We start from the raw sequence: 72,089 nt of genomic DNA, 5'->3' as shown, positions 1-72,089 counted from the left end.
TCAATGATGGGGGAGTCCAGAACAAGGGACCACAGTTTAAGAATAAGGGGTAGGCCATTTAGAACTGAGAGTTGTGAATCTGTGGAATTCTCTGCCTCAGAAGGCAGTGGAGGCCAATTCTCTGAATGCATTCAAGAGAGAGCTAGATAGAGCTCTTAAGGATAGCGGAGTCAGAAGGTATGGGGAGAAGGCAGGAACGGGGTACTGATTTAGAATGATCAGCCATTATCACATTGAATGGTGGTGCTGGCTCGAAGGGCCGAATGGCCTCCTCCTGCACCTATTGTCAATTGTCACACACTGGGGACAATTCACAATTTCACCAAAGCCAATTCACCTACAAATCTGCACTTCTTCGGAGTGTGGGAGGAAACCGGAACACCCGGAGAAAGCCCACGCAGGTCACGGGGAGAACGTACAAACTCCGTACGGACAGCACCCGTAGTTGGGATCGAATCCTCCGGCGCTGTAATGCAGCAACTTTACCAGCCTAGGGTTGCCAACTGTCCCGTATTAGCCGGGACATCCCGTATATTGGGCTAAATTGGTTTTCCCGTACGGGACCGCCCTTGTCCCGTATTAGGCCCACGGGGCGCTGTAGGCCCGGACGCTGTAGGCCCGGACGCTGTAGGCCCGGACACTGTAGGCCCGGACACTGTAGGCCCGGAGGCACGGGCGCCGCCTAACGGAGGTTGCATAGCAACCTGCCTCCCGGCCCGGGCGGCCGCCATTGGTGGAGCGGGAGCACGTGGCCGCTGGCTGGGTGAGGTCATGTGGGGCACGGGGCGGTGACGTCACCTTGTCCTGTATTTGGGAGTGAGGAAGTTGGCACCACCGTGATAGGTGTTTTAATCCCCGCTGACATCAGGAGACCAGTTCTTGACCATTAGGTGAATGAAGGTTGAATTGAACTTAGATTCCTGATTAACGAGGAAACGTGCTGAATGAATTTGATGCAAAACAGGAAAGTTATGGAGAGGAAACTTAATGAATCTCATTCATCACACATTAAACCACATCCGTAACCTTGGCCAGTTATTCTTTCTGCTCAGAGGTACTCCTTTCATTTTCCAGGATTAGAACATAGTTCGTAGTACAGTACAGTACAGCACAAGAACAGGCCCTTCGGCCCACAATGTCTGTGCCGAACATGATGCCGTTAAACTAATCACGTGATCCATACCCCTCCATATCCATGTGCCTATCTAAAAGCCTCCTAAACACCACTGTCTTATCTGTCTCCTCCACTCAGTCCTTCTTAACCTACCTGATCTCCCGGTGGCTCAGCACTTCAACTCCCACTCCCATTCCCAATCTGACCTTTCTGTCCTGGGCCTCCTCCATTGTCAGAGTGAGGCCCAGCGCAAATTGGAGGAACAGCACCTTATATTTCACTTGGGTAGTTTACCCCCCGGCGGTATGAACATTGACTTCTCTAACTTCAGACAGCCCTTGCTTTCCCTCTCTCTCCATCCCCTCCCCATTCCCAGTTCTTCCACCAGTCTCACTGTCATCGACTATATTCTATCTTTGTCCCGCCCCCTCCCCTGACATCAGTCTGAAGAAGGGTCTCGACCCGAAATGCCACCCATTCCTTCTCTCCAGAGATGCTGCCTGACCCGCCTGAGTTACTCCAGCATTTTGTGTCTACCTTCGATTTAAACCAGCATCTGGAGTATTTGTTCCTACAGCCCATCTCTGCGTCACATCATTTTATATCCTTCTATTGGGCCCCCGCTCCTGCCCAGCATTCCTGAGAAGACAATTTACCTCTGGCGAAACTCCCTGTAACCTGGGAGATTGGGGAGTTAGATTTTGGTTCTTACTTGCTGTTGATGTTCTATTGCTTTTGTGCTGCCAAATGACAAGATCAGTTTGTACGTTCTCCCCGTGACCCGTGTGGGTTTTCTCCAGGCGCTCCGGTTTCCTCCCACACTCCAAAGACGTGCAGGTTTGTAGGTAAATTGGCTTGGTATAGTTCTAAATTGTCCCCAGTGTGTAGGATAGTGTTAATGTGAACAGACGATCGCTGGTCGGTGCGGATTCGGTGGACCAAAGGGCTTGTTCCCACGCTGTATCTCTAAACTAAACTAGTATGTGAACAGACGATCGCTGGTCGGTGCGGACTCAGTGGGCTGAAGGGCCTGTTCCCACGCTGTATCTCTAAACTAAACTAGTATGTGAGTGGCCGATCGCTGGTCAGTGCGGACTCAGTGGGCTGAAGGGCCTGTTCCCACGCTGTATCTCTAAACTAAACTAGTGTGTGAACAGACGATCGCTGGTCGGTGCGGACTCAGTGGGCTAAAGGGCCTGTTTCCGTGCTGTATCTCTAATATCTATTTCCGCTGACTGGTTTGGACGCAACAAAAGCTTTTCACTGTACCTCGACACACGAGACAATGAACTAAACTGAACTAATCAGAGATGGGGAGCGAGCTGGTTGGTGGCATGTTTACACCACCAGCGATACATCCCAGCGGGTTTGCCGACCCTGACTTCAATCTTCAGGAAGAATCTTTTCTTCCTGATTCCTCAGCTCGTCAGCCAGCTGAGAACCCAAGACCCCAGAGTCAAGAATGGCTCATTGTCATATGTGCCGAACGAGGTGGCTTTAGAGATAGTGGAGACATTTGTTTAGTTTATTGTCACGTGTACTGAGGTACCATGAAAAGCTTTTGTTAGTGCTATCCAGTCAGTGGAGGTGACATTATAGTCTTATAGAGGTGCACAGAGGCACATTGGTGCCGATCTTTCAAGAATCACTAGAGTCAGGAGTGGTCCCAGAGGACTGGAGAATTCCAACTGTTACCCTGCTGTACAAGAAGGGAGCAGAGAGGAAGAGTGCAAACTGTAGGCGGGTTAGTCTGACTTCAGTGGGTGGTAGACGAGGTTTCTGAGTACTTAGAAGCACACAGTGACATGGGCCAAAGTCAGCGTGGTTTTGTGAAGGGGAGATCTTGCCTGATGAATCTGCTGGAATAAGGGGGATAGGGGGGAGGGTAGTGAGGGGGAGTAGGGGTGGGGGACATGGACCGTTGTGATTTGCTGTTGAAGACCTGGAGCAAGAATGTCTACAATGCAATTAGGTATGTGCTGTTTTAAATGAAACTCTTTCTTCATAACTCAGTCATACATTATGAGACTTCTCTCCTGAGATGCTGCCTGACCTGCTGAGTTACTCCAGTATTTTGTGAAACCTTCCATACATTTTATGACCATTGTGCTTTTATTCAATACCAAGAGAATTGGGATGTGTAAGGAAAAAGCAAAATAGTCAAAACAAAACAAAACACATTTTTCTTTGTTGTAAAAAGTATCTCTGTTCAATCACCTTTCTATAAATAGTAGAATATACTCATGATAGGCCGGACATTATACATGTAGTCCAAGAACTACAGACTGTTGGAAAGATTGGAAATACTGGGCTTGTATTCACTGGAGTTTAGAAGGATGAGAGGGGATTTTATAGAAACATATAAAATTATCAAAGGACTGGACAAGCTAGATGCAGGAAAAATGTTCCCAATGTTGGGGGAGTCCAGAACCAGGGGCCACAGTCTAAGAATAAAGGGGAGACCATTTAAAACTGAGGTGAGAAGGAACTTTTTCACCCAGAGAGTTGTGAATTTGTGGAAGACAGTGGAGGCCGATTCACTGGATGAATTTAAAAGAGAGTTAGATAGAGCTCTAGGGGCTAGTGGAATCAAGGGATATGGGGAGAAGGCAGGCATGGGTTACTGATTGTGGATGATCAGCCATGATCACAATGAATGGCGGTGCTGGCTCGAAGGGCCAAATGGCCTCCTCCTGCACCTATGTTCTATGTTTTCTATGATGCCACTTTCAAGGAACTACATACCTATACTCCTCGCTCCTACTGCTCTACAACACTGGCCCATCACACACACCACACTCCCCACCATTGTAGATGTAGCCCAGCCCATCACACACACCACACTCCCCACCATTGTAGATGTAGCCCAGCCCATCACACACACCACACTCCCCACCATTGTAGATGTAGCCCAGTCCATCACACACCACACTCCCCACCATTGACTCCATCTACACTTCACTCTGCCTCAGGAAAGCAGCAGGACAGTGCAGGCTAACGGAGTGTGTTCGGGGAGCGGGGTTGAGTGTGTTCGCCTAACGGAGGTTGCGTAGCAACTTGCCTCCCGGCCCGGGCGGCCGCCATTGGTGTAGCGGGAGCACGTGGGGCGCGGGGCGGTGATGTCACCCTTTGTCCCGTATTTGGGAGTGAGGAAGTTGGCAACCCTATCTATGTATGTAACATGATCTATTTGGATAGCGTACAAAAGAAAGCATTTCATGGGTCAAATGTTGGTAGGTGGAACTAGTGTAGACGAGGCATCTGGGCCATGAGCACGTTGGGCCTAAGGGCCTACTTGTGAGCTGTATGACTGTGTGACTAAACGGTCCCTCTCTGCACTGGAACGGTTCTAATGCCAGAGACGGCATTCTTTGTGAACGACGCAGATTGGCAGGTCAGGGGTTTCCCGGCCACAATGCAGCCACCTACCCAGAAGCCACGATAGGCACCTCTTGCTTGATCAGTTCCAGTCTGCACACAGCCCGTGCACAACAAGACCATGGCCAAGAGGGCGCTCACGTTTCCTCACCGTGTTTCTCAGCCGTCAGTATCACTTTATCAACAGCTGCCAGCGGGCGGCGGTGGCAGGGGCATTCCCAGGCCGTGACTGACATGGTGAATGGGGTCTATTTAGACAATAGACAATAGGTGCAGGAGGAGGCCATTCGGCCCTTCGAGCCAGCACCACCATGCAATGTGATCATGGCTGATCATTCTCAATTAGGCCTCCACTGCCTTCTGAGGCAGAGAATTCCACAGATTTACAACTCTCTGTCTGAAAAAGTTTTTACTCATCTCCGTTCTAAATGGCCTACCCCTTATTCTTAAACTGTGGCCCCTGGTTCTGGACTCCCCCAACATTGGGAACATGTTTCCTGCCTCTAACGTGTCCAACCCCTTAATAATCTTATACGTTTCGATAAGATCCCCTCTCACCCTTCTAAATTCCAGTGTATACAAGCCTAGTCGCTCCAGTCTTTCAACATATGACTGTCCCACCATTCCGGGAATTAACCTAGTAAACCTACGCTGCACGCCCTTTAAAGATGCAAGCTGTGAAACCTCCCATCCCCAATGATGGCAGGTCGGTCACTGGACCTGTGGCCACACTCACACCCAGACCATGGTGCCTGCTGTCCACGCTGAAGACCTGCCGCTGAAATATCAAAGTCCATCCCTGCAAACACTGCAGGTCAACAGAACCAAGTCAAACCCCTGGGGAACTGCTGAGTGCTGGTGGCTTCCATTCCCACAGCCCACTGGCCCAGCATACCGCCCATGCAACATTCTTGTGTTAACTCTTGACAAAACAAACACGCACAGGAAATTAAATTCATGTGTTGGAAGGAACTGCTGATGCTGGTTTACACTGAAGATAGAAACAAAAAGCAGGAGTAACTCAGTGGGTCAGGCAGCATCTGCGGAGAACATGGATAGGTGACGTTTCACAGAGTGCTGTAGTAACTCAGCGGGTCAGGCAGCATCTCTGGAGAACATGGATAGGTGACGTTTCACAGAGTGCTGGAGTAACTCAGCGGGTCAGGCAGCATCTCTGGAGAACATGGATAGGTGACGTTTCACAGAGTGCTGGAGTAACTCAGCGGGTCAGGCAGCATCTCTGGAGAACATGGATAGGTGACGTTTCACAGAGTGCTGGAGTAACTCAGCGGGTCAGGCAGCATCTCTGACCTGCTGAGTTACCGCTGTGCCACCGTGACGCCGTGAATGTCGGGACTTCTAGAAACAATTGAAACGCTTCATTCCTAACCAACGGCACTTGTGAAAAGAGAACAATCGCCTGCAAACACAGTTGGAATATCTAATGTCACAGGAGGCATGAAACTATTGTTTCCGTTATACACAGGATGTTTGCCATCATGCTTGTATACCTTCGAGGAGAGACGTGTGGTTTAAATTTAGTGCTATCCATGGGAACTGGTTAGTTCACGGTCCGTCATATAAATCACGGCCCTCCCAGTGGCGTGTAACCGGTAGGAAGCTGTGGACGGTGCCCACAAGTCTTGGAAGTGGATTGAACACGGTGGGAAAGCTGCAAACATCTGTCCCGATGAACAATTCCCACTTGTAAACGGCGGAAGCCCCAGATCCCAGCAGGAGATGGCTGGTGCTGTGAACGGTCCTGGCAGTTCCACTCGGTACTGACGGTCACTCTCCACTCTGTTGCCAGCGTGGCACCCACACCACTCTCCCCGACCTGCCTCTCCACTCTGTTGCCAGCATGGCACCCACACCACTTTCCCACACTCCCCGACCTGCCTCCAGACACGGCCCAGATAAGTGATAGGAGCAGAATTAGGCCAATATTGTCTATTGTAATATCACAACGTTTAAGAAACATTTAAACAGCTACATGGATAGAGCAGATTTAGAAGGATATGGACCAAGCACAGGCCGGTGGGACAAGTGTAGTTGGGACATGTTGGTCGGCATGGACAGGTGGACAGGTTGGGCTGAAGGGCCTGTTTCCACGCTGTATCACTCTATCTGTGGAGATACCAATAGGTGACATTATGTGCTGAGACCCTTCTTCGGAGATGTCTGAAGAAGGGCCCTGACCCGATACATCACCTGTCCATGTTACTCCAGCATTTTGTGTCTTTGTTTAATCAGTATGTTGACTGGTTATGTTATTGGCTACAAGGAAACGTTGGACAAACGTGTTTATTCTGGAATACCAGAGATTGTGGTGAGACCTGATCAAGTTTATAAAATTCTCTGAGGCATAGATAGGGTAGACAGTCTCAACCTTTCCCCCAGGGTGGAAATGCCAAATACTAGAGGACATCGTTTTCAGATGAGAGGGGCAAAGTTTCAAGGGGATGTGGGGGGCAAGTGTTTTACACTGAGGGGGGTGGGGGCCTGGATCTCGCTGCTGGGGGTGGGGGTGGGGGTGGAGGCAGATGGTGGTGGTGTTTAAGAGGCTTTTAGACAGGCACATGGGTATGTGGGGAATGGAGCGGTATGGATCACGTGCAGGCAGAGGAGATGAGTTTAACCTGGCTTCATGTTGGGCACGGTCTGTGGTCCAATGGCTATTGTCACGTGTACCGAGGTGCAGTGAGATCTGTTGTTTTCAACACGACCCTGTAAAATCATACTTTACATGATCCAATCAAACCTAATCGCAAGATTGGTGCAGTGGTGCAGTGGTAGACACCCGGGTTCCATCCCGACTACGGGCGCTGTCTGTACGGAGTTTGTACGTTCTCCCCGTGACCTGCGTGGGTTTTCTCCAAGATCTTCAGATTTCTCCCACACTCCAAAGACGTGCAGGTTTGTAGGTTAATTGGCTTGGTATAAATTTTTTTAAATTGTCATGTCATTAGGAATAGGTGTAGAATTAGGCCATTCGGCCCATCAAGTCTACTCTGCCATTCACTCACGGCTGATCTATCTCTCCCTCCCAACCCCATTCTCCTGCCTTCTCCCCATAACCACAGACACCCACACTGATTAAGAATCTATCTATCTCTCACCCTGGTGTGTTTAGGATAGTATTAGTGTGCGGGGTGGTGCGGACTGGGTGGGCCGAAGGGCCTGTTTCCACGCTCTATCTCTAAATTAACCTAAATTTAGTGTAACAATAGTAGATTTCACTCAGGCAATACACAAGGAATTGCCACATTCCTTGCGCCATCTTGTAGCGATGAATGGCAGATGGAGTTTAATCCGAGCAAGTGTCACGTGTTGTGGTTTGGGAGGTTGTGGGTAAGGGGAACGTGTGCAGTATTCATTGTAAAACCGTGTGCAGGTGAGAGACGGCACTGTGAGATATGCAGGCAGTTTAATGTTGGCACCACTCCTGCTCTGTGATCACATCTCCAGATTCAGAGACAGTTTCTTCCCGGCTCTTATCAGGCAACTGAACCGTCCTCTCACCAACTAGAGAGCAGTCCTGACCTGCCATCTACCTCATTGGACACCTCAGACTATCTTTACTAAGACTTTACTGGAGTTCACCTTGCGCTAAACGTTATTCCCTTACCCTGTATCTGTACACTGGACGGCTCGATTGTAATCATGTATTGTCTTTCCGCTGACTGGTTAGCACGCAACAAATAAGCTTTTCACTGTACCTCGGTACACGTGACAATAAACTAAACTTAACTAAGTGTATCATGCGTAGGAAAATAACTGCAGATGCTGGTTCAAATTGAAGGTAGACACAAAATGCTGGAGTAACTCAGCGGGTCAGGCAGCATCTCAGGAGAGAAGGAATGGGTGACGTTTCGGGTCGAGACCTTTCTTCAGAAGAAGGGTCTCGACTCGAAACGTCACGCATTCCTTCTCTCCTGAGATGCTGCCTGACCCGCTGAGTTACTCCAGCACTCTGTGAAACGTCACCTATCCATGTTCTCCAGAGATGCTGCCTAACCTGCTGAGTTACTCCAGCACTCTGTGAAACGTCACCTATCCATTTTCTCCAGAGATGCTGCCTGACTCGCTGAGTTACTCCAGCATTTTGTGCCGACCCTTCAGCATATCATGCAACCGTTTCCTTGTGTTATTAATACAGGTGGAGGTGGCAGAGAGACCTTGCCTCGGGAAGGCTGCAGTTGCAGACGCAATAAGTGCTTTCAATGAGTGCTTGCTGCTCCCATCTGGAAATAATACAGTGGTAGTCAAAACAATCGTACAGTTCTATTGTGAGCCCTGCTTACACATCTTGTAGTGCATGTGAGCCCAACGTCGTAGACAGAAGGTGCAGCCATCATGAACACATCAGGCTGCTGAAATGCCAAACTGGACATATAAGCAAGCAGTGCAAACACCTCAGCAAGCACTCTCTTGTCTGCTACCCAATAACCCAGCCCAGATGCAGCCACACATTGTTATGATTCTGTGGTTGATCTGAACAATGGGTTTCCCGAAGACCCAAGGTAAATCAACTGTATACAGTAGATAAAAGTGCAACAGGTAGAGCAAAGGGGAAGATACAGAGTGCAGAGTATAGTTCTCAGCATTGTAGCGCATCAGTTCCACAGACAATAGACAATAGGTGCAGGAGGAGGCCATTCGGCCCTTCGAGCCAGCACTGCCATTCAATGTGATCATGGCTGATCATTCTCAATCAGTACCCCGTTCCTGCCTTCTCCCCATACCCCCTGACTCCGCTATCCTTAAGAGCTCTATCTAGCTCTCTCTTGAATGCATTCAGAGAATTGGCCTCCACTGCCTTCTGAGGCAGAGAATTCCACAGATTCACAACTCTCTGACTGAAAAAGTTTTTCCTCATCTCAGTTCTAAATGGCCTACCCCTTATTCTTAAACTGTGGCCCCTTGTTCTGGACTCCCCCAACATTGGGAACATGTTTCCTGCCTCTAACGTGTCCAACCCCTTAATAATCTTATACGTTTCGATAAGATCTCCTCTCATCCAAAGTCCAATGTCCACAATGGGGTAGAGGTGAATCGGACAGTGCCCTAGCTTATGGAAGGGCCGTTCAGAAGCCTGATAACAGAGGGGAAGAAGCTGTCCCTGAGTCTGGTGGTGCGCACTTTCAAGCTTCTGTACCTTCTGCCGGGCTGGAGCGGGGAGAAGAAGGAATGGCCGGGGTGGGACACGGGGAGTAATTCAGCAGGTCAATGTTCTCCAGAGTTGTTCATTGAAGACCCTCATACTATCTTTAATCGGACTTTACTGGATTTTATCTTCCACTAAATGTTATTCCCATTGTCATGTATCTGTACACTGTGGACGGCTTGATTGTAATCATGTATTGTCTTACCACTGACTGGTTAGCACGCAACACAAGCTTTTCACTGTACCTCGGTACACGTGACACTAAATTAAACTAAACTAAAGATGCTGCCTGATTCGCTGAGTTACTCAAGCACTTTATGCTTTTCTTAGACGCTTAGAGTCTTACCACATGGAAACAGGCCCTTCGGCCCAACCTGCCCACACCGACCAACATGTCCCAGCTACACTAATCCCACCTGCCTGTATTTGGCCCATCCACTTCTCAAGTTTTCCTATCCATGTATGTCTAAATGTTTCTTGAACATTGCGTTAGTACCTTCCTCAGCTACCTCCTCCGGCAGCTCATTCCACCACCCACCACCCTTCAACAAAAAGCCTTTCACTGTACCTCGGCACACGTGACAATAATAAAGTAAATTACATTGAAGATGCTGCCTGACCTGCTGAGTAAACCCCCTGTCCCACCTAGGCGATGGTTTAGGCGACTAGGCTGTCACCACATGGTCGCCGGGGTGCCGCCTGTACGGTCGTGAGTCGGCTCCAAAGAGTCGTAGTGTCTTTCGCCGCTGGATTTTCAGAATGTTAAATTATTTTCGGCCACTGATGGTTTGACGCCAATGATCGTAGCTTGTCCTCTCCTGACGTGGGCGCTGTCGTAGGTTGTCGCCGGTGCTGACTGCGGTGAATTCCATTCGCGACGACCTACGTCAACCGGCAACAGGAACTGGCGTCAAAACCGGAGGCCAAAATGACGTGAATTGTCTTCAGTTGTCGCCAACACGGTCGTAGCTTGTCGCGGGTAGACGTAGGTTGACTTCGGTTGTCGCCTGTGCGGTCGTAGGTTGTCATAAGTGCGGTCGTAGGTTGTCATAGGTGCGGTCGTAGGTGGACGTCCTAAGTCGCGACGACTGGGTCGCCGGTTGTCGGTAGCTTGCCGTGACTTGACATGGACTAGGTGGTAGGTTGTTGTAGCTTGTCGTAGACATTGTCGTGGGGGGGTCCAGTCGCCGTTTTTTCCGCGACCTGCTACGACAGTGACAGTCGCCGGCAGTCGTATAAGTGGGACAGGCCTTTTACTCCAGTACTTTGTGCCTTTCTTGTGTAAACCAGCAACTGCAGTTCCATGTACCCCTTTAGTTTAGTGCATTTGAGGTCATTGTGTGTTGTTGATGGGGGAGCTGGATACTTAGCCCACTCTGGCTGTTGCTCCTTGTCACGGGAACTCTGCTGAGAAACTGGGTCAATGAACTTTCAAAGTCTCTGCAATTTGCCAAACTCGCAGAATAAAATTACCGGTTAAAATCTGGAATGAATGCGCTGTGCAACAAAAGGCCAACACACATCATTGTGGGTATTTAACCTCTCTCCAGCGATTACAAATAGACGTTGGTATTCACAAACTTTTCCCAGTAAATATACATTTGATCAGCGCAGGATAATGCTTTCAGCATCTGGAAATGTACGTCTGGCATCTGCTGCGTTTCATCACCTCCCGCTCCCTCCACCAGGGTGAACTAGGGCTGAGGGTGGGTGATCCATCTCCACGTTGGCAGTCCAACAATGGTGTCCACATCGCCCCCAGCCAAGTTCCACACACGGCTCTCCGCACTAGTCCCTGGAATGCAACTTAGCAGCTGACCAGCAATGGGAAACCTGGGCAAAATCATAGCTCAGCACAAATTACATCATTAAAGAAATCAAAGAGGGACCATTGATCAGCAAACGTGGGTAGAGTCAAGGTGGTGGATTCAACAGAATAGTCAGCCTGAGTGTGGAGAATCAGAGTCTTGCAGCACAAACAAAAGGCCCTTCAGCCCAGAGATACTAGAGGAACAAGATGGACATTACACATTCCTGCCCGGGATACTGATGGACATTACACATTCCTGCCCGGGATACTGATGGACATTACACATTCCTGCCCGGGATACTGATGGACATTACACATTCCTGCCCGGGATACTGATGGACATTACACATTCCTGCCCGGGATACTGATGGACATTAATGGCAGACATTACACTCCTTTGTGTACTACACTTCAGTATAGGCGATTTCAACGGAGTGGTCAATAGACAATTGTCTATTGTCTATTGACCACTCCGTTGAAATCGCCTATACTGAAGTGTAGTACACAAAGGAGTGTAATGTCTGCCATTTTAGTCGGCAAAACCTGCCATTCGTTATGCCTCTCGCAGTGTAATCAGTGTTTTGGGGGAACAGTATGTGTGACGATACCATTAAAATGCAGAATATATCTCATCTATCAACTCACAGATTTTTGTTATTTTTCCTTTTAAATGTTTGTGCAAGTTTGTGCCTACTAAAATGGCGCAGTGACATACTGCGATGTTTAGGGTCGAGTGGTCTATCTTGCTCTGCTCTATTATCTTTGCTTCTGTCCCACTGGTCCTTGCTGACCAAGATGCCCCATCTAAACCAGTCCCACCTGCCCATGCTTGACCCACAGTCCTCCTCCACCTTTCAGCTTTTCACTGTACCTCGGTAGTTTGTAAACTAAACTATCCGTGTACCTGCCTGAGTGTCTTTTAAAAGTGGTACTTGTACCCATATCTATAGCTTCCTCTGGCAGCTCGTTCCAGATATGAACTACCCGTCTGAGTGGAAAAAGTTGTCCCTGAGTTCCCTCTTAAATCTCTCCACTCTCACCCGTGAACCGATGCCCTCTAGTTTTAGAACCCTCTACCCTGGGCACGAGACGGGGAACGTTCACGTTATCCGAGGAGTTTGTGAACCTTGGTCAGTTGGACTGTCTGGTCGGCAAATAGTTTTAAAGCTGAAATTCCGTGGAAATTGGTGAACAGACATACGCAATGGTGAAAAAATGCTGGTATTTACTCAGTATTTGCCATGACTACAGGACCTTGCAAATGCTTTCCAGACATTGAAGTATTTGCAAGAGTGGATACAGTAGATGTGTTTGGCTGTGAAGCCAGAGGTTCTCTCTCAGAACCTCGTAACTTGTGAAGCTTCTGGCAGCATTTCACGGCGGTTTAGTGCAGACAATTCCACAATTCCCACTTGCCGCAATAAGGAAATGGCCATAAATATCCCGGGCAGGAAGGTGCACAGGAAGTAGACGTACTCACAGTTTGATAGCGTCTCCCTTGCACTGCTGACATGGAGCAATGCAGCAAGGAAACAGGCCCCTCGGCCCAACCTGCCCACGCCGACCAACATAGGGGTTGCCAACTTCCTCACTCCCAAATAAGGGACAAAGGGTGACGTCACCGCCCCGCGCCCCACGTGACCTCACCCAGCCAGCGGCCACGTGCTCCCGCTCCACCAACAGCGGCAGCCCGGACCGGGAGGTAGGTTGCTACGCAACCTCCGCTAGGCTGTGCCCAGGCCTCCGGGCCTACACTGTCCGGACCTACAGAGTTAGATAGAGCTCTAGGGGCTAGCGAAATCAAGGGATATGGGGAGAAAGCAGGCATGGGTTACTGATTGTGGATGATAAGCCATGATCACAATGAATGGCGGTGCTGGCTCGAAGGGCCAAATGGCCTCCTCCTGCACCTATTTTCTATGTTTAAAGGAACGTGCTTTAATTCTGAGGCTGTGCCCTCTGGTCCTAGATTCCCACTAGTGGAAACATCCTCTCCACATCCACTCTATCCAGGCCGCTCACTATTCGGAAAGTTTCAGTGAAGTCCGCCTTCATCCTTTGTTCTTCACGTTATCTAAACAGATCAGATGATAATCCCGTGTAGGAAGGAACTGCAGATGCTGGTTTATACTGAAATGCTGGAGTAACGCAGTGGGTCAGGTCAGGCAGCATCTCTGGAGAAATGGAATAGGTGACGTTTCGGGTCGAGACGCGACTTCAGGCTGTAGGTTATGCTGCAGACCAAATAATACTGTACATAAACACAATCACGTTAGGCTCAAGTTCAACAAGTGGAACAAAAGGTACAGAGAGCAGAATATACTTCTCAGCATTGTAGCACAGCACCTGATTATCTGGTCTGCTTGTGAAACAAAGCTTTTCACTGTGCCTTGGTACATGTGACAATAATAATAAATAACCAAGCTGGATATTAGAAAAGAGATGAGGAGGAATCTGGAATTCATTGCCACAGACGGCTGTAGAGGCCAAGTCAGTGGATGTTTTTAAAGCAAAGATTGACAGGTTATTGATTAGTGCGGGTGTCAGGGGTTACAGGGAGAAGGCAGGAGAATGGGGTTAGGAGGGAGAGATAGATCAGCCATGAATGAATGGTGGACTAGACTTGACGGGCTGAATGGCCTGATTTTGCTCCTATGTCTTGTGCTCTTACAGTTGTAACATGGACCTAGTTTAGATGGGACATCTTTATCAGCATGGGCAAGGGTCCATCTCTCTGCTGTGTGACTCTAGGACTCTGAATAGCTCTCTCCTTTAAAAGCCTCTCTGGAGAATCCGCAGCGTTTGTGCAGTGCGGAGAATGGTACCGCAGGATTTTACGGGCGTTTTGTTGGTCTGTGCGTGCAGGGTGCTGAGAATGGAGCGTTTGTTCAGCTTTCTGGAAGGTCTGGGTGGTAGGTGGTCCTCAGATTACACTCTCCCTCAGCCTCAATGAATTATACATCTTGCACCACTCAGGATAGAGAGTGTGCTGTGCCCAGAAGTATAATCATTATGTGATTGGAATGGATTTTGGTTTAACTCCATGTTTAAAGTGGAGACAGCATTTTGTGTCTGCATTCTAATTTGCTGCAGATTTACAGGTCCCTAAGTGCAATAACACCCAGATAAATAAAAATATCAATAATACAATAAATGAATAACGACAATATAACTGGAGAACATGGATAGGTGACGTTTCACAGAGTGCTGGAGTAACTCAGCGGGTCAGGCAGCATCTGTGGAGAACATGGATAGGTGACGTTTCACAGAGTGCTGGAGTAACTCAGTGGGTCAGGCAGCATCTGTGGAGAACATGGATAGGTGACGTTTCACAGAGTGCTGGAGTAACTCAGCGGGTCAGGCAGCATCTGTGGAGAACGTGGATAGGTGACGTTTCACAGAGTGCTGGAGTAACTCAGCGGGTCAGGCAGCATCTGTGGAGAACGTGGATAGGTGACGTTTTCACCACAACACAAAGCTGCCGTGTGAGTTGCCGAGCTACTCCTGCACTCTGTGTCCTATTAACCAGCATCTGCTGTTGTTTCTTTCCCCTAGATGTTATCGAGTGTAGCCCTGCAGGGGAGGGTGCCGGGCCGCGACAGTGAGGTAGTGTCTGTGTCCACAACAGTTAAGGGTGGAATGTGGTGCTGGGGTCACAGCAGATTGCAGTGAAACTTGCTAACTTGTTTTCTTTGAATCTTGGCGTATTATAAACATTTGTTTAAAAATAGAAATAAATATTTGCTTTTGCAAAGTGAATTTCACAATCGGCAGCCCTCGATATCAGTACAAATTGGCAGCAACAGTTGCTGCTCCCTAACCATCAGTACAGAGGCACCTCAAGGCTGTGTGCTCAGTAGGGTTGCCAACTGTCCCGTATTAGCCGGGACATCCCGTATATTGGGCTAAAATGGTTTGTCCCACACGGGACCGCACTTGTCCCGTATTAGGCCCGGACGGTGCTCTAGGCCAGGACACTGTAGGCCAGGACACTGTAGGCCCGGACACTGTAGGCCCGGACACTGTAGGCCCGGACACTGTAGGCCCGGACACTAGGCCCGGACACTGTAAGCCCTAGACACTGTAGGGCCCTAGACACTGTAGGGCCCTAGACACTGTAGGGCCCGGACACTGTAAGCCCTAGACACTGTAGGGCCAGACACTGTTGGCCCGGACACTGTAGGCCCGGACACTGTAAGCCCGGACAGTGTAAGCCCTGACATTGTAAGCCCCAACAGTGTAGGCCTGGACGGCACTGTCGGCTTCGACACTGTAGCCCGGGGGCCGCTGTAGTCCCGGACACTGTAGGTCTGGACAGTGTAGGCCAAGAGGCCCGGGCGCCGCCTGATGGAGGTTGCGTAGCAACCCGCCTGCCGGCCCATGCGGCCGCCATTGGTGGAGCGGGAGCACGTGACCGCTGGCTGGGTGAGGTCACGTGGGGCGCGGGGCAGTGACGTTACCCTTTGTTCTTTGTTTGGGAGTGAGATAGCTGACCACTCTAGTGTTCTGCCCCATGCTCTGCTCACTCTACACTCATGACTGTGTAGCGGGACACAGTGCCAACTCCATCCTCAAGCACGCCGACCACACCAACGTTGTTGGACGAATTACTGAGAATGATGAATCAGAGTGTAGGAGGAATAGCCATAGTCTGATTAAAATATGCCAGAACCACAACCCTGCTCTTAAGGAAAGGCACAGAGTGCTGGAGTAACTCAGCGGGTCAGGCAGCATCTGTGGAGAACATGGATAGGTGACGTTTCACAGAGTGCTGGAGTAACTCAGCGGGTCAGGCAACATCTGTGGAGAACATGGATAGGTGACGTTTCACAGAATGCTGGAGTAACTCAGCGGGTCAGGCAGCATCTCTTTTTCATTAGGTCATAAGGAATAGGAGTAAAATGAGGCCATTCAGCCCATCAAGTCTACTCCACCATTCAATCATGGCTGATCTATCTCTTCCTCCTAACCCCATTCTCCTACCTTCTCCCCATAATTCCTGACACTAATCAAGAACCTGTTAATCTCTGCTTTAAAAATATCCACTGACTTGTGGCCTCCACAGCCGTCTGTGGCAATGAATCCCACAGATTCACCACCCTCTGGCTAAAGAAATTCCTCCTCATCTCCTTCCTAAAGGAACGTCCTTTAATTCTGAGGCTGTGCCCTCTGGTCCTAGACTCTCCCACTAGTGGAAACTTCCTCTCCACATCCACTCTATCCAGGCCGCTCACTATTTGTCAGTTATTTGCCAATTATCATTTTATAGTCGTAAATACGGGACTTAATTTTCTACAGTAAGTTTACGAGACAATGTGGAAATGCTACAACATCATAAACTTGTGGTTTTTCTGAAGCTTCATGTAATTTGAGTGGGAATGGGATTGATGAGCGTTGACTGCTTTGCTGCGTTATTGGAGAGGCTTCACCTGTCTCTTGTGCATCACTTGGCAGCATATATTTGACAAACAAACGGCATTAAGAGTGGGGATAAATGGGTCCCTTTCAGAATGGCAGGCAGTAACTAGTGGGGTACCGCAAGGCTCGGTGCTGGGACCGCAGCTATTTACAATATACATTAATGACTTGGATGAAAGGATTAATATTCCCATTAGCAAATGATACAAAGCTGGGTGATAGTGTGAACTGTGAGGAAGATGCTATGAGGTTGCAGGGTGACTTGGACAGGTTGTGTGAGTGGGCGGATGCATGGCAGATGCAGTTTAATGTGGATAAGTGTGAGGTTATCCACTTTGGTGGTAAGAATAGGAAGGCAGAGTATTATCTGAATGGTGTCAAGTTAGGAAATGGGGAAGTACAAAGAGATCTGGGTGTCCTAGTGCATCAGTCACTGAAAGTTAGCATGCAGGTACAGCAGGCTGTGAAGAAAGCTAATGGCATGTTGGCCTTTATGACAAGAGGAGTTGAGTATAGGAGCAAAGTGGTCCTTCTGCAGTTGTATAGGGCCCTAGTGAGACCGCACCTGGAGTACTGTGTGCAGTTTTGGTCTCCAAATTTGAGGAAGGATATTCTTGCTATTGAGGGCGTGCAGCGTAGGTTTACTAGGTTAATTCCCGGAATGGCGGGACTGTTGTATGTTGAAAGACTGGAGCGACTAGGCTTGTATACGCTGGAATTTCGAAGGATGAGAGGGGATCTTATCGGAACATATAAAATTATTAAGGGATTGGACACGTTAGAGGCAGGAAACATGTTCCCAATGTTGGGGGAGTCCAGAACCAGGGGCCACAGTTTAAGAATAAGGGGTAGGCCATTTACAACGGAGATGAGGAAAAACATTTTCAGTCAGAGAATTGTAAATTCTCTGCCTCAGAAGGCAGTGGAGGCCTATTCTCTGGATGTTTTCAAGAGAGAACTAGATAGAGCTCTTAAGGATAGCAGAGTCAGGGGGTATGGGGAGAAGGCAGGAACGGGGTACTGATTGAGAATGATCAGCCATGATCACATTGAATGGCGGTGCTAGCTCGAAGGGCCGAATGGCCTCCTCCTGCACCTATTGCCTATTGTCACCCGTATTTGGGTGTGGAGGTTGTGGGCTGAAGGGCCTGCTGCTGTTCTGTGGTTCCGCGCTCTATGAATGCACAATGGGGTTAGTTCAGCCGTCCTTCCATGCTCCAGCTGAGAGTGGTTGACAGGGAATGAAAGTCCACGGCTCAGTCTTTCTCTGGGCCTCCTTGTGCTCGAGTCTTGAAGTCGGAATGTGCAGATGAGAGGGTTAAAGTCCAGCGCCCAATTAGTGGTCGGGGTTTGTATCGGGTCAGGATGAAAGACTGCTCCCTCCGGATACAGAATGCCGAGCATTCATCCCAACCCTCTGAATTACTGCATGTGGGATGACTTCAAATGTACCTTTAAGAGGCCGGCACTGAAATAAATATTATTCCATTCACTTGTGAAATATTTTCTTAGATTTCTGGATGATTAAGGGTAAACACGGGGATTAATTGAACAAATAACTGGGCTGAAGATATGATTTGTGTGTGCAGTGTGTGACTGAGCTTACCTCCCCCATGTCCAGCAGATGGCCATTGTAAACATTGGCCAGGGTGTGCAAGTGGACACGCTTGACTGACAACGTGGGGAACTAGGAACTGGTTTAAACCGAGGGTAGACACAACAAGGTGGAGTAACTCAGCGGGTCAATAGACAATAGACAATAGACAATAGGTGCAGGAGGAGGCCATTCAGCCCTTCGAGCCAGCACCGCCATTCAATGCGATCATGGCTGATCACTCTCAATCAGTACTCCTCTAATGTGTCCAATCCCCTAATTATCTTATATGTTTCAATAAGATCCCCCCTCATCCTTCTAAATTCCAGTGTATACAAGCCTAATTGCTCCAGCCTTTCAACATACGACAGTCCCGCCATTCCGGGAATTAACCTAGTGGACCTACGCTGCACGCCCTCAATAGCAGGAATATCCTTCCTCAAATTTGGAGACCAAAACTGCACACAGTACTCCAGGTGCGGTCTCACAGGTGACGTTTCACAGAGTGCTGGAGTAACTCAGCGGGTCAGGCAGCATCTGTGGAGAACATGGATAGGTGACGTTTCACAGAGTGCTGGAGTAACTCAGCGGGTCAGGCAGCATCTGTGGAGAACATGGATAGGTGACGTTTCACAGAGTGCTGGAGTAACTCAGCGGGTCAGGCAGCATCTGTGGAGAACATGGATAGGTGACGTTTCACAGAGTGCTGGAGTAACTCAGCGGGTCAGGCAGCAATCTCTGGAGAAAATGAATTGGCTCCATTCTTTCTCTCCAGAGATGCTGCATGTCCCACTGAGTTACTCCAGCTTTTTGTGTCTAAAGTAGAAAACAATCTGTTCATTAAAACAAATGAAACGCGCTGACATGTTTAGATTCAGCACTTGTGGCCATGTCAGCAAAGTCCAGCAGAACTCTGCAAACAAACTGCCTCATTAGTTCATTACGAGCAAAGATAAATATTCATGTTTGACATTTTTCACTGGAGATCATGTTTAATGAAAGAGAACATTATTAGGTTTAATGTTTAGGAAGGAACTGCAGATGCTGGCTAACACCGAAGAAAGACACAAAAAGCTGGAGTATCTCAGCAGGTCAGGCAGCATCTCGACCCAGAACGTCATCCATTCCTTCTCTCCAGAGATGCTGCCTGTCCTGCTGAGTTACTCCAGCTTTTTGTGTCTATTATTAGGTTTAAGTTTCACTATAGAAATAGACTTTAAAGAGATACAGGGCGGAAACAGGCCCTTCGGCCCACTAAGACGATGCTGACTAGCGATCACCCCGTATACCAACACTATCCTACACACGAGGGACAACTTACAATTTTAACAAAGCCAATTAACCTACAAATCCGCACGTCTTTGTAGTGTGGGAGGAAACCGGAGCACCTGGAGAAAACCCACGCAGGTCACGGGGAGAACGTACAAACTCCGTACAGACAGCACCTGTAGTCAGGATAGAGGCTGTGTCTCTGGCGCTGTGAGGTAGCAACTCTACCGCTGCACCACTCTGCCGCCCTGAAGAATTTAGAGTCATAGAGTGATACAGTGTGGAAACAGGCCCTTCGGCCCAACTCGCCCACACCGCCCAACAATGTCCCAGCTACCCTAGTCCCACTTGCCTGTGCTTGGTCCATAACCCTCCAAACCTGTCCTATCATAGAGTGATATAGCATGGAAACAGGCCCTTCGGCCCAACTCGCCCACACCGCCCAACATGTCCCAGCTACCCTAGTCCCACTGGCCTGCGCTTGGTCCATAACTCTCCAAACCTGTCCTATCATAGAGTGATATAGCATGGAAACAGGCCCTTCGGCCCAACTTGTTTATGCCAATCCAGATGCCCAGTCTACGCTAGTTCCACATGCCTGCACGGCCGATATCCTTCTAAACGTTTCCCATCCGCGTACCTGTCCAAATGTCTGGTAAATGTTGTTCCTGCATCTGCCTCAACCACCTGTAGTAATTTATTCCATCTACCCACCACCCACCGTGTGATAAGTTGCCCCTCAGATTCCTATGACATCTTTCCCCTCTCAGCTTGAACCTGTGCCCTCTGATTCATGATTCCCCTGCTCTGGATCAAAGACTGTATGCATCCACTCTGTCTATTTCCCCCATCTATATACATTTACTAAAACTCTTGTTTGTTTGTTTGTTCCTGAACTACTATCCCTACACACTTTGGCCAATTTACAATTTTTACCGAAGCCAATTAACCTACAAACCTGCACGTCTTTGGAGTGTGGGAGGAAACCGGAGCACCCGGAGAAAACCCACGCAGGTCACGGGGAGAACGTGCAAACTCCGTACAGACAGCGCTCGTAGTCGGGATGGAAGCCGGGTCTGTGGTGCCGTGAGGCAGCAGCTCTACCCGCTGCGCCACCATGCAGCTGCTGGTGTGTCCGTGTGGGCAGGGGCCGGTGCCTGCCTAACCTCTCTCGTGTTCCTCTCCCCCTCCCCCAGGACGGTCGGAGCCGTGAGCTGGAGCAGCAGCTACGCTCGGTGTCCAGTGTGGACGAGCTGATGGCCATCTTTTACCCAGAGCACTGGAAGATGCTGAGATGCCAGTCGTTGGGTGGGCATCCCCAGTACCGGGGCACTGGGCTCACCACCGCTGGCGAGGAGGAACCCGTCATCTACGCTGCCTCCTTCTACAACCCCGAGATCCTGAAAAGTAAGTCCCACTCTCCGACTGACCCACCCTATCCGCACCGGCCAGCCCGGCTCGGCAATGAAATGCAGGTTCACCACCGATTACCCAGCACCCTCAGATCCACAGCCTTCCTGGATCAGGAATAGGAAAAAACTGCAGGCGCTGGTTTAAATCGAAGGTAGACACAGAGTGCTGGAGTAACTCAGCGGGTCAGGCAGCATCTGTGGAGAACATGGATAGGTGACGTTTCACAGAGTGCTGGAGTAACTCAGCGGGTCAGGCAGCATCTGTGGAGAACATGGATAGGTGACGTTTCACAGAGTGCTGGAGTAACTCAGCGGGTCAGGCAGCATCTGTGGAGAGAAGGAATGGGTTGTGAGAGAAGGAATGAGTCTGAAGAAGGCACGGTGGCGCAGCGGTAGAGTTGCTGCTTTACAGCGAATGCAGCGCCGGAGACTCAGGTTCGATCCTGACTACGGGTGCTGCACTGTAAGGAGTTTGTACGTTCTCCCCGTGACCTGCGTGGGTTTTCTCCGAGATCTTCGGTTTCCTCCCACACTTCAAAGACGTACAGGTATGTAGGTTAATTGGCTGGGTAAATGTTTAAAAAAAAATTGTCCCTAGTGGGTGTAGGATAGTGTTAATGTACGGGGATCACTGGGCGGCACGGACTTGGTGGGCCGAAAAGGCCTGTTTCCGGCTGTATATATATGATATGATATGATAAGGGTCTTGACCCGAAATGTCACCCATTCCTCCTCTCCAGAGATGCTGCCTGACCCGCTGAGTTACTCCAGCACTTTGTGTCTTTTTTTGTGAATCAGTATCTGTGGTTTCTTGTCATAGAGTCGTACGTCTTGGTGAAAGGCCCTTGTGTTTAAACCTTTCAGCTGATTAAGGAAATAAAAACATAGGATGTCTGAGCAGCAGCTTGTCACTTTTATGTTGATTGTTTCGGTGCTGTACTGAATGACACAATGCCCTCTACGTCCAGTCCCGTACCTGTGTGAGCTCACGGTGAATCTGTTTATCCTATGACTGCTTTCTGCTTATTTTAGACCAATTTCTCTTCACATCTCCCCTTTGATCCTATGTTGCAGCCCGCCCACATGGACCACGTCTGAATGTTCACACTGTGGTGGGCATGGCCTATGCATTGGCCCTTCACCCCAACCTGCCCACACTGCCCAACATGCCCCTTCCACACTAGTCCCACGCCAACCAACATGCCCCATCCACACTAGTCCCACACCGACCAACATGCCCCATCAACACTAGTCCCACACCGACCAACATGCCCCATCCACACTAGTCCCACACCGACCAACATGCCCCATCAACACTAGTCCCACACCGCCCAACATGCCCCACCCACACTAGTCCCACACCGACCAACATGCCCCATCCACACCTGCCCAACATGCCCCACCCACACTAGTCCCACACCGACCAACATGCCCCTTCCACACTAGTCCACACCGCCCAACATGCCCCACCCACACTAGTCCCACACCGCCCAGCATGCCCCACCCACACTAGTCCCACACCGCCCAACATGCCCCACCCACACTAGTCCCACACCGACCAACATGCCCCATCCACACATGTCCTCCCTGCCCAACATGCCCCATCTACACTAGTCCCACACCGACCAACATGCCCCATCAACACTAGTCCCACACCGCCCAACATGCCCCATCAACACTAGTCCCACACCGACCAACATGCCCCATCAACACTAGTCCCACACCGGCCAACATGCCCCATCTACACTAGTCCCACACCGCCCAACATGCCCCATCTACACTAGTCCCACACCGACCAACATGCCCCATCCACACTAGTCCCACACCGACCAACATGCCCCATCAACACTAGTCCCACACCGACCAACATGCTCCATCTACACTAGTCCCACACCGACCAACATGCCCCATCTACACTAGTCCCATCTGCCCACACCGGCCAACATGCCCCATCTACACTAGTCCCACCTGCTCACACTGCCAACATGCCCCATCTACACTAGTCCCACCTGCCCACACCAATCAACATGCCCCATCTACACTAGTCCCACCTGCTCACACTGCCAACATGCCCCATCTACACTAGTCCCACACCGACCAACATGCCCCATCCACACTAGTCCCACCTGCCCACACCGACCAACATGCCCCATCTACACTAGTCCCACCTGCCCATACCGACCAACATGCCCCATCTACACTTGTCCCACCTGCCCACACCGACCAACATGCCCCATCTACACTAGTCCCACCTGCCTGCGTTTGGCCCACATCACTCTAAACCTGTCCTATCCATGTAGCTGTCTCAATGTTTCATAAACTGCGATAGTCCCTGTCTCAACTACCTCCTCCGGCTGCTTGTTCCTTACACCCACCACCCTCTGTGTGAGAAAGTTACCCCTCAGCTTCCTGTTAAATCTTGCCCTTCTCACCTTAAACCTGGTTCTTGATTATTCTACTCTGGGCAAGAGAATCTGTGCGTCTATCCGATCTATTCCTCTCATGATGTTGTGCACCTCAAAAAGATCACCCCTCATCCTCCTGCATTCCAGAAAAACTATCCAAGTCTGTTCAACCTCTCCCTGTAGCTGGACCCTCTAATCCAGGCAGCGTTCTGGTAAACCTCTCCACCCTCTCCAAAGCTTCCACACCCTTCCTGTAACGGGGCGACCAGAACTTCATGCAATACTCCACATGCAGCCTGACCAAAGGGCTATGTCAAGTCAAGTCAAGTCAAGTCAATTTTATTTGTATAGCACGTTTAAACACATCCCACGTTGACCAAAGTGCTGTACATCAGTGCAGGTACTAAGAACGAACATACAATGGCACACAAACATAACAGCACATACATAAACAGTTCACAGCGCCCCCTCAGAGGGCCTCAAACGACAGGGAGTAGAAATAGGTTTTGAGCCTGGACTTAAAGGAGTCAATGGAGGGGGCAGTTCTGATGGGGAGAGGGATGCTGTTCCACAGTCTAGGAGCTGCAACCGCAAAAGCGCGGTCACCCCTGAGCTTAAGCCTAGACCGCGGGATAGTGAGTAGCCCCAAGTCGGCCGACCTGATGGACCTGGAGATAGAGTGGTGGGTTGGAAGAGTTTTGATATGGGGGGGGCAAGCTCGTTTAGCGCTTTGTATGTGAATAGGGATCTGCATCGTGACTTCCTGACTCCTGTACGTATTGACTTGGTGCAAACTGATTGGTGTGGGATTAGTGTGATGGTTGGTCCAGACTCCAAACACCCAGGGACCTATTTCCGTTCTCAATTAATCTATGAATTCAGATCTTATGTGGCAGCTCAGGAAATTAAATTCAAGCAGCTAAATAAACATCCAATTTAAAAATAAATAAGTTTCTGTAAGTAATGGTCTCTGTGGAGTTCCTGAATTTTAATTGAAAAAAAAGCATCCGGAAAGGCAGGAATTTAGCCTCACAGTGCCAACCCTGTGAGCTCTCTAGGTTTAGGTGCCTGACTAAAAACCCACCCCTTCCTTCCCCCCCCCCCCCCCCTCTCCCCTGTGCCCCACATCGACACACACCCATTTCCCCCCACAATAATCTCGTGGGAACCTGAGGGGCAACTTTATTCACACCCAGGGTTGTGACCCATGAATGGGACAGACTTACAGGGATATGGGCCAAATGCAGATAGACGGGACTAGTGTAGATGGGGCATGTTGGTCTACCCGATCTATTCCTCTCATGATTTTGTACATCTGTATAGGATCACCCCTCATCCTCCTGCACTCCAAGAAATAGAGACCCAGCCTACTCAACCTCTCCCTGTAGCTCACACCCTCTAGTCCTGGCAACATCCTCGTAAATCTTCTCTATACCCTGTTCAGCTTGGCAACATCTTTCCTATAAGATGGTGCCCAGAACTGAACACAATATTCTGAATGTAGTCTCACCAACGTCCTATACAACTGCAACATGACCTCCCAACCTCTATACTCAATACCAATGTGCCAAACGCCTTTTTGACCACCTTATCTACCTGCGACTCGACCTTCAAGGAACCATGCACCTGCACTCCTCGATCCCTCTGCTCTACAACACTACCCAGAGGCCTACCATTCACTGTGTAGGTCCAGCCCATGTTAGACATCCCAAAATGCAACACCTCACATTTCTGTGTGTTAGGTTCTGTCAACCATTCCTCCGCCCACCTGGCCAATCGATCCAGATCCTGCTGCCATTTTTGGCTTTTGTCTCATCAACCCCTGTGCCTGAACTGTGTAACCCTGCTGTTCAAACAGTGATGGACTCAACATCCTTCCATTTAACGTTCAGTGAGCAGAAATTGAAACTAATGAAAGCCATTTCAGAGATTTAGAAGGTATCACAAAATGCTGGAGTAACTCAGCAGGTCAGGCACCATCTAGGAGAGAGGGAATGGGTGACAGTGTCGGGCTGCATCACAGCTCGGTTTGGGAACAGCTCTGCCCAAGATGTAGCCCAGCCCATCACACACACCACACTCCCCACCATTGTAGATGTAGCCCAGCCCATCACACACACCACACTCCCCACCATTGTAGATGTAGCCCAGCCCATCACACACACCACACTCCCCACCATTGTAGATGTAGCCCAGCCCATCACACACACCACACTCCCCACCATCGACTCCATCTACACTTCACGCTGCCTCGGGAAAGCAGCCGACATAATCAAAGACTTGTCCCACCCCGGCCATTCCTTCTTCTCCCCGCTCCCGCCCGGCAGAAGGTACAGAAGCTTGAAAGCGCGCACCACCAGACTCAGGGACAGCTTCTTCCCCTCTGTTATCAGGCTTCTGAACGGCCCTTCCATAAGCTAGGGCACTGTCCGATTCACCTCTACCCCATTGTGGACATTGGACTTTGTCTGTGGAACTGATGCGCTACAATGCTGAGAACTATATTCTGCCCCTTTGCTCTACCTATTGTACTTGAGTTTGACTTGACTGTATTGATGTATAATATCTTATCTGATTGGATAGCTGGCAAAATAAAACATTTTACTGAACATAGGCACAGAGTGCTGGAGTAACTCAGCGGGTCAGGCAGCATCTCTGACGAGAAGGAATAGATGACGTTTTGGATCGAGGTGACTGAAGGAGGGTCTGTATCCAAAATGTCACCCATTCCTTCCCTCCACAGATGCTGCCTGACCCACTGAGTTACTCCAGCACTCTGTGAAACGTCACCTATCCATGTTCTCCACAGATGCTGCCTGACCCGCTGAGTTACTCCAGCACTCTGTGAAACGTCACCTATCCATGTTCTCCACAGATGCTGCCTGACCCGCTGAGTTACTCTACCCTCTAAGTGAAAGCGAGAGATGTAGTAAACTTAGACAATAGGTGCAGGAGGAGGCCATTCGGCCCTTCGAGCCAGCACCGCCATTCAATGTGATCATGGCTGATCATCCACAATCAGTAACCCGTTCCTGCCTTCTCCCCGTACCCCCTGACTCGGCTATCATTAAGAGCTTCATCTAGCTCTCTCTTGAAAGCATCCAGAGAATTGGCCTCCACTGCCTTCTGAGGCAGAGAGTTCCACAGATTCACAACTCTCTGAGCGATGGTGTGGGGTTGAGTGAGTGAGTTTATTTTGGCTCTCCATCAGTTCACCGTGCCTGGTTTTGCAGAGTTGATATTGGCAATGCTTCACTGAATATCACTGGGTTTCACCTTCTGCACCAACAACCTGATTGACCGCACAGACATGATGTTGGACTCCAGACAGGGCCTTGATGACCAGGGTTCACGAGGGCTGACGTGCAAGGGGGAAGTTTATTTCCAGTGGGTTCCACACTCTGACTCTCACACCGGGCTCTCTGGGGAGTGGATAATGAATTTTCCATTTGGAGCACGGGAGGATGTTTTAGGCTGGAGTGTGTGTGCCCAGTCATGTTCTGGCACTGAACCCAGCCCATACCAGCTGAACATCAACTCATTTCCTGAACGCAGAATCACTCCAACTAAGAACACGCTGAATCATTGACAAACTATTTTGTTCATTATAGTGGTTCTGTTTTCATAGGTTCATAAGTTCTAGGAGTAGAATTAGGCCATTCGGCCCATCAAGTCTACTCTGCCATTCGACCATGGCTGATCTATCTCTCCCTCTCCATCTCTCTGTGAAAGTTAGATCACATGGGATCCAAGGAGAGATAGCTGAATGAATTCTAAAATTGGCTCCATGGAAGGAAGCAGAGGGTGATGGGGGAAGGTTGCTTCTCAGACTGGAGGCCTGTGACTAATGGTGGGCCTCAGGGTTCAGTGCTGGGCCCGTTACTGTTTGTCATCTACATTACTGATTTGGATGAGAACGTACAGGGCAAGATTAGCAAGGCCCTGGTGAGACCACATCTGGAGTACTGTGTGCAGTTGTGCAGGGCCCTGGTGAGACCACATCTGGAGTACTGTGTGCAGTTGTGCAGGGCCCTGGTGAGACCACATCTGGAGTACTGTGTGCAGTTGTGCAGGGCCCTGGTGAGACCACATCTGGAGTACTGTGTGCAGTTGTGCAGGGCCCTGGTAAGACCACATCTGGAGTACTGTGTGCAGTTGTGCAGGGCCCTGGTAAGACCACATCTGGAGTACTGTGTGCAGTTGTACAGGGCCCTGGTGAGACCACATCTGGAGTACTGTGTGCAGTTGTGCAGGGCCCTGGTAAGACCACATCTGGAGTACTGTGTGCAGTTGTGCAGGGCCCTGGTAAGACCACATCTGGAGTACTGTGTGCAGTTGTGCAGGGCCCTGGTAAGACCACATCTGGAGTACTGTGTGCAGTTTTGGTCTCCTAATTTGAGGAAGGACATCCTTGCTATTGAGGGAGTGCAGCGTAGGTTCACGAGATTGATCCCTGGGATGGTGGGACTGTCATATGAGGAAAGATTGGAAATACTGGGCTTGTATTCACTGGAGTTTAGAAGGATGAGAGGGGATCTTATAGAGACGTATAAAATTATAAAAGGACTGGACAAGCTAGATGCAGGAAAAATGTTCCCAATGTTGGGGGAGTCCAGAACCAGGGGCCACAGTCTAAGAATAAAGGGGAGGCCATTTAAAACTGAGGTGAGAAGGAACTTTTTCACCCAGAGAGTTGTGAATTTGTGGAAGACAGTGGAGGCCGATTCACTGGATGAATTTAAAAGAGAGTTAGATAGAGCTCTAAGGGCTAGTGGGATCAAGGGATATGGGGAGAAGGCAGGCACGGGTTACTGATTGTGGATGATCAGCCATGATCACAATGAATGGCGGTGCTGGCTCGAAGGGCCAAATGGCTTCCTCCTGCACCTATGTTCTATGTTTTCTATGATGCCACTTTCAAGGAACTACATACCTATACTCCTCGCTCCTACTGCTCTACAACACTGGCCCATCACACACACCACACTCCCCACCATTGTAGATGTAACCCACACACACACACACCACACTCCCCACCATTGTAGATGTAGCCCAGCCCGTCACACACACCACACTCCCCACCATTGTAGATGTAGCCCAGCCCGTCACACACACCACACTCCCCACCATTGTAGATATACCCCAGTCCATCACACACACCACACTCCCCACCATTGTAGATGTAGCCCAGCCCGTCACACACACCACACTCCCCACCATTGTAGATGTAGCCCAGCCCATTACACACACCACACCCCCCACCATTGTAGATGTAGCCCCGCCCATCACACACACCACACTCCCCACCATTGACTCCATCTACACTTCACGCTGCCTCGGGAAAGCAGCCGACATAATCAAAGACTTGTCCCACCCCGGCCATTCCTTCTTCTCCCCGCTCCCGCCCGGCAGAAGGTACAGAAGCTTGAAAGTGCGCACCACCAGACTCAGGGACAGCTTCTTCCCCTCTGTTATCAGGCTTCTGAACGGCCCTTCCATGAGCTAGGGCACTGTCCGATTCACCTCTACCCCATTGCGGACATTGGACTTTGTCTGTGGAACTGATGCGCTACAATGCTGAGAACTATATTCTGCACTCTGTATCTGCCCCTTTGCTCCACCTGTTGCACTGGAGTTTGACTGGATTGTATTTATGTAGAGTGTTATCAGATCTGATTTTTATAGCATTTAAAACAAAGCTTTTCTTTGTACCTTGGTACACGTAACAAGAATAACCCTGAGTCTAAACCTCTCCGCATGGCCCTGCCATGGCTCTCCGCATGGCCCTGCCATGGCTCTCCGCATGGCCCTGCCATGGCTCTCCGCATGGCCCTGCCGGAAGAGAGATATTACATCTCACCACAGATAGACACAAAAAGCTGGATAAATCAGCGGGTCAGGCAGCAACTCTGGAGAAAAGGAATAGGTGACGTTTTAGGTCTGAGATCCTTCTAGCAGTCTGAAGAAGGGTCCCCACCCGAAACATCACGTTCCTTTTCTCCACAGATGCTGCCTGACCTGCTGAGTTACTCCAGCACTCTGTGAAACGTCACCTATCCATGTTCTCCACAGATGCTGCCTGACCCGCTGAGTTACTCCAGTATTTTCTGTCCATCTTCCGTTTTAAACCAGCATCTGCAGTTCCTTCCTGCACTACACAGTAGCACACCATCCTGGTCCCATCCACCATCCTGGTCCCATCCACCATCCTGGTCCCATCCACCATCCTGGTCCCATCCACCATCCTGGAGTCCCATCCACCATCCTGGTCCCATCCACCATCCTGGTCCCATCCACCATCCTGGTCCCATCCACCATCCTGGTCCCATCCACCATCCTGGGGTCCCATCCACCATCCTGGGGTCCCATCCACCATCCTGGGGTCCCATCCACCATCCTGGTCCCATCCACCATCCTGGTCCCATCCACCATCCTGGTTCCATCCACCATCCTGGAGTCCCGCCCACTGCCACAGGGTCTCCTGTCCCTCCAGCTAACGATTGACTTCGCTGTGACCCTCACCCTTCCCTGCCGTGCCTCAGCCCACCACAGTACAGAGTAATGAGCAGCGGTGCATTTGTCAGAGTGGACGGTTGGGTCTGCTGGGGTTAATCATGGCTGGTTGTGGTGTGGCAGTGATGCCTGATGTCAAGCACTGTCTGTGTGTACTCTATCTAGGGTTGCCAACTGTCCGTGTTAGCCGGGACATCCCCTATATTGGGCTAAATTGGTTTGTCCCGTACGGGATCGCCCTTGTCCCGTATTAGGCCCGGGGGGGGGGGGGGGGGGGGGGGGGCTGTAGGCCCGGATGCTGTAGGCCTGGACAGTGTAGGCCCGGACGCTGTAGGCCAGGACGCTGTAGGCCCGGACACTGTCGGCCTGGACAGTGTAGGCCCAGACAGTGTAGGTCCGGACAGTGTAGGTCCGGACAGTGTAGGTCCGGACACTGTGGGCCCGGACAGTGTAGCCCCGGATGCTGTAGGCCCGGACAGATTAGGCCCGGACAGTGTAGTTCCGGACACTGTGGGCCCGGACAGTGTAGGCCCGGACGCTGTAGGCCAGGATGCTGCAGGCCCGGACACTGTAGGCCTGGACACTATAGGCCCTGATACTGTAGGTCCCAACAGTTTAGGTCCCAACACTCTAGGTTTCCGACATTTTAGCTCCAGACACTGTAGGCCTGGGCGCCGCCTAACGGTGGCTGCGTAGCAACCCGCCTCCCAGCCCGGGCAGCCGCCATTGGTGGAGCGGGAGCACGTGGCCGCTGGCTGGGTGAGGTCACGTGGGGCGCGGGGCGGTGACGTCACCTTGTCCCTTATTTGGGAGTGAGGAAATTGGCAACCCTTCGGTAGAAGCAGGCTCAATAGTACCGTTTTTTGGATAGGCACATGGATATGGAGGGATATGGATTACATGCAGGCAGATAAGAGTTGGCCTTGGCATCATGTTGGGCACACACTGTGGGCCGAAGGGCCTGTTCCTGTACTGTACTATGTTGTAACAAGGGAATGGAAGCATATACAGATAGAGGCACAGAGTCATACAGCACTGAAACTGGCCATTCTGCCCAACCTGTCCATGCCGTCCCAACTAAGCTAGTCCCATTGGCTCAGGGTTTGCCCACATCCCTCTAAATCTTACCTATTCAAGTACCTGTCCAAATGTCTTTTAAACATTGTTCTGGTACCTGCCTCATCTCCTCTGGCACCACCACCCTCTGTGTGAACATGTTGCCCCCTCAGCTTCCTATTCAACCTTTCCCCTCTCACTTGATCCCTACATCCTCTGGTTCTTCCCCCGACTGTGGGCGAGAGACTGCGTGCATTCATCTGCTCTGTTCCCTCATGGCTGCATTGCCCCGTGCCTCTGCCCCGTGATTGTACAGCATCTGGTGTTGCTGCCGTGATGAATGTGTTTGGTTAAGGAGCTGTGTGCGTGCGTGTGTGCATGCGTGCGTGTGTGCATGCGTGCGTGCGTTGGCATTGCTGTCGTGATAAATGTGTTTGGTTAAGGAGCTGTGCGTGCGTGTGTGCATGCGTGTGTGCATGCGTGTGTTGGCTTTGCTGTTGTGATGAATGTGTTTGGTTAAGGAGCTGTGTGCGTGCGTGTGTGCGTGCGTGCATGCGTGTCCTTGCGTGCATGCGTGTGCGTGCGTGCATGCGTGTGTGTGCGTGCATGCGTGTGCATGCTTGCGTACGTTGGCTTGTTGTGCGTCCAACGCCAGTAGGTTATTGTTGATTATTGTTCTGTGATATTTGAATCTGCCCAATCAGGTATTGATTATGAGTGGAGACAGACTCAGTGCATGCCCAGGGAGGTGTCCTTGGACGTAGGGAGAGAGTTTGGTTCAGCAACAAACACCATCTTTAAACCGTCCTGCGTGTCTGTCTACAGATGTGGCGGCTGCTGCAACAGCGAGGGCATCTCATGTATGAACACCAGCACCACGTATGTCAGCAAGACCGTGAGTACCGCCACCACGCCACGCACACGCGGCTTCTCAACGCGACGCGGTATCACACGCTGCCGATGCTCAGACACAGAATCCAAACACGGGTGGGGTGGGGTGATCGGGGTGTGCAGGTGCTTTACCAGAACGCTGCCTGGATTACAGCTCTGTGTAGGAAAGAACTGCAGGTGCTGGTTTAAATCGAAGGTAGACACAAAGTGCTGGAGTAACTCAGCGGGTCAGGCGGCATCTGTGGAGAACATGGATAGGTGACGTTTCACAAAGTGCTGGAGTAACTCAGCGGGTCAGGCGGCATCTGTGGAGAACATGCATAGGTGACGTTTCACAGAGTGCTGGAGTAACTCAGTGGGTCAGGCAGCATCTGTGGAGAACATGGATAGGTGACGTTTCACAGAGTGCTGGAGTCACTCAGTGGGTCAGGCAGCATCTATATCTCTCGTTTCCCTTTCCCCAGACTCTCCAGTCTGAAGAAGGGTCTCAACCCGAAACGTCACCCATTCCTTCTCTCCAGAGATGCTGCCTGACCCGCTGAGTTACTCCAGCACTCTGTGAAACGTCACCCTTCCATGTTCTCCACAGACGCTGCCTGACCTGCTGAGTTACTCCAGCACTCTGTGTCTACCCTGGCTGCTACTGGGACCGGCTGGAAGAACCTGGATTGCTTTCTCTGGAATGTCGGAGGTTGGACCTGTATCCCAGGGTGGGAATGTCAAATACTAGAGGACGGGGCTTAAAGGTGAAAGGTGCACTGTTTTAAAGAGATGAGTTTGTTCACACAGAGGGGGGTAGGGGCCTGGAACGCACTGCCAGGGGTGGTGGTGGAGGCAGATACCATAGTGGTGTTTGAGAGGCCTTTAGACAGGCACGTGGATATACAGGGAGTGGAGGGATATGGATCACGTGCAGGCAGGTACGTGATGGTAGACACAACATACTGGAGTAACTGTGCGTTTCTTCAGACCTACAAACCTGTGGAGGACTTCAAGTACCTGGGAGCAAGGATGCAGAGCTCGGAGAATGACATCAAGGCCCGTCCGGAAAACACTGGCATGGAAAGCCCTCAATAACATGGGGAAAATCTGGATATCTCAGATGTCTAAGGGCCTCAAACTGAGATTCTTCCATGCAACTGTAGAGACACTATCATTGTGCGGGCGTGAGGCATGGACTCTCACTCGAGCACTGTCCAAGCCTCTCGATGGTGTCTACACCCGAATGTTCAGAGAAGTTCAAAATGTCAGTTGGAGGGAGCACATCACCAACGCCCGGCTCTACGGGGAGATTCCACCTCTGACCGAGAAGATCAGGTGGAGAAGGATGAGGCTCGCTGGTCATTGCCACCGCCACCCAGAAACACCAGCAAACAAGGCTGTGCTGTGGGAACCCACCCATGGAAGACGGAACCCGGGACCACCAAACAAGACCACGCTGGAGACGTTGATGGAAGACGCAGATGTAGAGACAACAGAGGAGCTGGCCAGCTGTGTGGAGGACAGAGATGTGTGGGGCGTCCATCACCGTGCCCGTCACAAACCCGCGCCACTGCCTCGCTAATGCTCTCAGTGATTTTAAGTTAAATTAATTACAAACCTGTACGTCTTTGGGGCATGGGACGAAACCAAAGCACCTGGAGAAAACCCACGCAGGTCAGAGATTATACCTGTCTAAAGAAGGGTCTCGACCCGAAACACCACCCATTCCTTCTCTCCTGAGACGCTGCCTGACCCGCTGAGTTACGCCAGCACTCTGTGAAACGTCACCTATCCATGTTCTCCACAGATGCTGCCTGACCCGCTGAGTTACTCCAGCACTCTGTGAAACGTCACCTATCCATGTTCTCCACAGATGCTGCCTGACCCGCTGAGTTACTCCAGCACTCTGTGAAACGTCACCTATCCATGTTCTCCACAGATGCTGCCTGACCCGCTGAGTTACTCCAGCACTCTATGAAACGTCACCTATCCATGTTCTCCACAGATGCTGCCTGACCCGCTGAGTTACTCCAGCACTCTGTGTCTATCTTTGGTACAAACCAGTTTTTGCAGTTCTTTGTTTTTACACAGAACGGTACAGCTGAGGAACAGGCCGTTCGGCCCATAATGTTTGTGTCGTACATGATGCCAACTCTTACCTGCCTGCACGTGATCCATATCCCTCCACTCCCTGCATATCCACGTGCCTGTCTAAAAGCCTCTCAAACACCACGATGGTATCTGCCTCCACCCCCACCCCTTGCAGCACGTTCCAGGCCCCCACCCCCCTCTGTGTGAAACACTTGCCCCCTACATCTCCTTTACACTTTCCCCTCTCACCTTACAACTATGCCCTCTAGACTTTGACATGAAATCTTGAGAGAAAGGTTGTGACTGTCTACCCTATCTTTATCTCACTCCTCAACCTCCAGTGTTTAAGGGAAAATAATCCAAGTCTGTCCCACCTCTTCCTGTAGCCAATACCCACTCATCCAGGCAGCATTCTGGGATACCTCCTGCACCCTCTCCAAAGCCACATCCTTCCTGTATCGGGGTGACCAGAACTGCACACAATAGCACAAACATGGCCCAACTAAACTCCACCACCCTGTCTACCTGTGACATCACTTTCAGGGAACTGTGTACCTGCGCTCCTAGATCCCTCTGCTCTACAACACTCCCTGTCCACCTGTGACACCACTTTCAGGGAACTATGTACCTGCGCTCCTAGATCCCTCTGCTCTACAACACTCCCCAGGGCCCTGCCATTCACTGTGTAGGTCCTGCCCTGCTCTGACTTCCCGAACTGCAGCACCTCACACTCACCTGCATGGAACTACATTAGCCATGGGGTTTTACAACATATTCCCATGTGTCCCAGCTCAACACCATTCAATAAGGCCACCAAAGAACCGATCACACAGAAGCTTCGTTCCATTGTTGGCCTTGCTGCACCTTATTTCCAACAGTCAGTCCCAGGATAGGAAAGGTTTAGAGGGAGATGGGCCAATCACGGCAGGTGTGTCTAGTGTAGATGGGGCATCCGGGTCAGCATGGGCATGTTGGGCCGAAGGGTCTGATTCTGTGTACGACTCAATCACGGGCGGCACGGTGGCGCAGCGGTAGAGTTGCTGCCTCACAGCGAATGCAGTGCCGGAGACTCGGGTTCGATCCTGACTACGGGCGCCGTCTGTACGGAGTTTGTACGTTCTCCCCGTGACCTGCGTGGGTTTTCTCCGAGATCTTCGGTTTCCTCCCACACTCCAAAGACGTGCAGGTTTGCAGGTTGATTGGCTTGGTAAATGTAAACATTTGTGTGTGTAGGATAGTGTTAGTGTGCGGGGATCGCTGGGCTGCACGGACCCGGTGGGCCGAAGGGCCTGTTTCCGCGCTGTATCTCCAAATGACAATTGCTCTCACTTGCAATGAAGGATGAATATGTTGGGTGTGGATTCCATATGAAGCCTGATGTGTGGAGGAACAACACGCTTAAATACACAGTGATTCACCTCCTTGGCAACAACACCTTCACATGTTACAGTCAGGCATGTAGAAGCAAGGAACGGCAGATGCTGGTTTACACAAAAGGCCACAAAAGTGCTGGAGTAACTCAGTGGGTCTGGACCCTTCTTCAGACTGACTGCGTTGGGAGGGGGGGTTGGGGGAGAAAGCTGGAATGGAGAGTGTTCGGGTGGGATGAAGCTGGCAAGTGAAAGGTGAAGTAGATGGTCTGAGGAAGGGTCTAGACCCGAAACATCACCCATTCCATCTCTCCAAAGATGCTGCCTGACCCGCTGAGTTACTCCAGCACTCTGTGTCTATATTAAGTGATAGGTGGATACAGGTAGTGGGTTGTGTAGGATAATAACTGCAGATACTGGTTCAATCCGAAACTATCACAAAATGACTGAAGAAGGGTCTAGACCCAAAACATCACCCATTCCTGCACTCCAGAGATGCTGCCTGACCCGCTGAGTTACTCCAGCACTCTGTGAAACGTCACCTATCCATGTTCTCCACAGATGCTGCCTGACCCGCTGAGTTACTCCAGCTTTTTGTGTCTATCTTAAGTGATAGGTGGATACATGTAGGGGGTTTGATGGGCAGATGGGACCCTTCTTCAGGCACGGCTGAAATGTTGAGTAGTTTTTATAATGAGATAAGAGAGCAGAGTGCCCAACATAAATAGCCAAATCACAGTACAGAACAGGCACCACGCTGCTGTGGGTGGTGTGTGGTGTGTGGTGTGTGGTGTGTGGTGTGTGCTGTGTGTGCTGTGTGTGGTGTGTAGTGTGTAGTGTGTAGTGTGTGGTGTGTAGTGTGTAGGCCGCGGCAGACAGGTTGATCAGCAGCAGATTGTGCTATCTTCCCCCTAGAGACTCTCCATTCAATAAAACCACCAGGGAACACAACAGCATAAGCTCAGAGATGCAGAGTTGGCCACACACGGCCTCGTTCAGACTCCCATACTAATACTAGTTATGACTAGTGATTACAGGAGGTTTTCATTGACACGTACACACAATGAAGATGTTAAGTTTAGTTTAGAGATACAGCGCGGAAACAGGCCCTTCGGCCCACCGGGTCCGCGCCGACCAGCGATCCACGCACACTAACACTATCCTACACACACTGGGGACAATTTGCAAATTTAACGGAGCCAATTAACCAACAAACCTGTACGTCTTTAGAGTGTGGGAGGAAACCGGAGCACCCGGAGAAAGCCCACACCACCCTATGCCCCCCTGTGTTCTCCTCCTCTCTCTGCAGGAGTTCTGTATCACCCTCTCTCTCACTGCCCCCAATCCCCCATCACCCTCTCTCTCACTGCCCAGAATCCCCCATCACCCTCTCTCTCGGCTCCCAGTCTGCGATCCTTTATACCTTTTCAAACCTCTAGCCTCCCTCTCCCCTGACTCTTCGTGTGAAGAAGGGTCTCGACCCGAAACGTCACCTATCCATGTTCTCCACAGATGCTGCCTGACCCGCTGAGTTACTCCAGCACTCTGTGAAACGTCACCTATCCATGTTCTCCACAGATGCTGCCTGACCCACTGAGTTACTCCAGCATTTTGAGCCTGTCTTCGGTGTAAGCCGGCACCTGCAGTTCCTTCCTGCACGTGATAGTGTGGATCACGTGCCGGCGGTGGCAAAGCAAGATGGTGGCCACCAGGGCAATGGTGGAGAGATGCAGCACGATGTGGAGTCCACTTTAATCAGCCTGTTGTCACCTTTTCACCTCTACTCTTCGTCCATCCACCTCCCAACTGCCCCCATCACCTGTACCCACCTGTCACCTGCCGGACCTGGTCCCACCCCCATCTCTCTCCCCGCTTTCTCTCCCCAGCTACAATCAGCCTGAAGAAGGGTCCTGACCCAAAATGGCCATTCCCTCCACAGATGCTGCCTGACCCGTTGAGTTCCTCCAGCGCTTTGTGTTGCCTGCAAGGTTGCAGCATCTGCAGTTCCTGGTGTTGCCGTTGATTCTGATCATTGGTTGAGTTCAGTGATGGGAGGGAGGGAGGGAGGTGTGGGGGTGGGAAGGGCGGGTGTATTTGACTGTGGGTTGGCGTTATTCTCCTGCACGTGTCCTTGTTCTCTGACGTGTGACTCTTCTCTCTTGTTCAACAGCTGTTTGAGATCACCATCCCCATCTTGCAGGTCCCGAAGCCAGTGACCATCAGCGTGGCCAATCACACCGGCTGCCGATGTATGTCCAAGCTGGACTTCTACAGACAGGCCCACTCCATCATCCGCCGCTCCACACCCACAGCCCCGTCAGAGTAAGTACGCACACACATCTCCAACACGCTAGTGACACGCTAACGACGGACTCAGCCTGCCGCGTGTCCGTGTTGTAACATCACGGGCCCCGTGTTTACAATCTGCTACCACACTTCCATAAAGTGCTGGAGTAACTCAGCGGGTCAGGCAGCATCTAAGAGAGAGGGAATGGGTGACATTTCGGGTCGGTCAGTCTGAAGAAGGGTCTCGACCCGAAACATCATCCATTCCCTCTCTCCTAGTGCTGCCTGACCTGCTGAGTTACTCCAACGTTTTGTGATACCTCGATTTGTATCAGCATCTGCAGTTATTTTCCTACATATCATGTGTGTGATGTCTCTGTGTATCATGTGTGTGATGTATCATGTGTGTGATGTCTCTGTGTATCATGTGTGTGATGTATCATGTGTGTGATGTATCATGTGTGTGATGTATCATGTGTGTGATGTATCATGTGTGTGATGTCTGTGTATCATGTGTGTGATGTATCATGTGTGTGATGTATCATGTGTGTGATGTATCATGTGTGTGATGTATCATGTGTGTGATGTCTCTGTGTATCATTCTCGTCTCCTCCGACGCTGGCAACCTCAACATCCTCATCCTACTTGACCTCAGCGCCGCCTTTGACACCATAAATCACTCCATTCTCCTCACCCGACTTGAAACCTCCTTTAACATCACCGGCACAGCCCTATCCTGGTTTAAATCTTACCTCTCTGACAGACACCAATTCATCTCCATTAACAACTGTAAATCCCCCACCGCTCCCCTCCCCCAAGGTGTCCCCCAAGGCTCAGTCCTTGGCCCCCTCCTCTTCATCCTCTACCTGTTCCCCCTTGGTCAATTAATCCGCCGTCATGGTCTCAACTTCCACTGCTTCGCCGATGATATCCAGCTCCTCATCTCCACCAAGTCAATCTCCCCCACCACACACTCTACACTGACAAACTGCATCACTGAAATAAAATCTTGGCTTCAATCAAACTTCCTCAAACTCAATTGCAACAAATCTGAAATCATCATCATTGGTCCAAAAACGCTCACCAAATCCACCCAAAACTTCATCCTCAACATTGATGGTCTCCCAGTATCCACCTCCCCTCACATCCGGAATCTTGGAATCATCCTTGATCAAACCCTCTCCTTCGACAAACACATCAAACACATCACAAAGACAGCCTTCTTCCACCTCAAAAACATTGCCCGTCTCCGTCCATCCCTCTCCTCCACAGCTGCAGAAACCCTCATCCACGCCTTCATCACCTCCCGTCTGGACTACTGCAACAGCCTCCTCTATGGCGCACCCTCAAAAATCATCAATAAACTTCAATACATTCAAAACTCCGCTGCCCGTCTACTCACACACACCTCGATCCGTGACCATATCACCCCCGTCCTTTATAAACTCCACTGGCTCCCCATCCCCCAGAGAATCCAGTACAAAATCCTCCTCATAACCTACAAAGCCCTCCATAACCTGGCCCCATCCTACCTGACCGACCTCCTCCACAGGCACACTCCCACCTGCACCCTCCGCTCTGCCGCTGCCAATCTCCTATCCCCCCACATCCGGACCAAACTCAGATCCTGGGGGGACAGGGCTTTCTCCATCGCTGCTCCCACCCTATGGAACTCACTACCCCAAACCGTTAGAGACTCCTCCACACTCACCACATTCAAAACATCACTGAAGTCTCACCTGTTCAGTACTGCCTTCAACCACTGAAGGTCACCTCACCTTCTGTCTCCTTTCTCTGTTCATTTATTTATTTACTTATTTATCTATTTATTCATTTCCCTATGTTCTCAAAATCTCTGTAAAGCGTCTGAGTATATGAAAAGCGCTATATAAATAAAATGCATTATTATGTGTGTGATGTATCATGTGTGTGATGTATCGTGTGTGTGATGTATCATGTGTGTGATGTATCATGTGTGTGATGTATCTGTGTATCATGTGTGGGATGTCTCTGTGTATCATGTGTGTGATGTATCATGTGTGTGATGTATCATGTGTGTGATGTATCATGTGTGTGATGTATCATGTGTGTGATGTATCATGTGTGTGATGTATCTGTGTATCATGTGTGGGATGTCTCTGTGTATCATGTGTGTGATGTATCATGTGTGTGATGTATCATGTGTGTGATGTATCATGTGTGTGATGTATCATGTGTGTGATGTATCGTGTGTGTGATGTATCATGTGTGTGATGTCTCTGTGTATCATGTGTGGGATGTCTCTGTGTATCATGTGTGTGATGTATCATGTGTGTGATGTATCATGTGTGTGATGTATCATGTGTGTGATGTCTCTGTGTATCGTGCCGGATTGGCAGACAGCAACTCTGTGTGGAATATTGTGCAAGATACTGCCTGCCAGAACATTCATTGTTTAGTTCAGAGATACAGCACGGAAACAGGCCCTTCGGCCCACCGGGTCCACGCCGACCATCAATCACCCCTTCACACTAGATCTATGTTCTCCCACTTTCTCATCCACTCCCTACACACTAGGGGCAACTTACAGAGGGGCCGATTATCCAGCAGGCAGACCCACACGTCTTTGGGATGTCTTTGTCATGGACAGATGTTGCAAAGTAGGAGAGGACAAGTTGGTTTCATTCAGTGTGTGTCACATCAGGATTAATTCAATCGGGAAACTTGATGGAGGTTTCTACATTCAGACTTCACCCTTGGCATGACTTGCGTGCAACCGTGAGAAACCTCACAACACTTTCTCTCACATTTGTGAGCAATATTTCACAATCTCTTCTTCCTGGATGTGACTAAGAGTCTGTGACCTCAGAGGCCGTTACGCTCGAAGATAGACACAGCGTGCTGGAGTAACTCAGCGGGTCAGGCAGCATCTGTGGAGAACACGGATAGGTGACGTTTCACAGAGTGCTGGAGTAACTCAGCGGGTCAGGCAGCATCTGTGGAGAACATGGATAGGTGACGTTTCACAGACTGTGGCCGCTTGTTCTCTGTACCTCTTGCCCGGGATTGTTCTGTCCCTTCTCCACCAGGCAGAAGATACAAAAGCTTGCAAGCACGTACCGCTGGGTTCAGGAAGAGGGTCTCCCTTCTGTAGGCAGACTACTGAACGGTCCTGCATTAGCCAGGGTGTGGGCCTGATCTTCCAACCTACCTCATTGTGGACCCGAGTCTTTTTCTCTTGTCACTGTGATACTACAATGCTGTAAGACTAGACTCTGCCCTCTGGTATTTTTCTCTTTACACTGCCTGTTGTGTGTGGTGTGGCTGTACTGATGTATGGTATTTATGTCTGGTTAACCATGAGGATAACAGCTTATCCCAGGTCTCCGTACACCTGGCAATAAATCACCAAAGCCCGTACAAAAACTGAATGGGTGATGAGCCAGAATAAAGAGCAACGATAAAAAGATCATTGATGATGTGTGATCTTATAGAAACCTATAAAAACGTGTGATGATGTGTGATCTTATAGAAACCTATAGAAACGTATAAAATTATAAAAGGACTGGACAAGCCAGATGCAGGAAAAATGTAAGAATAAAGGGGAGGCCATTTAAAACTGAGGTGAGAAGAAACTTTTTCACCCAGAGTTGTGAATTTGTGGAATTCTCTGCCACAGAGGGCAGTGGAGGCCAATCAATGGATGGATTTAAAAGAGAGTTAGATAGAGCTCTAGGGGCTAGTGGAATCAAGGGGTATGGGGAGAAGGCAGGCACGGGTTACTGATTGGATGATCAGCCATGATCACAATGAATGATGGTGCGTACAGGCTCGAAGGGCCAAATAGCCTCTCCTGCACCTATTTTTCTATGTTTCTATTTTCTAACATCCACACAGGCCTGACTGGAGTATGTGGGGCAGAAACAGATGCCTATGTAGGTCAAAGGCATGAGTCAAGCCGTGATGTGGTCAACATGAATGAGTCCATCTGGGGATGGCGTGTCTGTGGTCAACATGGTTGTCCATCTGGGGATGACACATCCACTGAGCGCAGGGATGATGCCAGGCATTACACAACTGACCACAACTATTGTCTATTGCACCACTCAGTTGGCCCACCGGGTCGGCGCCGCCCAGCGATCCCCGCACACTAACACTATCCCACACCCACTAGGGACAATTTACATTTCTACCAAGCCAATTAACCTACAAACCTGCACGTCTTTGGAGTGTGGGAGGAAACCGAAGATATCGGAGAAAACCCACGCAGGTCACGGGGAGAACATACAAACTCTGTACAGACGGCGCCCATAGTCAGGATGGAACCCGGGTCTCCGGCGCTGCATTCGCTGTAAGGCGGCAACTCTTCCGCTGCGCCACCGTGCCGCCCACCTGTTGTAATTCGAGGCGTATGCAATCTGCCAGCTGTATCTTCACAAAACATTCCCTCTCACGTATCACACACGGAACATTCCCTCTCGCGTATCACACACCAAACATTCCCTCTCGCGTATCACACACGGAACATTCCCTCTCACGTATCACACACGGAACATTCCCTCTCGCGTATCACACACCAAACATTCCCTCTCGCGTATCACACACGGAACATTCCCTCTCACGTATCACACACGGAACATTCCCTCTCGCGTATCACACACGGAAACCCCTCAAGGCCCTTCCTCCAATCCAAACCTGTGGACAGAAGTCATTGAAAAACACTTAGAACTGACTTTAAAATAAACTACAATCAACTTTCCAAAGGACCTTTTTGGCTGCCAAGGACCTGTTTTTAGAAACTTCTTTTGTTATTAAGTGTAAGAGCTCTCCAGCTCTGTGCAGTGGTAATGGGGACAGGTTTTTGAATGCTGTTGTGTAGAGTGTGAAAACGCACAGCTCCAGATTCAGGGGCGGTTTCTTCCCGGCTGTTATCAGGCAACTGAACCACCCTACCACAACCAGAGAGCAGTGCTGAACTACTATCTACCTCATTGGTGACCCTCGGACTATCCTTGATCGGACTTTGCTGGCTTTACCTTGCACTAAACGTTATTCCCTTATCCTGTATCTGGACACTGTGGACGGCTCGATTGTAATCATGTATTGTCTTTCCGCTGACTGATTAGCATGCAACACAAGCTTTTCACTGTACCTCGGTACATGTGACAATAAACTACACTGAACTAAACTAATGATGCAGCCTGATCCACAGAGCTCTCCAGGTACCTTGTGGCTAACTTGTATAAACCAGCACCTGCAGTTCTTTCTACCTCCTTTAAATTAAACGAATCTAAAGTAAACTAGATGTTCAGGGCAGAAACCTGCTCTCTCTATCAGAGGGAGACAGGGAGCCAGGGTCATGGTGATCGTACACCAGGCCGTGTGGTCACTGGTTTACAGGGCTGTGCGGTGTCCTGGACTCTGTATTCAGAGGCTTGGGGGTAGGGTTGCCAACTGTCCCGTATTAGCCGGGACATCCCCTATATTGGGCTAAATTGGTTTATCCCGTATGGGACCGCCCTTGTCCCGTATTAGGCCCGGGGGGCGCTGTCGGGCCTGGACACTGTAGGCCCGGACACTGTAGGCCTGGACTGTAGGCCCAGACTCTGTAGGCCCGGACACTGTAGGTCCGGACACTGTAGGCCCGGACACTGTAGGCCCGGACACTGTAGGCCCGGACACTGTAGGCCCGGACACTGTAGGCCCGGACAGTGTAGGTCCGGACACTGTAGGCCCGTACACTGTAGGCCCGGACACTGTAGGCCCGGACACTGTAGGCCCGGAGGCCCGGGTGCCGCCTAACGGAGGTTGAATAGGAACCCGTCTCCTGGCCCGGGCGGCCACCATTGGTGAAGCGGGTGCACGTGGCCGCTGGCTGGGTGAGGTCACGTGGGGCGCGGGGCGGTGACGTCACCTTGTCCCTTATTTGTGAGTGAGATAGTTGCCAACCCTACCTGGAGGGTATCGGGGGGAGGGACAATGGCGATCCCGGCTCACAGTCATGTCCCGCACCGTGGCCTAGAGACACAAGTGTGATCAGGGTAGACACACAAAGTGCTGGAGTAACTCAGCGGGTCAGGCAGCATCTCTGGAGAGAAGGAATGGGTGACGTTTCGGGTCGAGACCCAGTGCAAATTGGAGGAACAGCACCTCATATTTCGCCTGGGTAGTTTACACCCCAGCGGTATGAACATTGACTTCTCTAACTTCAGACAGACCCTGCTTTCCCTCCCTCTCCATCCCCTCCCCAATTCTCCCACCAGTCTTACTGTCTCCAACTACCTTCCTCACCTGTAGATGCCCTCACCTGTAGATGCCCTCACCTGTACATGCCCTCACCTGTACACACCCTCACCTGTACAGGCCCTCACCTGTACAGGCACTCACCTGTACATGCCCTCACCTGTACACACCCTCACCTGTACAGGCCCTCACCTGTACAGGCACTCACCTGTACATGCCCTCACCTGTACACACCCTCACCTTAGATGCCTTCACTTGTACATGCCCTCACCTGTACATGCCCTCACCTGTACATGCCCCTCACCTGTACATGCCCTCACCTGTACATGCCCTCACCTGTACATGCCCTCACCTGTACATGCCCTCACCTGTACATGCCCTCACCTGTACATGCCCCTCACCTGTACATGCCCTCACCTGTACATGCCCTCACCTGTACATGCCCTCACCTGTACATGTCCCTCACTTGTTCATACCCTCACCTGTACATGCCCTCACCTGTACATGTCCCTCACTTGTTCATACCCTCACCTGTACATGCCCCTCACCTGTACATGCCCTTACCTGTACATGCCCTCACCTGTACATGCCCTCACCTGTATATGCCCCTCACCTGTTCATACCCCTCACCTGTACTTGCCGTCACCTGTACATGCCCTCACCTGTACATGCCCTCACCTGTAGATGCCCTCACCTGTACATGCCCGTCACCTGTCCGGTTGCTGTTTCTCCATGTTGCAATGAGCAGGTGAATGGCGGGGCCCATTGAACCAGGCTGTCACAGTACTTACTGCCTGTAATCGCTGCCTCATTTCAACAAAACCATTTTTGTTTCCTCCACAGCTGTTCGATGCCAAACAAGACGTGCCCCCGGAATCAAATCTGGAATAGTTTTCTGTGCAGGTGTGTGCTGCAGTACGACCTGAGCGGGCTGCTCCAGTCGGGCGGTGGCGCAGGTGAGCGAGATTACTTACTGATTGACAGACACACTCCACCGGTCAGTGTGCCATCGTGTGACACCCACTAAACACAGAGAGACAAGCACTGCTTATTTTAACAAGATTACATTTATTCAATTATTTACAATAGTGTTTACACACCTATAACAAAACACCTGCCATCATAACACACAATTGCCAAGTATTCCACCACCAAACATCAAATTGGAATCTCCAGAGATGCTGTCTGACCCACTGAGTTACACCAGCTTTTTGTGTCTATCTTCAAATTGGAATAGACTGGGTAAAGGCAGAGTCTGTTGCCCAGAGTAGGGGAATCGAGAACCAATGGAGGTGAGGGGGGAAAGGTGAGGTGAGGTGGGGGAGAAAAGATTTAATAGGAATCTGAGGGGTAACTTTTTCACACACAGGGTGGGGGTGTATGGAACGAGCTGCCAGAGGAGGTTGTTGAGGATGGGACTATCTAACAATTAGACAGGTACATGTTGGGTGGTCACGGTGGCGCAGCGGAAGAGTTGCTGCCTTACAGCGAATGCAGCGCCGGAGACCCGGGTTCCATCCCCACTACGGGTGCCGTCTGTACGGAGTTTGTACGTTCTCCCCGTGACCTGCATGGGTTTTCTCCAGGATCTTCGGTTTCCTCCCACACTCCAAAGACGTGCAGGTTTGTAGGTTAATTGGCTTGGTAAATGTAAAAATTGTCCCTAGTGGATCGTTGGTCGGCGCGGACCCGGTGGGCCGAAGGGCCTGTTTCCGTGCTGTATCTCTAAACTAAACTAAACTAAACCCTCCGACATACCAGGGATAATTTACAATTTTACCAGTCCCATTGCCTTACAACCCCGACTGTCTTTGGAGTGTGGGAGGAAACCGGAGCACCTGGAGAAAACCCCATGCAGGTCACGGGGAGAACGTGCAAACGCAGTACTGACAGCACCCGTAGTCGGGATGGAACCCGGGTCTCTGGTGCTGTGAGGCAGCAGCTCTACCCGTTGTGCCACCGTGCCTGCCTGCGGTGCCAGTGACGCTGTGCCACCGTGTCCCCGTACCGCCATGACGCTGTGCTGCCCCCACCCCGTGCCCGCCTGCGGTGCCAGTGATGCTGTGTGTGTTTTACAGAGGGGGAGCTGGGCCTGCATGGCGTGTGCGGGCCCCACAAGGAGCTGGACGTGGACAGCTGCCAGTGCGTGTGCGGCGGGGCCTCTAGCGGTACCGGGTGCGGCCCGCACCGGGAGCTGCACACGGACACGTGTCAGTGCGTGTGCCGCAATGGGCTGCATGCCGCCGGCTGCAGGCCCCACCGCCAGTTTGACGCAGACACGTGTCAGTGCGTGTGCAAGAAGAGCTGTCCCCGGCACCAGCCGCTGAACACGGCAACATGCGTGTGCGAGTGCACGCAGTCACCCAACAAGTGCTTCCTCAGGGGACAGCGGTTCTACCCACACACCTGCAGGTCAGTCCGTGTTAAACCCTCTCACACGCATGTTAGTCCCGTGTTCACCCCCACATGTGCAGGTCAGTCCATGTTAAACCCTCTCACACGCATGTTAGTCCTATGTTCACCCCCACATGTGCAGGTCAGTCCATGTTAAACCCTCTCACACGCATGTTAGTCCTATGTTCACCCCCACATGTGCAGGTCAGTCCATGTTAAACCCTCTCACACGCATGTTAGTCCTATGTTCACCCCCACATGTGCAGGTCAGTCTGTGTTAAACCCTATCATACACATGTTAGTCCCGTGTTCACCCCCCATGTGCGGGTCAGTCTGTGTTAAACCCATCACATGCATGTTCGTCGCATGTCAGTTCCGTGCTAAACCGTCTCACATGCATGCCAGTCCTGTGTTAAACCCCCACATGTTCTAGTCAGTGTGTTAAACCGTCTCACATATGTTATTCCCATGATGCACCCTCCACATGCATGTCAGCCCCTTGTTAAACCGTATCGTCCACAGGGTAGTCCTGTGATAAACCCCTCACATGCATGTTATTCCCGTGTCTGACCCCCCACATGCATGCAGGTCCCGTGTTAAACCTTTCACATGCGTGTCAGTCCTGTGTCAAACCCGTCACACCGCAGGTCAGTGTCATGTGAGGATCTACAACCTGATCAAATCCCTGTGATCCCCTAACTCTGTTTCCCACCTGTAACTACAGGCAGTGTCCGGGGCATGATTCCCCACTGCCCTTGACATGGACATGATTATATTGATGTGTCTCTCGGATCTGCAGGATAGCGTGCAAAACAAAGCTGGTCACTGTAGTGAGACCGCACTTGGAGTACTGTGTGCAGTTGTACAGGGCCCTAGTGAGACCGCACCTGGAGTACTGTGTGCAGTTGTACAGGGCCCTAGTGAGACCGCACCTGGCGTACTGTGTGCAGTTGTACAGGGCCCTAGTGAGACCGCACCTGGAGTACAGTGTGCAGTTGTACAGGGCCCTAGTGAGACCGCACCTGGAGTACTGTGTGCAGTTTTGGTCTCCAAATTTGAGGAAGGATATTCTTGCTATTGAGGGCGTGCAGCGTAGGTTTACTAGGTTAATTCCCGCAATGGCGGGACTGTCATATGTTGAAAGACTGGAGCGACTAGGCTTGTATACACTGGAATTTAGAAGGATGAGAGGAGATCTTATCGAAACACATAAGATTAATAAGGGGTTGAACAGGTTAGAGGCAGGAAACATGTTCCCAATGTTGGGGGAGTCCAGAACAAGGGGCCACGGTTTAAGAATAAGGGGTAGGCCATTTAGAACGGAAATGAGGAAAATCTTTTTCAGTCAGAGAGTTGTGAATCTGTGGAATTCTCTGCCTCAGTTGAGGCCAATTCTCTGAATGCATTCAAGAGAGAGTTAGATGGAGCTCTTAAGGATAGCGGAGTCAGGGGGTATGGGGAGAAGGCAGGAACGGGGTACTGATTGAGAATGATCAGCCATAATCACATTGAATGGTGGTGCTGGCTCTAAGGGCCGAATGGCCTCCTCCTGCACCTGTTGTCTACTGTACGCTGGTACACGTGACAATAATAAACCTCAACATAAAGTTATCATCACATCCGCACCATGCAGCAAAGAACTCTGCTCGTAACATCCATAGAACATAGAACAGCACAGCACAGGAACAGGCCATTCAGCCCACAATGTCCGTGCTGAACATGATGCCGTTAGACTAGTCTCCTCTTCCTGCACATGATCCATGTCTCCCCATTCCCTAGGGTTGGGTCGCCAACTGTCCCGTATTAGCCGGGACATCCCGTATTTTGGGCTAAATTGGTTTGTCCCGTACCGGACCGCCCTTGTCCCATATTTGGCCCGGGACGTACTGTAGGCCCGGACACTGTAGGCCCGGACGCTGTAGGCCCGGACACTGTAGGCCCAGACGATGTAGGCCCGGACGCTGTAGGCCCGGACGCTGTAGGCCTGGACGCTGTAGGCCCGGAGGCCCGGGCACCGCCTAACGGAGGTTGCGTAGCATCCTGCCTCCCGGCCCGGGCAGCCACCATTGGTGGAGTGGGAGCACGTGGCCGCTGGCCGGGTGAGGTCACGTGGGGCACTGACGTCACCTTGTCCCGTATTTAGGAGTGAGATAGTTGGCAACCCTATTCCCTGCACTTCCACGCACCGATCTAAAGCCCCCTTAAACGTCACGATCGCATCTTTCTCCAGCACCATCGCTGGCCTCAGTAAATTGCCCCTCGTGTAGGCAGTGTATGATGAAGTGGGATAACGTACACCGCGTGTAAAACGCGTGGTCGATGGTCGGTGGAGTTTGCACGTTCTCCCCGTGAACTGCGTGGGTTTTCTCCGGGTGCTCCGGTTTCCTCCCACACTCCAAACACGTGCAGGTTTGTAGGTTAATTGGCTTTGGTGAAATAATTGTAAATTGTCCTCAGTGTGTGTAGGATAGTGCGAGTGTACCGGGTGATTGCTGGGGTACTCACTAGCTTGAAGGGCCTGTTTCCATGCTGTATCTCCAGAGTGTTTTAGTGTTGTGTGTCCCAGATGGAACAATCACACTCTTACTTACAGAAGCACAACACAATATGGAAACACAGTGCTCTGTAAACAATATCATAAACGAGGAAAAAAGGTCAGTGTGTGTGTATACACACGTAAACATACATAAACATATACATGTATACATATACAGATGTACACATAAAAACAAACAACAATAATCGTGCAATAATAAACATAATAGTCTATGTAGTTCAGAGCTTATTGGGAGGTTGTTGAGTTCAAGAGCCTGATGGTTGCTGGGAAGAAACTGTTCCTGAACCTGGAGCTCACGGTTTTCAGGCTCCTGTACCTTCTACCTGTTGGTAGCAGTGAGATGAGAGTGTGGCCAGGGTGGTGTGGGTCAGTGAGAGTGTGGCCAGGGTGGTGTGGGTCAGTGAGAGTGTGGCCAGGGTGGTGTGGGTCAGTGAGAGTGTGGCCAGGGTGGTGTGGGTCAGTGAGAGTGTGGCCAGGGTGGTGTGGGTCAGTGAGAGTGTGGCCAGGGTGGTGTGGGTCAGTGAGAGTGTGGCCAGGGTGGTGTGGGTCAGTGAGAGTGTGGCCAGGGTGGTGTGGGTCAGTGAGAGTGTGGCCAGGGTGGTGTGGGTCAGTGAGAGTGTGGCCAGGGTGGGTGTGGGTCAGTCAGTGTGGGTCAGTGAGAGTGTGGGTCAGTGAGAGTGTGGGTCAGTGAGAGTGTGGCCAGGGTTGTGTGGGTCAGTGAGAGTGTGGCCAGGGTGGTGTGGGTCAGTGAGAGTGTGGGTCAGTGAGAGTGTGGGTCAGTGAGAGTGTGGCCAGGGTGGTGTGGGTCAGTGAGTGTGTGGCCAGGGTGGTGTGGGTCAGTGAGAGTGTGGCCAGGGTGGTGTGGGTCAGTGAGAGTGTGGGTCAGTGAGAGTGTGGGTCAGTGAGAGTGTGGCCAGGGTGGTGTGGGTCAGTGAGAGTGTGGCCAGGGTGGTGTGGGTCAGTGAGAGTGTGGGTCAGTGAGGGTGTGGCCAGGGGGGTGTGGGTCAGTGAGAGTGTGGGTCAGTGAGAGTGTGGGTCAGTGAGAGTGTGGCCAGGGTGGTGTGGGTCAGTGAGAGTGTGGCCAGGGTGGTGTGGGTCAGTGAGAGTGTGGGTCAGTGAGGGTGTGGCCAGGGAGGTGTGGGTCAGTGAGAGTGTGGGTCAGTGAGAGTGTGGGTCAGTGAGAGTGTGGCCAGGGTGGTGTGGGTCAGTGAGAGTGTGGCCAGGGTGGTGTGGGTCAGTGAGAGTGTGGCCAGGGTGGTGTGGGTCAGTGAGAGTGTGGCCAGGGGGGGTGTGGGTCAGTGAGAGTGTGGCCAGGGTGGTGTGGGTCAGTGAGAGTGTGGCCAGGGTGGTGTGGGTCAGTGAGAGTGTGGCCAGGGTGGTGTGGGTCAGTGAGAGTGGCCAGGGTGGTGTGGGTCAGTGAGAGTGTGGCCAGGGGGGTGTGGGTCAGTGAGAGTGTGGCCAGGGTGGTGTGGGTCAGTGAGGGTGTGGCCAGGGTGGTGTGGGTCAGTGAGGGTGTGGTCAGGGTGGTGTGGGTCAGTGAGAGTGTGGCCAGGGTAGTGTGGGTCAGTGAGAGTGTGGCCAGGGTGGTGTGGGTCAGTGAGAGTGTGGCCAGGGTGGTGTGGGTCAGTGAGAGTGTGGCCAGGGTGGTGTGGGTCAGTGAGAGTGTGGCCAGGGGGGTGTGGGTCAGTGAGAGTGTGGCCAGGGTGGTGTGGGTCAGTGAGGGTGTGGCCAGGGTGGTGTGGGTCAGTGAGGGTGTGGTCAGGGTGGTGTTTTTCAGTGAGAGTGTGGTCAGGGTGGTGTGGGTCAGTGAGAGTGTGGGTCAGTGAGAGTGTGGCCAGGGTGGTGTGGGTCAGTGAGAGTGTGGGTCAGTGAGAGTGTGGCCAGGGGGGTGTCGGTCAGTGAGAGTGTGGCCAGGGTGGTGTGGGTCAGTGAGAGTGTGGCCAGGGTGGTGTGGGTCAGTGAGAGTGTGGGTCAGTGAGAGTGTGGCCAGGGGGGTGTCGGTCAGTGAGAGTGTGGCCAGGGTGGTGTGGGTCAGTGAGAGTGTGGCCAGGGTGGTGTGGGTCAGTGAGAGTGTGGGTCAGTGAGAGTGTGGCCAGGGGGGTGTGGGTCAGTGAGAGTGTGGCCAGGGTGGTGTGGGTCAGTGAGAGTGTGGCCAGGTGGGGTGTGGGTCAGTGAGAGTGTGGCCAGGGTGGTGTGGGTCAGTGAGAGTGTGGCCAGGGGGGGTGTGGGTCAGTGAGAGTGTGGCCAGGGTGGTGTGGGTCAGTGAGAGTGTGGGTCAGTGAGAGTGTGGCCAGGGGGGTGTCGGTCAGTGAGAGTGTGGCCAGGGTGGTGTGGGTCAGTGAGAGTGTGGCCAGGGTGGTGTGGGTCAGTGAGAGTGTGGGTCAGTGAGAGTGTGGCCAGGGTGGTGTGGGTCAGTGAGAGTGTGGCCAGGGTGGTGTGGGTCAGTGAGAGTGTGGCCAGGGGGGTGTCGGTCAGTGAGAGTGTGGCCAGGGTGGTGTGGGTCAGTGAGAGTGTGGCCAGGGTGGTGTGGGTCAGTGAGAGTGTGGCCAGGGTGGTGTGGGTCAGTGAGAGTGTGGCCAGGGTGGTGTGGGTCAGTGAGAGTGTGGCCAGGGTGGTGTGGGTCAGTGAGAGTGTGGCCAGGGTGGTGTGGGTCAGTGAGAGATGTTGCATGCTGTGCTGATGTGTAACACGGATGTTGTATGTTTTGATGATGCGTAACGCAGTTGTTGCGTGTTTTGTTGGTGTGTAACAAGGATGTTAGAAGCATAGAAAATAAGTGCAGGAGGAGGCCATTCGGCCCTTCGAGCCTGCATCGCCATTCAATATGATCATGGCTGATCATCCAGCTCAGTAACCTGTACCTGCCTTCTCTCCATACCCCCTGATCCCTTTAGCCACAAGGGCCACATCTAACTCCCTCTTAAATATGGCCAATGAACTGGCCTCAACTACCTTCTGTGGCAGAGAATTCCACAGATTCACCACTCTCTGTGTGAAGAAATATTTTCTCATCTCGGTCCTAAAAGACTTCCCCCTTATCCTTAAGCTGTGACCCCTGGTTCTGGACTTCCCCAACATCGGGAACAATCTTCCCGCATCTAGCCTCTCCAACCCCTTAAGAATTTTATATGTTTCTATAAGATCCCCCCTCAGTCTTCTAAATTCCAGCGAGTACAAGCCGAGTCTATCCAGTCTATCTTCATATGTTGCGTGCCTTGCTGATGTGTAACATGGATGTTGAGTGTTTTGATGATGTGTAACACTGATGTAGCGTGCTGTGCTGGTGTGTAACACGGATGTTGTGTGTTTTGTTGGTGCAGTTGCTACAGGCCACCGTGTCGTGTGCGGAGGAAGGGTTGCAAGCAAGGGCTGTACTTCAGTGAGGAGGTGTGTAACTGTGTCCCCACATACTGGCGAAGACCTTACAATGGCCACTACTGACCGCTCCCACCTGCCGGCCACGGAGACGGCCGCTGGACTTTCACACGGACACCACCACCCAGAGGGAGGACACGTATGTGACACGCGGTGTGTCAGAGACACGGGAGGCCACGTCTCAGCGCAACGCCAGCACACACGGTAACGACACGCTGGACCAACGGCAAGAACACGTGACCAGCTACACGCGACACGTCAATGGTCAGGGGGTCGAGGTCCAAACAAGCTAATTTTTTTTTTAAGATAATGAATCTATATCTAATTTATTGCCACAAAAATATTGTGCGACATTCCTGTCCATAGCAGTTAACAACTGTAAGAGCTCACTGTGATCTGTATTTTTATATCATGTAAAATATCTTTAAAATAAAAGGCAAAAGTGTATTGTATGTGTTGTATCCATGGCAACACATCCACAGGTCATAAGTGATAGGAGCAGAATTAGGCCATTCTGGAGTACTGTGTGCAGTTGTACAGGGCCCTAGTGAGACCGCACCTGGAGTACTGTGTGCAGTTGTACAGGGCCCTAGTGAGACCGCACCTGGAGTACTGTGTGCAGTTGTGCAGGGCCCTAGTGAGACCGCACCTGGAGTACTGTGTGCAGTTCTTGCTATTGAGGGCGTGCAGCGTAGGTTTACTAGGTTAATTCCCAGAATGGCGGGACTGTCATATGTTGAAAGACTGGAGCGACTAGGCTTGTATACACTGGAATTTAGAAGGATGAGAGGGGATCTTATCAAAACGTATAAGATTATTAAGGGGTTGGACACGTTAGAGGCAGGAAACATGTTCCCAATGTTGGGGGAGTCCAGAACAAAGGGCCACAGTTTAAGAATAAGGGGTAGACCATTTAGAACTGAGATGAGGAAAAACATTTTCAGTCAGAGAGTTGAGAATCTGTGGAATTCTCTGCCTCAGAAGGCAGTGGAGGCCAGTTCTCTGAATGCATTCAAGAGAGAGCGAGATAGAGCTCTTAAGGATAGCGGAGTCAGGGGGTATGGGGAGAAGGCAGGAACGGGGTACTGATTGAGAATGATCAGCCATGATCACATTGAATGGCGGTGCTGGCTCGAAGGGCCGAATGGCCTCCTCCTGCACCTATTGTCTATTGTCTATTTGAGGGAATAACTAACAGTGAAATATCATGTTTCACATAATAAAGTCTCAATCCAACACATTATTACAAAATGGTCAACACTTGAATAGAAATGATGTGGGGGACAGATAGGGTAGATAGTCAGAACATTTCTGCGGGGATGGAAGATCAAAGACTAGAGGGCATAGGGTTAAGGAGAGGGGGGCAAAGTGTAAAGGAGATGTGGGGGGGCAAGTGTTTTACACAGAGGGGGGTGGGGGTCTGGAACATGCTGCCAGGGGTGGGAGTGGAGGCAGATACGATCGTGGTGTTTAAGGGGCTGGTGTATAAGCGCGTGTACACTCAGGGACTGGAGGGATATGGATCACGTGCAGGCAGATAAGAGTTGGTCTTGGCATCATGTTCAGCATGGACATTGTGGGCCGAAGGGCCTGTTCCTGTGCTGTTCTATGGAGTTTCCAGCAGCAGCAGAGGGTGTCACGGTGGTGCAGCAGCAGAGTTGCTGCCTTACAACACCGTAGACCCGGGTTCAATCCTGACTACGGGTGCTGTCTGTACGGAGTTTGCACGTTCTCCCCGGGACCTGCGTGGGTTTTCTCCGGGTGCTCTAGTTTCCTCCTGCAGCTTTGTAGGTGAATTGGCTTCTGTAAATTAGTTTCTAAGCTAAACTAAATCATCTTGACAACTTTCACTTGGCAGTGGGTCTCACATAATGCCGTGCTGATGAAAAATAACCCCACAAACACCCAGCAGGTCAGGCAGCCACTGTGGAGGAGGGGGGGTCAGAGTTATAGGATCAGGTCAATGAACTTCTCACAAGTGATTTAGAATTTTTTTTAGATTTAGAGATACAGCACGGAAACAGGCCCTTCGGCCCACCGAGTCCGTGCCGTCCAGCGATCCCCGCACATTAACACTATCCTACACACACTAGGGACAATTTTTCACATTTTACCCAGCCAATTAACCTACATAACTGCACGTCTTTGGAGTGTGGGAGGAAACCGAAGATCTCGGAGAAAACCCACGCAGGTCACGGGGAGAACGTACAAACTCCGTACAGACGGCGCCCGTAGTCAGGATCGAACCTGAGTCTCCGGTGCTGCATTCACTGTAAGGCAGCAACTCTACCGCTGCGCCATTGATGCATCACACCAACGCCTCGACTTCCTTAGAAGGTGTTGGATGTTTGGCATGTCCACTACAACTCTCACCAACTTCAACTGATGCGCCGTAGAAAGCATTTTATCGGGATGCATCACAGCTTGGTTTTGGAACAGCTCCAACCGAGACCGCATGAAACTGCAGAGAGATGTAGATGCAGCCCAGACCATCACACACACCGCACCCATCATTGACTCCAGCTACACTTCCCACGCTGCCTCGGGAAAGCAGCCAACAGCCAAGAGCCAAGGCCGCTCACACCACGGGCATTCCTTCTTCTCACCCTCCCTTCCGGCAGAGGGTACAAAGGCTCGATAGTGCGTATTGTCAGATTCTACCCTCTGTCATTGGACTTGAATGGGTCCCTCCTCTACAAGGAATGAATCCTCAATCTTCCAACCTACCTCATTGTGCCCTTGCGCTTTTTCCTATCTGCATGTTCTCTGAGGATTAAACACATGTCTCACAAATCTGACTGTTTTTTTAACATGTGACCAAAGTGGTCGATGAGGGCAGAGTTGTCGACTGTAAATATCCATTACAGTAAAGCATTCGACAAGGTTCCACATGGTAGGCTGCTCTGGAAGGTTAGATCGCATGGGATCCAAGGAGAGATAGCTGAATAGACAGCAAATTGGCTCCATGGAAGGAAGCAGAGGGTGATGGTGGAAGGTTGCTTCTCAGACTGGAGGCCTGTGACTAGTGGTGGGCCTCAGGGTTCGGTACTGGGCCCGTTACTGTTTGTCATCTACATCAATGATTTGGATGAGAACGTACACGGCAAGATTAGCAAGTTTGCTGATGATACAAAAGTGGGTGGTTTTGCAGATAGTGAAGATGGTTGTGAACAATTGCAGCAGGATCTGGATCGATTGGCCAGGTGGGCGGAGGAATGGTTGATGGAACTTAGTACAGAGAAGTGTGAGGTGGTGCATTTTGGGAAGTCTAACATGGGCCGGACTTACACAGTGAATGGTAGGCCTCTGGGCAGTGTTGTAGAGCAGAGGGATCTAAGAGTACAGGTGCGTGGTTCCTTAAAGGTGGAGTCACAGGTAGATTGGGCGATCAAGAAGACTTTCGACACATTGGACTTCATCAGATAGAGTATTCAGGATTTATCGGTCCTTTTCAGAATGGCAGGCAGTGACTAGTGGGGTGCCACAAGGCTCGGTGCTGGGACCGCAGTTATTTACAATATATATCAACGATTTAGACGAGGGAATTAAATGTGACATCTCCAAGTTTGAGATGACACAAAGCTGGGTGGCAGTGTGAGCTGCGAGGAGGATGCTATGAGGCTGCAGGGTGACTTGGATAGGTTGGGTGAGTGGGCGGATGCATGGCAGATGCAGTATAATGTGGATAAGTGTGAGGTTATCCACTTTGGTGGTAAGACCAGGAAGGCAGATTATTATCTGAATGGCGTCAGATTAGGAAAAGGGGAGGTACAACGAGACCTGGGTGTGCTTGTTCATCAGTCACTGAAAGTAAGCATGCAGGTACAGCAGGCAGTGAAGAAAGCCAATGGCATGTTGGCCTTCATTGCGAGAGGAGTTAAGTACAGGAGCAAGGAGGTCCTACTGCAGTTGTACAGGGCCCTGGTAGGACCGCACCTGGAGTATTGTGTGCAATTTTGGTCTCCTAATTTGAGGAAGGACATTCTTGCTATTGAGGGCGTGCAGCGTAGGTTCACCAGGTTAATTCCCGGAATGGCGGGACTGTCATATGATGAAAGAATTGGTCAACTGGGCTTGTATTCACTGAATTTAGAAGGATGAGAGGGGATCTTATAAAAACATATCAAATTCTTAAAGGATTGGACAGGCTAGATGCAGGAAACATGTTCCCCATGTTGGGGGAGTCCAGAACCAGGGGTCACAGTTTAAGAATAAGGGGTCGGGCATTTAGGACTGAGATGAGGAAAAACTTCTTCGCCCAGAGAGTTGTGAATCTGTGAAATTCTCTCCCACAGAAGGCAGTGGAGGCCGATTCATTGGATGCTTTCAAGAGAGAGTTAGATTTAGCTCTTCGGGGCTAAGGGAATCAAGGGATATGGGGAGAAAGCAGGAACGGGGTACTGATTGTGGATGATCAGCCATGATCACGGTGAATGGCGGTGCTGGCTGGAAGGGCTGAATGGCCTCCTCCTGCACCTATGTTCTATGTTTCTATTCTGCACTCTGGTTATGGCTGCTTCTGTTGAACGAGCTGTTGTTCTCATGATTGGTCTAATTTACCCGGCCTGCACGCAAAGCCAAGTTTATCGTGTGTCTCGTTACATGTTACAGTGAGAGACCGTAATGCAACATGCATATGTGGACAAATTACCCTTTTGGTGACATTATGTTTTATTTACATATAATTATCAATGGATTATTATTTATTATTTATATCATTTAATTAAATCGTTCATAAGTGATAGGAGCAGAAGTCAGCCATTCAGCCCATCAAGTCTACTTCGCCATTCAATCATAGAAACATAGAAAATAGGTGCAGGAGGAGGCCATTCGGCCCTTCGAGCCAGCACCGCCATTCAATATGATCATGGCTGATCATCCAGCTCAGTATCCCGTACCTGCCTTCTCTCCATACCCCCTGATCCCTTTAGCCACATGGCTGATCCATCTCCCTCTCAACCCCATTCTCCTGCCTTCTCCCCATAACCCCTGACACCCGCACTAAACAAGAATCTATCTATCTCTGCCTTAAAAATATCCACTGACTTGTGGCCTCCACAGCCGTCTGTGGCAATGATTCCCACAGATTCACCGCCCTCTGACTAAAGAAATTCCTCCTCATCTCCTTCCTAAAGGAACGTCCTTTAATTCTGAGGCTGTGCCCTCTGGTCCTAGACTCTCCCACTAGTGGAAACATCCTCCACATCCACTCTATCCAGGTCGCTCACTATTCGGTAAGTTTACATCTAATGATTATGTATTAATTATTTAATTAAATTATTATTGATTTATTACATTGAACCTGGTGTGGGGACTGGTTCTTTAGTTGAGTTTAGTTTATTGTCACGTGTACCGAGGTACAGTGAACAGCTTGTGTTGCGTGCTAACCAGTCAGCGGAAAGACAATACATGATTACAATCGAGCCGTCCACAGTGTACAGATACTGGATTAAGGGAATAACGTGATTAATGTTTAGTGCAAGGTAAAGTCCAGTGAAGTCCCATTATAGATATCAAATATAAAAGGGTGATGCAGCATGTTTTTAATTAATTGTCACTTTAGAAGCTAGTGTCTCCCGGTTTAGTTTAGTTTAATAATTATAATAATAATCCTTTCTTTGTCCCAGGGTTACAGCAGCAAAGTGGATCGCAAAAATAAATAAGCATTCATTAAAAAATAAAATAACGGTTATTATCTTCATTTACTTAGTTTAGACATACAGTGTGGAAACAGGCCCTTCGGCCCTTCGACCAGCGATCACCAACACTAGCACTATCAATAGACAATAGACAATAGGCGCAGGAGGAGGCCATTCGGCCCTTCGAGCCAGCACCGCCATTCAATGTGATCATGGCTGATCCATTCTCAATCAGTACCCCGTTCCTGCCTTCTCCCCATACCCCCTGACTCCGCTAACCTTAAGAGCTCTATCTAGCTCTCTCTTGAATGCAGGCTCAACACTAGGGACAATTTACAATTTTACCAAAATCAATGAACCTGCAAACCGGTGTGTCTTTGGAATGGCCTGTGCAAGGTTGTCAGGCCTCGTCCAGAGCAGCATTAATTCCCGCTGTGAGTCTTGTGCCAAGGTTTCTGCCCGATGAAAGATTCTGTCAGCTTCCGTCTGTTTGGAGAATGGAAGCAACATTAATTGGTGGTGATGTATTTGAATCCTGCACACACAAACCCTCGCCAAAGTACACATCTGTGGAGAGATTGAATCTTCTCCAGCCGGTCCTGCAGGATACTTAAACAATCACTGAGGAAGTTTGGTTTTGTAGCCTGCTCTGACTTCATCCTGACTGTAATCTCTACCTCTCCCACACTAGTACTTCATCCACATCTAACGTATTCTTTCTCAGCCACTGTGTAAGATGCTTTGCAATTCTCAGCAAGGTCACAATACAATGAATTTCCAGAAAACTTCAAACCCAAGCTGTGTGCTGCCCTTGGCTTTACGGTAACACTTGTTCTTCGGGACAGGTAGACACAAGGAACTGCAGATGCTGGTTTACAAAAAAAGACAGGGTGCTGGAGTAACTCAGTGGGTCAGGCAGCATCTGTGGAGAACATGGATAGATGACGTTTCACAGAGTGCTGGAGTAACTCAGCGGGTCAGGCAGCATCTCTAGAGAACAATATATATATATATATATATATATATATATACAATAGGTGAAGAAGTGGGCCATTCGGCCCTTCGAGCCAGCACCGCCATTCAATGTGATCATGGCTGATCATTCACAATCAGTACCCCGTTCCTGCCTTCTCCCCATACCCCCTGACTCCGCTATCATTACGAGCTCTATCTGGCTCTCTCTTGAAATAGGTGGATAGGTGACATTTCAAGTTAGGTCGGGCCCCTTCTTTGGACTCAAACTGAAACGTCACCTATCCATGTTCTCCAGAGATGCTGCCTGACCCGCTGAGTTACTCCAGCACTCTGTGAAACGTCACCTATCCATGTTCTCCACAGATGCTGCCTGACCCGCTGAGTTACTCCAGCACTCTGTGAAACGTCACCTATCCATGTTCTCCACAGATGCTGCCTGACCCGCTGAATTACTCCAGCACTCTGTGAAACGTCACCTATCCATGTTCTCCACAGATGCTGCCTGACCCGCTGAGTTACTCCAGCACTTTGTGTCTCATCTAGATACGTCTGTGAGTCACCTAGACATTGAGCACTTTGGACCTCATGCAGTGTAATGGGATGAGTGCAGGTGGGTACAAGAGGAAGCATGGATGTTCTTGTGCTGGATGACAGAATGGCTCTAAGGTTATGGACCACACTGAGTAGCTGATCCACACCCCCAACTGCTCATGGAAGCATGGGATAGCAGCAGTCATGATGTGATTGACTGCCGAAGGGTCCCAACCCAAAACATAGCCTCCTCACGTCCTCTACAGATGCTGCCTGACCCGCTGAGTTGTTCCAGCACTTTGTGTCTTTTATTTGTAAAGCAGCTTCTGCAGTTCCTTGTGTTAAGATTTCAGGGTGATAGTCATAGAGCATTACAAATAGGCCTTGACCAAACTTACCCAAGCCAACCAAGATGGCCCCATCTACACTAGTCCCACCTGCCCACACCAACCAAGATGGCCCCATCTACACTAGTCCCACCTGCCCACACCGACCAACATGCCCCATCTACACTAGTCCCACCTGCCCACACCGACCAACATGCCCCATCTACACTAGTCCCACCTGCCCACACCGACCAACATGCCCCATCTACACTAGTCCCACCTGCCCACACCGACCAACATTCCCCATCTACACTAGTCCCACCTGCCCACACCGACCAACATGCCCCATCTACACTAGTCCCACCTGCCCACACCGACCAACATGCCCCATCTACACTAGTCCCACCTGCCCACACCAACCAACATGCCCCATCTACACTAGTCCCACCTGCCCACACCGACCAACATTCCCCATCTACACTAGTCCCACCTGCCCACATCGACCAACATGCCCCATCTACACTAGTCCCACCTGCCCACACCCACCAACATGCCCCATCTACACTAGTCCCACCTGCCCACACCGACCAACATGCCCCATCTACACTAGTCCCACCTGCCCACACCGGCCAAGATGGCCCCTCTACACTAGTCCCACCTGCCCACACCGACCAACATGCCCCGTCTACACTAGTCCCACCTGCCCACACCGGCCAAGATGGCCCCTCTACACTATTCCCACCTGCCCACACCGGCCAAGATGGCCCCTCTACACTAGTCCCACCTGCCAACCTGCCCAAGCTGACCAAGATGGCCCCTCTACACTAGTCCCACCTGCCAACCTGCCCAAGCTGACCAAGATGGCCCCTCTACACTAGTCCCACCTGCCCACACCGGCCAACATGCCCCCTCTACACTAGTCCCACCTGCCCACACCGGCCAAGATGGCCCCTCTACACTAGTCCCACCTGCCCACACCGACCAAGATGGCCCCTCTACACTAGTCCCACCTGCCCACACCGACCAAGATGGCCCCTCTACACTAGTCCCACCTGCCCACACCGGCCAACATGCCCCCTCTACACTAGTCCCACCTGCCCACACCGGCCAAGATGGCCCCTCTACACTAGTCCCACCTGCCCACACCGGCCAACATGCCCCCTCTACACTAGTCCCACCTGCCCACACCGACCAAGATGGCCCATCTACACTAGTCCCACCTGCCCGCGTTTAGCCAATATCCTTCTAAAACTACTTTGTGTCTAATTTTGTACAGCGGCCTCTGCAGATCCTGATTTCTTTGCGGTTAACCTTTCTTCTCATCCCACAGAAATTTATTTTGCGACTTTGGGTTTCCCGGCCCACTTTGACCATTGGTATGCGCAGATCTTTGCTAATGGTTTACTCAGAATAACTTTCCATTTCATGGTCAACTGAATGTCCAGACTGCCCGTGAGTCAGCATTGCTCACTCCCTGTCCCTGTCATCAATTGATATCAGATCTCTGCTTGTTCTTGTCCCAATCACCCACAAGCTCAGCAAACAGGCTCAGACACAGTTGTATAAGATGTTGCTGAGGCCACATTTAGAGTATTGTGTTCAGTTGTGAGCACCATGTTGTAGGAAGGATGTCTTCAAGCTGGAAAGGGCGCAGAGAAGATTCACGAGGATGTTGCCAGGACTAGAGGGTGTGAGCCACAGGGAGAGGTTGAGCAGGCTGGGACTTTATTCCTTGGAGCACAGGAGGATGAGGGGAGATCTTATAGAGGTGTATAAAGTCTGGAGAGGAACAGATCGGGACCCGAGGACATTGCTTCCAGAGTTAAGAGAGTCCAGAGTGTTTTATTGTCGTGTGTCCCAGATAGGACAATGACATTCTCACTTGCTACACCACAACACAACATGTAAACACACTAAGCTAGAAACAATATGATAAACGAGAGAAAAACAAAGTTCAGTATGTATGAAGTCAGTATGAAAGGGGAAAGATTTAATAGGAATCTGAGGGGCAACTATTGTACACAAACAGCGGTGGGTGTTTGGAACGAGCTGCCGGAGGAGGTCGTTGAAGGGCCTGTTTCAACACTATATGTCTCTCTGCTCTAGGTTGGGCATTGTGAATGTCTTCTTTGACCCATGATAAGTTCACTTGCTGAATGAGGCATCTGGATCATTAATGGTTCCATTTGCTGTGTGGTCCCATGACCTTATCACTGTCTACCCCAGATACGGAGAGTACAGGGATTACACAGGGACTCCGCTCCTGGGAATCTGGGATACCTCAACAGATAAAGTCATCGTCCAGCCCAAGGGAGGCCTGGCCACTCCCTCTGCTCCCCTCTCCCATCAACTCCATCTACACCTCACGCTGCCTCGGCAAGGCCAGCAGCCCAGACCATCACACAAACCAACCTCCCTTCCATTGACTCCATCTACACCTCACGCTGCCTCAGCAAGGCCAGCAGCCCAGACCATCACACAAACCAACCTCCCTTCCATTGACTCCATCTACACCTCACGCTGCCTCAGCAAGGCCAGCAGCCCAGACCATCACACAAACCAACCTCCCTTCCATTGACTCCATCTACACCTCACGCTGCCTCGGCAAGGCCAGCAGCATAATCAAGGACCAGTCTCACCCCGCCCACTCCCTCTTCTCCCCTCTCCCATCGGGCAAGAGGTACAGAAGTGTGAAAACGCACACCTCCAGATTCAGGGACAGTTTCTTCCCGGCTGTTATCAGGCAACTGAACCATCCCATCACAACCAGAGAGCGGCCTGACCTCCCATCTACCTTTGGCCTATCTTTTGTCAGACTTTACTGGACATTATTTTGCATTAAACATTATTCCCTTTATGCTGTATCTGTACACTGTGGACAGCTTGATTGTAATCCTGTATTACATAGAAACATAGAAAATAGGTGCAAGACAACAGACAATAGGCAATAGGTGCAAGAGTAGGCCATTCGGCCCTTCGAGCCAGCACCGCCATTCAATTTGATCGTGGCTGATCAACCAAAATCAGTTCCCCGTTCCTGCTTTCTCACCATATCCCAAGATTCCGTTAGCCCTAAGAGCTAAATCTAACTCTCTTGAAAACATCCAGTGAATTGGCCTCCACTGCCTTCTGTGGCAGAGAATTCCACAGATTCACAACTCTCTGGGTGAAAAAGTATTTCCTCATCTCAGTCCTAAATGGCCTACCCCTTATTCTCAAACTGTGACCCCTGGTTCTGGACTCCCCCAACATCGGGAACATTTTTCCAGCATCTGGCTTGTCCAATCCCTTAAGAATTTTATATGTTTTTATAAGATCCCCTCTCATCCTTCTAAACTCCAGTGAATACAAACCCAGTCGACCCATTCTTTCATCATATGTCAGTCCCGCCATCCCGGGAATTAACCTGGTGAACCTACGCTGCACTGCCTCAATAGCAAGAATGTCCTTCCTCAAATTAGGAGACCAAAACTGCACACAGTACTCCAGGTACGGTCTCACTAGGGCCCTGTACAACTACAGTAGGACCTCCTTGCTCCTAAACTCAAATCCTCTCGCAATGAAGGCCAACATGCCATTAGCTTTCTTCACTGCCTGCTGTACCTGCACGCTTACTTTCAGTAACTGATGCACTAGGACACCCAGGTCTCGTTGCACCTCCCCTTTTCCTAATCTGACACCATTCAACTCTTCTGACACGCGTCCCCTCCCACCCAAACAATACAATACAATACAATACAATATATCTTTATTGTCATTGTACAGGGGTACAACGAGATTGGGAATGCGCCCCTCCCCAGGCACTTTCCCCCGCAACCGCAGGAGATGCAACACCTGTCCCTTTACCTCCCAACTCGACTCTATCCAAGGATCTAAATAGTCTTTTCAGGTGAGGCAGAGGTTCACCTGCACCTCTGTAAGATTTGAGAAGTTTTCCCTCATTTGGAAAGCAACACCAAACCAAAGAGCTGCAGTTTGGACATTTTAAACGAGAGACTGGGGCTGATAGCGGAGAAAGGCTGCGGTCAGATTAACAAAGGGATGTCACAATCCGTGGGTCCTAAAATGGCCGCAGGACCTCATGACCAGCCACAAAAGTAAAAACCTTACAACCCAGTCTCTAGGTTTCTGCAAAGCCACGGCCAGAACAAAGGATGGGTATTGGCCATGCAGAAACCTACGAAACCAGGTCGGAGTCCAGACACTGGGGCGCTGACATCAGCATACTCACAATGCCCCAAGCCGACCTAAACAGTTCATCTCGTTAAGGGGGCACAATAGCCCATAGAAAACTTCCTGGTAGGTGATGGGAAACCAGTTAACACCCATCACCTCACAACGAAATCCCAATTAACACCGTCTGGCCATCCCCGGTATCCCAGAACATAAGCGCAGATCAGAAGAAAACCTCATACATATCTTTTTGAACAAAGAGATTCCAAGATCTGGCGGGAGATAGGACGGGTCAGAAACAGTATAACTGGCCACGACTTTTGGGTGAAAAAGTTAAGTCAACTCGAGAAGAAAACCTGCAAGGAAGGCAAGCAGGCAAGTCAGAAGGAAGTCAAACGAATGCAGGAGGAAGACGGACAGAGGCAAGAAGCGCAGAGAAAACCGGGTTCGAAGTCAACTGAAGTCAAGAAGAAAGTCAGAAAGAAGAACAGATGCAAGAGGGAGGAACAGGCAACGCAACTGGAGGAGAAATACTGCCAAACCAACAGCCAGTAACCCCAGTAATAGCCCCATGGTGAGCATGTACTCCAAATCCTACATATCCTGGACATAGTTTAGTGTAGAGGGGAGGGTGGTTTGAATAAACGTTGGGTGTGTATTAAAATATGTGTTGGTCAAGGTTGCGATGCGTCGTGCGTTCCCCATCTTACAGTCGTGTATGTGTCTTGCAGAACTGTGTCTAAGAATTCATAAGTAAAAGGGTATTCGTGTATATGTTTTGTGGAACTGTGAGTTTCAAGAAATCAGCGAGAAAGGCATTCGGGTATCTGTCCTGTGGAACTGTGTGTGTTTAATAATTCGTAGTTATAAGTATTCGTATGATTCGGTATGTGTTTCATAGACAGGTATTATAGAACTGTATAAGTATTCATGGACAATAGTCCCAAATGCTGAATAAAAGTCTTTTCATTTAAACCCTGGTTTTTCAAATCTGGTCTGGTTGAATTTTTTCTGCACTATAAGAGCTCCTGCATCTAAGTCCAGTGTCTAGAACCGTAAGGGGTGAGTGGGTCGAACCACTCACGGGGAACCAGTGTGCACGGCCTGGTCAAGGGATCAGAGCAAGGCACGGGGACCTTAGGTCGGGCGAAAGCTCGGCGCAGAAACCCCTTACAACCTCCTCCAACCTCAGTTACTGTATCCGCTGTTCCAAGTGTGAATTTCTCTGCATCGGCGAGACCAAGCGCAGGCTCGGCGATCGTTTCGCTCAATACCTTTGCTCAGTCCGCCTTAAGGAACAGGGGACGTACAACAAGATCTGGGTGTCCTAGTGCATCAGTCACTGAAAGGAAGCATGCAGGTACAGCAGGCAGTGAAGAAAGCCAATGGAATGTTGGCCTTCATAACAAGAGGAGTTGAGTATAGGAGCAAAGAGGTCCTTCTGCAGTTGTACAGGGCCCTAGTGAGACCGTACCTGGAGTACTGTGTGCAGTTTTGGTCTCCAAATTTGAGGAAGGATATTCTTGCTATTGAGGGCATGCAGCGTAGGTTTACTAGGTTAATTCCCGGAATGGCGGGACTGTCATATGTTGAAAGACTGGAGCGACTAGGCTTGTATACACTGGAATTTAGAAGGATGAGAGGAGATCTTATCGAAACGTATAAGATTATTAAGGGGTTGGACACGTTAGAGGCAGGAAACATGTTCCCAATGTTGGGAGAGTCCAGAACCAGGGGCCACAGTTTAAGAATAAGGGGTAGGCCATTTAGAACGGAGATGAGGAAAAGCTTTTTCAGTCAGAGAGTTGTGAATCTGTGGAACTCTCTGCCTCAGAAGGCAGTGGAGGCCAATTCTCTGAATGCATTCAAGAGAGAGCTGGATAGAGCTCTTAAGGAAAGCGGAGTCAGGGGGTATGGGGAGAAGGCAGGAACGGTGTACTGATTGAGAATGATCAGCCATGATCACATTGAATGGCGGTGCTGGCTCAAAGGGCCGAATGGCCTCCTCCTGCACCTATTGTCTATTGTCTATTGTCTATTAACCTACCTGATCTCCCGGTTGCTCAGCACTTCAACTCCCCCTCCCACTCCCAATCTGACCTTTCTGTCCTGGGCCTCCTCCATTGTCAGAGTGAGGCCCAGCGCAAATTGGAGGAACGGCACCTCATATTTTGCTTGGGTAGTTTACACCCCAGAGGTATGAACATTGACTTCTCTAACTTCAGATAGTCCTTGCTTTCCCTCTCCATCCCCTCCCCCTTCCCAGTTCTCCCACCAGTCTCACTCCGACTACATTCTATCTTTGTCCCGCCACCTCCCCGACATCAGTCTGAAGAAGGGTCTCGACCCGAAATGTCACCCATTCCTTCTCTCCTGAGATGCTGCCTGACCTGCTGAGTTACTCCAGCATCTTGTGTCTACCATTCAGATAATAATCTGCCTTCTTGTTCTTGCCACCAAGGTGTATAACCTCACATTAATCCACATTAAACTGCATCTGCCATGCATCCGCCCACTCACACAACCTGTCCAAGTCACACTGCCACCTCATAGCATCTTCCTCACAGCTCACACTGCCACCCAGCTTTGTATCATCTGCAAACATGGAGATGTCACATTGAATTTCTTCGTCTAAATCTTTAATATATATTGTAAATGACTGGGGTCCCAGCACTGAGCCTTGCGGTACCCCACTAGGCACTGCCTGCCATTCTGAAAGGAACCCGTTAATTCCTGCTCTTTGCTTCCTGTCTGCCAACCAGTTCTCTATCCATGTCAATACCCCACCCCCAATACCATGTGCTCTAATTTTGCCCACTAATCTCTCGTCTATTGTCTTTCCACTGACTGGTTAGCACGCAACAAAAGTTTTTCACTGTACCTCGGTACACAGAATCACTGTACCTCAGTACACAGAATCACAGTACACAGTACACAGTACACAGAACCAGGGGCCACAGTTTAAGAATAAGGGGTAGGCCATTTAGAACGGAGATGAGGAAAAAGTTTTTCACTCAGAGAGTTGTAAATCTGTGGAAATCTCTGCCTCAGAATGCAGTGGAGGCCAATTCTCTGAATGCTTTCAAGAGAGAGCTAGATAGAGCTCTTAAGGATAGCGGAGTCAGGGGGTATGGGGAGAAGGCAGGAACGGGGTACTGATTGTGGATGATCAGCCATGATCACGGTGAATGGCGGTGCTGGCTCGAAGGGCCGAATGGCCTCCTCCTGCACCTATTGTCTATTATATATTAAATTAAACGTAACTAAACTATGTGTGGGAAGACTGGGGATTGCTTGCACACTCAGAGGAGCTGATGTTTGGCTGTGGAAACGTTGTCAAAGTTTAGAGGAAGTGCAGATGGCGATAGTCAGGCAGAAAGCTGATTTTTCTATGCGTATGGAATCCTTGGACCCCTCATGATGAAGGCTGATGTCGCTGGCTAAGGTTTCAAGTCCTTGGCTCAAAACATGATACTTGCATCCAAAATAAAATCTCACGTGTCAGTCTCTGAAAGGCATTGCATGTGCAAAGTAATGTCACGAGCTAAGTGCTTGAGATTATCGTCAACCCTGATGGATGATACCAGGGTCTGACCAAGAAACGTGGCCAAGCATCGGATTAAAACATGCAGTAAAAAAAACAAATCACTGGTATCAAACTTCACTTTCAGAATTATTTCCAACTAAATTTTATTAAGGAATAATCCAAAACTGATGAAGAATATATTTTGAAGGTAGACACTAAATGCTGGAGTAACTCAGTGGGTCAGGCAGCGTCTCTGGAGAGAAGGAATGGGTGACGTTTCGGGTCAAGACCCTTCTTCAGACTGATGTCAGGGGAGGGGGCGGGACAGTCTGAAGAAGGGTCTCGACCCAAAACCTCACCCATTCACTCCAGAGATGCTGCCTGACCCGCTGAGTTACTCCAGCATTTTGTGTCTACCTTCGATTCAAACCAGCATCTGCAGTTTTTGTTCCTACTTAGAATATATTTTGGATTATTTGGAGTGTAAATTACAAAATATTGGAATGAGTTTATCGTTGTCACATGGTACAGTGGCAAGCTGTGTTTGTGTGTGTTAGCCAATTAAACCATACTCTACATCAAACCATGCACAGGTGCAACAGGTACTGCAATGTTGGAGATGTATCATTTAGAAGACACAACAGCACAGCACAACAACGGGCCATTCGACCCACAATGTCCATGCTGAACATGATACTGTTAACTGTTTTCACCCAGAGAGTTGTGAATTTGTGGAATTCTCTGCCACAGAGGGCAGTGGAGGCTAATTCGCTGGATGCATTTAAGAGAGAGTTAGATAGAGCTCTAGGGGCTAGTGGAATCAAGGGATATGGGGAGAAGGCAGGCACAGGTTATTGACTGTAGATGATCAACCATGATCACAATGAATGGTGGTGCTGACTCGAAGGGCCGAATGGTCTCCTCCTGCACCTATTTTCTATGTTTCTAAACTGATCTCATCTGCACATCCCTCCATCCCCTACATATCAATGTGTTGTGTCATTTACTAGTTTATGCTTTTAGTTTTCTTTTCATAAATTGGCTAAATGAACAGGCAACTGAACCATCCTACCACAACCACAGAGCGGTCCTGAACTACCACCTATCTCATTGGAGACCCTCGGACTATCCTTGATTGGACTTTACTGGACTTTACCTTGCACGCAACCTCATTCACATTTTACCCTGTATCTGTACACTGTGGACGGCTCGATTGTAATCATGTATTGTCTTTCCGCTGACTGGTTAGCACGCAACACAAGCTTTTTACTGTACCTCGGTACACGTGACAATAAACTAAACTCAACTAAACTAAAGTCTATTGTAAAAAAGACTGACAGCAGCGGGGTGAAGCTGATCCTGAATCTACGGTATGTGTTGTCAAACGTTCGTATCTAATGCCCGATGGGAAGAGGGAGAGGGGGGATTGAGTGGGGTGTGTGTGGGGTGTGAGTGATTGAGTGGGGTGTGAGGGGGGTGTGAGTGGGGTGTGAGTGGGGTGTGAGTGGGGTGTGAGTGGGGTGTGAGTGGGGTGTGTGTGGGGTGTGAGTGGGGTGTGAGTGGGGTGTGAGTGGGGTGTGAGTGGGGTGTGAGTGATTGAGTGGGGTGTGAGTGGGGTGTGAGGGGGGTGTGAGTGGGGTGTGAGTGGGGTGTGAGTGGGGTGTGTGTGGGGTGTGAGGGGGGTGTGAGTGATTGAGTGGAGTGTGAGTGGGGTGTGAGGGGGGTGTGAGTGATTGAGTGGGGTGTGAGTGGGGTGTGTGTGGGGTGTGAGTGGGGTGTGAGTGGGGTGTGAGTGGGGTGTGAGTGATTGAGTGGAGTGTGAGTGGGGTGTGAGGGGGGTGTGAGTGATTGAGTGGGGTGTGAGTGGGGTGTGTGTGGGTGTGAGTGGGGTATGAGGGGGGTGTGAGTGATTGAGTGGGGTGTGAGAGGGGTGTGAGGGGGGTGTGAGTGATTGAGTGGGGTGTGAGTGGGGTGTGAGGGGGGTGTGAGTGGGGTGTGCGTGGGGTGTGAGTGATTGAGTGGGGTGTGAGTGGGGCGTGAGTGGGGCGTGAGGGGGGTGTGAGTGGGGTGTGAGTGGGGTGTGAGGGGGGTGTGAGTGGGGTGTGAGGGGGGTGTGAGTGATTGAGTGGGGTGTGAGTGGGGTGAGTGTGGGTGTGAGTGGGGTGTGAGGGGGGTGTGAGTGATTGAGTGGGGTGTGAGTGGGGTGTGAGGGGGGTGTGCGTGGGGTGTGAGTGATTGAGTGGGGTGTGAGTGGGGTGTGAGGGGGGTGTGAGGGGGGTGTGAGTGGGGTGTGAGGGGGGTGTGAGTGGGGTGTGAGTGGGGTGTGAGTGGGGTGTGTGTGGAGTGTGTGTGGAGTGTGAGGGGGGTGTGAGTGGGGTGTGAGGGGGGTGTGAGTGGGGTGTGAAGGGGGTGTGAGTGGGGTGTGAGGGGGGTGTGAGGGGGGTGTGAGGGGGGTGTGAGGGGGGTGTGAGTGGGGTGTGAGGGTGTGTGAGGGGGGTGTGAGTGGGGGTGTGAGTGGGGTGTGAGAGGGGTGTGAAGGGGGTGTGAGTGGGGTGTGAGGGGGGTGTGAGTGGGGTGTGTGTGGGTGTGAGTGGGGTGTGAGGGGGGTGTGAGTGATTGAGTGGGGTGTGAGTGGGGTGTGTGTGGGTGTGAGGGGGGTGTGAGTGGGGTGTGAGGGGGGTGTGAGTGGGTGTGAGTGGGTGTGAGGGGGGTGTGAAGGGGGTGTGAGTGGGGTGTGAGTGGGGTGTGAGGGGGGTGTGAGTGGGGTGTGAGGGGGGTGTGAGGGGGGTGTGAGGGGGGTGTGAGTGGGGTGTGAGGGGGTGTGAGGGGGTGTGAGTGGGGTGTGAGGGGGGTGTGAGGGGGGTGTGAGTGGGGTGTGAGTGGGGTGTGAGGGGGGTGTGAGTGGTCCTTCATCATGGTGACTCTCTCGCTCCACCACCATTACTTATCAATGTCGTCCGAAAATGCACCATATAGCTAGACCAGACAGCATCTTTGGTGAGAGAAACAGCTCAACCTTCAGACTGATGACTATTTTATCCTTGCATGGAGCATAGAACATGGAACAGTACAGTACATGAAGAGGCCCTTCGGCCCACAATGTTTGTGCCGAACATGACGCCAAGTTACAGCGATCATACCTGCCTGCACGTGATTCATATCCCACCACGCCCTGCATGTCCATGTGCCAGTCTAAAAGACTCGTAAACACCACTATCGTATCGTATCTGCCTCCACCCCCACCCCTGGCAGCGCGTAGAAACATAGAAACATAGAAAACAGGTGCAGGAGGAGGCCATTTGGCCCTTCGAGCCTGTACGCACCGCCATTCATTGTGATCATGGCTGATCATCCACAATCTGTAACCCGTGCCTGCCTTCTCCCCATATCCCTTGATTCCACTAGCCCCTAGAGCTCGATCTAACTCTCTTTTAAATCCATCCAGTGAGTTGGTCTCCAGCGTGTTCCAGGCCCCACCCCCACTGTGTAAAACACTTGCCCCACGCATCTCCTGCAAACTTTACCCCTCTCACATTCAACCTGTGCCCTCTAGTGCTGGACATCCCAACCCTGGGGAAAAGGTTCTGCCTGTCGACCCTGTCTAAGCCTCTCATCATTTTATAAACTTCTATCAACCTCTGACGTTCCAGAGAAACCAATCCAGGTGTATCCAACCTCCCCCTGAAGCTGGAACCATCTAATCCAACCTCCCCCTGAAGCTGGAACCCTCTAATCCACCCTCTCCCTGTAGCTGGAACCCTCTAATCCACCCTCTCCCTGTAGCTGGAACCCTCTAATCCACACTCTCCCTGTAGCTGGAACCCTCTAATCCACCCTCTCCCTGCAGCTCACACCCTCTAATCTAACCTCTCCCTGTAGCTGGAACCCTCTAATCCACCCCCTCCCTGTAGCTGGAACCCTTTAATCCACCCTCTCCCTGTAGCTCACACTCTCTAATCCAACCTCTCCCTGTAGCTGGAACCCTCTAATCCACCCTCCCCCTGAAGCTGGAACCCTCTAATCCACCCTCCGTGTTGGTGTCAACAATACCAAATCAGTCTGAAGAAGGGTCTCGACCCGAAACGTCACCCATTCCTTCTCTCCCAAGATGCTGCCTGACCTGCTGTGTTACTCCAGCACTCTGTGAAACGTCACCCATTCCTTCTCTCCCGAGATGCTGCCAGACCCACTGAGTTACTCCAGCATTTTGTGAATAAATATCAACAATACCAAACGTCAACAACTTGTAAATCCCAGAACTCCTTCCATCCGATCTGTACATCCATCCCTCCACATCCTCCAGCTACAGGAGAATGTGTAGAAGGACAGTGCCTTGACCCAGTGCCTCTGGACCATTAACAGGACGATCACCAGGATGTGTTTTGTACACCTCTATAAGATCACTCCTCATGAGGGGTTGCCAACTATCTCACTCCCGAATACGGGACAAGGTGACGTCACCACCCCGCGCCCCACGTGACCTCACCCAGCCAGCGGCCACGTGCTCCCACTCCACCAATGGTGGCCGCCCGGGTCGGGAAGCGGGTTGCAATCTACAGTGTCCGGGCCTACAGTGTCCGGGCTTACACTGTCCGGGCCTACACTATCCGGGCCT

General features: G+C 50.7%; 1 protein-coding gene across 1 annotated transcript; it reads left to right on the top strand.

The window, feature by feature from the left end:
• The first annotated feature begins 20,944 nt into the window (after window positions 1–20,944).
• Window positions 20,945–52,845, top strand: vegfc (vascular endothelial growth factor c). The gene is made up of 6 exons (XM_078397080.1): window positions 20,945–21,157; window positions 31,841–32,031; window positions 37,641–37,792; window positions 44,822–44,934; window positions 46,057–46,390; window positions 52,250–52,845. Exons 1-6 carry the CDS (start codon window positions 21,007–21,009, stop codon window positions 52,368–52,370), a joined length of 1,062 nt encoding a protein of 353 aa, XP_078253206.1. The 5' UTR covers window positions 20,945–21,006; the 3' UTR covers window positions 52,371–52,845.
• Window positions 52,846–72,089: the final 19,244 nt, after the last annotated feature.

This window comes from Rhinoraja longicauda, chromosome 3 (genome assembly GCF_053455715.1).
Source record: "Rhinoraja longicauda isolate Sanriku21f chromosome 3, sRhiLon1.1, whole genome shotgun sequence".
NCBI lineage: Eukaryota > Metazoa > Chordata > Chondrichthyes > Rajiformes > Arhynchobatidae > Rhinoraja > Rhinoraja longicauda.
The sequence above is the reverse complement of the archived record's forward strand: the minus strand, read 5'-3'. Positions and strand labels throughout refer to the sequence as shown.

Coding starts and splice junctions, on each gene's coding strand:
- vegfc (XM_078397080.1), top strand. CDS start 21,007: ATGGCCATCTTTTACCCAGAGCACTGGAAGATGCTGAGATGCCAGTCG. Junction 21,158..31,840: donor CAACCCCGAGATCCTGAAAA/GTAAGTCCCACT, acceptor CTGCCCAATCAG/GTATTGATTATGAGTGGAGA. Junction 44,935..46,056: donor CCAGTCGGGCGGTGGCGCAG/GTGAGCGAGATT, acceptor TGTGTTTTACAG/AGGGGGAGCTGGGCCTGCAT.